Genomic DNA, 72089 nt, shown 5'->3' with positions numbered 1-72089 from the left:
CACGGCAGTTTCGCCACTACCTGTTGGGCCGGTCGTTCATCATCCGGACGGACCATAACAGTTTGATTTGGCTGTTTCGGTTCAAGAGCCCAGAAGGCCAGCTGGCGAGGTGGATCGAGGAGCTGAGCCAGTACGACTTCAAAATCGAACACCGGCCAGGAGTCAAGCACAGCAACGCGGACGCGCTGTCCAGGTCACCCAAACCCGCCTGTGACTGCTATCATGCTGGGGAGAGTCTGGACTCGCTGCCTTGTGGAGGTTGCTCCTACTGTCACCGTGAACACCACCATTGGGCAAGGTTCAGCGACGATGTGGATGATGTGGTCCCGCTAGCGATCCGTCGAACTGACTCGGAAGAGAACACCTCCGGAGCGGCAGAAGAGGGCGTTCCACCATCGGCTCCAGGAGGAGAGGCAGGAGGCCTAACGATGTCACAACCTGTCAATAAACATCAGAATGGTGCTGAAGAGAGTGAACCACCTGCTATCAACTGGTTAGCCCAGTATTCGACCAACGAGCTAGCGGAGCGCCAGAGGGGAGACGCCGTGCTAGCGAAGTTGCACCAGTGGAAGGATGAGGGGAAGCTACCGTCACAGGAGGAGATGGCGCTGGAAGGACCTGCTGCACGGAAGTACTGGTTGGTCTGGACGCAAGTAGAAAGGCGAAATGGAGTCCTGTACTACCGCTGGGACGAAGGAGCTGACACGCCATCCATCCTCCGTCTCATTGTTCCAACAGCGCTCCAAGAAGAGGTCCTACGTTTGTGTCACTGCGCCCTGCTGTCCGGTCACTTGGGCCATGAGAAGACCTACCATCGAGTTCGCAGAGAGTTCTACTGGGTTGGTCTGACTGACAGTGTGAACCAGTTCGTCCGACGCTGTCCTGAATGTCAGGCGTGTAAATCCTCTGGAAGAACAGGCAGAGCTGCCTTGCAGATGTACCAGGCCGGCGCTCCTATGGACAGGGTTCACATCGACGTGGTTGGACCGCTCCCAGTATCCAAGATGGGGAACCGATACATCCTTGTGATGGTGGACCAGTTCACGCGCTGGGTGGAGGTGGCCCCGATCCCCGAGTAAACTGCAGAGATCACCGCTCAGAAGCTGCTACAGGAGTTCCTCTCCAGGTTTGGAGTACCCCTGGAGATCCACACAGACCAGGGACGCAACTTCGAGAGTGCCCTGTTTCGTGAGCTCTGTGAACTTCTCCAGGTGGCCAAGACCAGAATGACCCCCTACCATCCTGCGTCGAATGGTCAAGTCGAGAGGTTCAACCGAACTCTCCTGCAAATGATCCGCTGTTACGTGGGAAAACACCTCCACCTCCTCGCCGGGGCTTACCGCAGCTCACCCCATGCCTGTACGGGTTACACACCAAACCGGATGATGCTTGGGCGAGAAGTCAACCAGCCGCAAGGACTCACCCTGAGGGTGCAGGAAGCCAACGTTCATCGCACTTCCCCAGCCGAGTACGTTGCTGACCTGGAGGCGAACATGCGGGACACCCACGAAGTGGCGCGCCAGCATCTCCGTGCTGCCCAGCTCAGGAACAAGAAGGACCACGACCTACGTGCTCGACAACGCACATTTCACCCTGGAGATCTAGTGTATGTCCGGGACGACACCAGGAAGAAGGGTCAATCTCCAAAGTTGAAGCCACGGTGGAGAGGTCCCGGCCTCATCACAGAGAAGATGGGAGACGTCTTGTACAGGGTCCAGGAAGGTCGTAAGGAGAGAGTCCTCCACCACGATCGACTGCTACCCTACCTCTCAGACGACGTGCCGGTCTGGATTCAGCGGAGGCGCCATGCTCTGTTGTCTGCTCCAGGTCCAGCCATAGGGCCGCAGGAAACACCTGAAGGAGGTCCTCCCGCTGCTGACATGGAGGAGCCGGGGGCGCAGAGAACAGAGGAGTACGAAGGAGTGACAGAGCAGGAGGAGATCGATGAAGACCTTGATCTCCAGCTGGAGGACCTGTTCCACGCAAACGACGATGGAGGACCCAGCACACCAGGCTCCCCGGCTCGGTTCCAGCTGCTCCAACACACTGCTGCCAGCTACTCTTCAGGCGAGCCGACAATCACCCAACGTCGTGGGACAGCAGCCTGTGCTCCGGGCGGGCAGTCCAACGCCCCTGACCCAGAAGGAGACGAAGCCGACGCCGCTGAGTCCCATCTCCCGTACACCACCAGACGGGGCCGGCCAGTCCGGAGGCCCGCCTGGCTCCTAGACTAACTTTGACGGACGTGACTAGTTGACTTGGGGGTTACTAGGCTAGTCACAAGAGTCCAGTATGGATAGCGACCACCCACATTTGTTTGACGCCCTTTGTTCCGGGCCTAGTTCATTTCGCGGGTGTTCTGTCCCGTTTATCGTGTTAGATTAATCAGACTGATCTTTGTAGTCTGTTGTTCATTTATGTTGAAGGGACTCAACAGTGCTGGAGGGGGGCAGTGTAGTGGGAAATGCCTGGGGATGTACTTGGAATGTTGCACTGGGCTCGTGCAGCTAGAGGACCAATCACAGGTTAGCTCGCGCTGTCACAGACGCAACTATATTAGACACCGCGGGAGAGACAAAGGCCACAACTGTTTAGTAACCATATCGTAGACTGTCACCTTAGCGTGGGATAGAGCAGGGAAACCTAGCGTATCCTGGGCTAGACAGTAGATACGGTGGCTAGCAGTGGTAGTGTTAGCAGCAGACTGCCTCGGTACCTGTAGCTAGCTGACTACCCCCGAGAGCTTCCCCAGAGAGACTGAGAGAGACATTCACCCGGTCACACCGGAGCCAGAGTACAGAGAGAGAGAGAGACACGCACCCCGGAGAGCAGCCATCCATCTCCCGCCCCGCCTAGAGCTCAGCCGCCCTGTTCCATCACCAGCCCTGGTCCCAAGGTGAGCTTGCTAACCCATTAGCACACGGCTAACTAGCTAACTAGCAGGCTAGCCCTAGCATTGGTGCAGCTATCTAGCTAACGGTGGTGAAGCCCGGTTTGTCGCACCTAAAAGTCCCCGCCTCCATCCATAGTTATCCGGGCTACAGAAAAACCGCGACAATACATTTCCTACATTTGAGCAACTCTCAACCAAATTTGGGCTTCCCAGACATTATTTTTTTAGGTACTTACAGATCCAGAGTTATATCTGCAGCATATATCCTCGATTCCCCGCTCTTGCTGGTGACACAGCTTTGACACTTTTCGTACCCCCCTTCCTACTCTAAAAAGTACCTTGATATTAGCCTATAGACAAATTTGTTCTCTACAGGCCACCTCATTAAACAATATGAAATCTTCATGGGAGGTAGAACTGGGTGAGGAAATATCTGACGAATTATGGGTAGAGGCACTCAGAAGGGTACACACCTCCTCTATCTGTGCCCGACACAGCCTCATCTAATGCAAACTCATTCACAGGATTCACTGGACGAAAGCAAGATTATCCAAAATGTACAAAGATGTTAACCCGAACTGCGTAAGGTGTAACCAATCTCCTGCAAACCATGTTCATATGTTTTGGGGTTGCCCATCTCTTGTTGGTTTTTGGGAAGACATATTTAACACGCTCTCTGAAATAAGCGGCACAAATTGAACCAGACCCACTCATCGCCCTATTTGGGGTTGCCTCACACACATTACGACTGACCAAAATGGACACAGTTGCCTTTGTCACCCTGTTGGCGAGAAAATTGATCTTACTTAGATGGAAATCTCTGGCACCCCCTTCCCATGCTCTCTGGATTAAAGCTGTTTTAAATTGCATAAAGCTGGAAAAAATTAGACATGCACTTAGAGGATCCATATTTTGTGTTATGTGGACTCCCGTCTTTTCTCATATTAAGCCATTACACCTCCCTGCAGTTCCAGAGTGATGTCTAACCATTTTTTATAGTATATAAAAAAAGAAATAATCAAGAATAAAGAACAATTTATTGTCAAAAAAAAAGACAATCTATGCTTGGCAGAGAAGTACTTTATTATTTGCAAGCCTGTAAGGTCTACCTTGAACAGTAGAAATGAACTGGCCACCAGCTGGAGACACAAAAAAATATCTGCTTTGCCATTATAAACAAGCCATTGTCTTTTTTACCCCCCCCCATTAGATGATATACATGTGATGACCTTTATAGATGTTATATTTTATATTTCAAACGTCTGCTCTTTCAACTGTGCTCCAGCCCCACTCCACTATATGATATACGTAAAGTACCCCACTGGATGGTATTTTGTTATATTTTGAATGTAGGCTGTTTCAACAGTGCCCCGGCCCTTTAAGTCGAGAGCCCCAGTCTCCCCCCCCATGGGTTGTAATGATTCTGTAGTTATTTTTGAAATGTTTCCTCTCCTGCCATTGGTTGCTGTGCACTGTAACTAGGGGCGTGGCGTGGGGCGGCATGGCATTTATTGGCTGTATCTTCTATCTTCTTTGTTGTTTAACCACCTTAGCAGCTAATGTGTGCGTGGCGCATGAAACAGGCTTGTACTACTATGAATTAAAGATTTTTCCCCCTACATCTATCTTTATATATAAGTGCTCAACAAATGAGTGGAATATCAATATAGATGTAGGAAAACAAGTTTTTAATACAAAGCAGGACAAGCTTGTTTCATGCTTCGCACACTCAACAGCTGCTAATGTGATTCAACAAAGAAAAAACACAGTATATGTTGCCCCACGTCATGCTCCTGATTTCGGTGGACAGCACAATTGGACGGGCAGGCAGTGATCAGCTAATTGACAGCTGATGATTGCTCATGGCATGAAACAGGCTTGTACTGTTTCATAAAGAATGTACTTGACTCTGGATATATATATATTTTTTTATTTATTTGTTTATTTATATAAATAACACTCAGCAGTTCATCCTGAGGCGTGCTCTTCCTGATGTATTCATTATTTGTATAGCCCAATATCACAAATTACAAATTTGTGTCAGTGGGCTTTGCAGCAACACAACATCCTGTCCTTAGACCCTCTCATCGGATAAGGAAAAACTCCCTAAAAAAACCCCTTTAACAGGGAGAAAAAATAGGAAGAAACCTCAGGGAGAGCAACAGAGGAGGGATCTCTCTCCCAAGACGGACAACGTGCAATGGATGTTGTGTTCATACAATTTACAGAATACGGCGTTGAAAGAGGATAAACAGTGGTCCTGACACTCACTAACCCCTCGGCCCCCCATCTTTTCATTTAACATACAGTCCCAGGCTGCTGGACTTCTAGTGGATCCCTCTGTGCATTGTGAGTTTCCGTATCCTGATATATGTGGCCTTTGATTTGAGGAGGATAAACTCTGAGAGAGTAGCACCATAGAAATGTGACTTATACACCGAAGCAACTTGTGTTTTTTGCCTCGCAACAATGCGTTTTTTGCTGAGTAGGACTTATACTCCGGTGTGACATGTAGTCTGGGAAAAACTATATATAGTGCTTGGTTAGTGACCATCAGTTGTATACTACTTTTCACAATGCATTGTGGGATACTTTGAGTCCACTATGTAGAGTATAGCGATTCTCGCCATACAGTGGGACAATACTACAAGTGAGTAGTGAGTGATTTCGGAAACGGATGTTATGGCTTGTGGGTGAAAGCTGTCCTTAAGCCTGTTGGTCTGGGCCCAGATGCTCTGGTACCATTTTCAACAGTGGAGGAACATCAGTGGTGAACAATCCTCCTCAGCCTCTCAAAGAAGCGCTGGAGACGGCCCTTCTTGCGCTTAACTTTATGCTCTCTTCCTACTTCAGCCTCTTCATCTTCGTTGGGGGAGGATGTTCCTGCCCTGGCCTCCTCAACTTCATCAGAGGAGGGTGTTTCTACCTTGGCCTCCTGTGCATTCTGATCAGGGGAGGATGTTTTTTCTTTGGCTGCCTCCTCTTTCTGCTTGGAGGAGTCCTTTCCCTGACAGGTTTTAGATGAAGCTCTGTAAAATACAAAACTGTTGTCATTCTACTGTCAATACACTATAATTTGTGCTACTGCTGTACACTGATTGTCTGACATTACAGCAAACTTATTTGATCCATTTCACTGAGACACAAGGCAATGTTGTATACTTGTGTATAATGTACACCGTTTCTTCCACCTACCACTAGAAACACAGTGAACATACCTGTCTCTGTATTCTGTCCTGCTATCCATGGAGCTGTCCTCCTTTTCTTTCTTGGCCAGGAGGACTTTTTCCTCCTGCTCCTCGAGGGCGGTGTCTCTCTGCAGGGCCTTCACCTGCTGCAGGAGCATGTCTCTGTCCAGAAGGAGTGACTCCTTTTCTTGATCCATGGCTTCCTTGGTGGAAAGAGTGGCACTTAACTCCTCCTTTGCCTGGAGGAGGGCAGCCACCAAATTTCCTTTGCTTTCCTCCCTTCGGGAAAGCTCGTCAGTGAGGAGTTCCATCTGTTCCTCCAGAGCCTTAATTTTTGCCATGGCAGCAGTTTGTAACTCCTGCTGTTTCAGGGCGGGTTCTCTCTGCAAGAAGGTGTCTCGCTGTATGGTCGCCACCTGCTGCAGGAGCACATCTCTGTCCAGGAGGAGTGACTCCTTTTCTTGATCCATGGCTTCCTTGGCGGAAAGAGCGGCATTTAACTCCTGCTCCTTCAGGGTGGCATGTCTCCACATGGCCTCCTTGGCAGAAAGAGCATCATTCAACTCCTCCTCTGCCTTGACAAGGGCGGCCGCCATCTTTACGTTGGTCTGAAAAACCTCGTCAGCATGGCGTTCCAGCCTCTCCACCCTACCATCAAGCTCCATGGCAGCAATTTGAAGTAAATGTTCCACCTTCAGGGGCGTGTCTTCCTGCAGGGTGGCATCTCTTTGCACAGCCACCAACTGCTGCAGGAGCTCATCTTTGTCCAGGAGGGTTGACTCTTTTCCTTGCTCCATGGCCTTCTTGGCAGAAAGAGCGGCACTTAACTCCTCCTCTGCCTGGAGGAGTGCAGCCACCATCTTTTCTTTGTGTTGCTCCCCTTGGGAAAGCTCGGCAGTGAGGAGTTCTAACTGCTCCTCCAGAGCCTTCATTTTCACCATGGCAGCAGTGTGTAACTCCTGCTCCTTCAGGGCAGTGTCTCTCTGCAAAGCGGCATCTCTCTGTATGGCCTCCACCTGCTGCCGGAGTGACTCCTTTTCTCGCTCCATGGCTTCCTTGGCAGAAAGAGCAACATTCAACTCCTCCTCTGCCTTGACAAGGGCGGCTGCCATCTTTTCATTGGTCTGAAAAACCTCGTCAGCATGGCGTTCCAGCCTCTCCACCTTACCACGAAGCTCTGTGGCAGCAATTTGAAATAGGAGCTCATCTTTGTCCAGGAGGGTTGACTCTTTTCCTTGCTCCATGGCCTTCTTGGCAGAAAGAGCGGCACTTAACTCCTCCTCTGCCTGGAGGAGTGCAGCCGCCATCTTTTCTTTGTGTTGCTCCCCTTGGGAAAGCTCGGCAGTGAGGAGTTCTAACTGCTCCTCCAGAGCCTTCATTTTCACCATGGCAGCAGTGTGTAACTCCTGCTCCTTCAGGGCAGTGTCTCTCTGCAAAGTGGCATCTCTCTGTATGGCCTCCATCTGCTGCCGGAGTGACTCCTTTTCTCGCTCCATGGCTTCCTTGGCGGAAAGAGCAGCATTTAACTCCTGCTCCTTCAGGGTGGCGTGTCTCCACATGGCCTCCTTGGCAGAAAGAGCAACATTCAACTCCTCCTCTGCCTTGACAAGGGCGGCTGCCATCTTTTCATTGGTCTGAAAAACCTCATCAGCATGGCGTTCCAGCCTCTCCACCTTACCACGAAGCTCCATGGCAGCAATTTGAAATAGGAGCTCGTCTTTGTCCAGGAGGGTTGACTCTTTTCCTTGCTCCATGTCCTTCTTGGCAGAAAGAGCGGCACTTAACTCCTCCTCTGCTTGGAGGAGTGCAGCCGCCATCTTTTCTTTGTGTTGCTCCCCTCGGGAAAGCTCGTCAATGAGGAGTTCCACCTGCTCCTCAAGAGCCTTCATTTTCATCATGGCAGCAGTTTGTAACTCCTGCTCCCTCGGGGTGGTGTCTCTCAGCAGGAGCACATCTTTGTCCAGGATGACTGATGCCATGTCTTGCTCCATGGCATTCGTAGCAGAGAGAGCGGCATTTAACTCCACCACTGCCTGGCGGACGGCAGCCACTCTCTTTTTGTTGTTTGTTTGTTTTGTTGTTTGCTACACAACAGATGGAACATATCAGTGAATATCTGTGATTAGATCTGCTCAACACATCAGTGGCAAACACGAAGTCTGTAAGTATTACTCCAAGAACTGTCTCATTTCCCCCCTCATTTGTTGAGAAGGTAATGCCTGCAGCCTGCGGGAAGGCAGAGTTGGCCGTTCAGCCCCTCCCACAGGTCCAGCCCCGCCCACATGTCCAGCCCCGCCCACGGGTCCAGCCCCGCCCGCCCACAATAGATTGACAGTGACAGCGATTTATGCAGAAAATAATTACTGTTTAACATAAGCCTGAGAGTTTCACGTTTTGTACTACAATAATAATAATAATAATAATAATAATAATAAATCAATCTTATATAGCGCTTTTCTAATACTCAAAGTCGCTTTACAATAAACGGGGTGAAACGACGACAAATAAACGTAACAGACATGCAGGGGTGGATGGGAAAGGGGGCTCCGAGAGGGAGAAGCGGCAGCCACACACGACGCCAGCAGTACTCTCCCACTTGGACAGATACAAAAGGGAAGGAAAAACAAACATCATAAATCCCATAAATCACAGATGAAGTCTGAAGAGGTGAGTCCCGACACAAATTATGGCCGTTAATATCACGACTGTTAATTTTGAAGCCAACTTCCATTAACTGCCTGTGTGGCTCAACATCCGTTAAAAAGGGGGGTTGATTTTTGGGGATTATCTTGATGAACAAAACGTGTTAATATTATCAGCCTTTGTTCGCTACAGAATTTATTTTCGTAATTTATCCAAAATCCAAATTCATAATTTCAGGATTCACCTGACCTTTTCCCCTTTCCGGTTCCGGGTTAAATAGGAGGCCGGCAGAAGAAACTCGCAATATGGCGGTGAGTGTTAAATGGCCGTGCTACAGTAATCTGAACGCTCGTTCAGATCTTATTAGGAATCAAACGCGTTTGGTTGCAGTGACGTGTCGCCTCGATATGAACGTTAGGATGTGTAGGTGGGTTAGCCACGTGGCGTCGCGTTGTTAGCATGTAACGCTAGATCGGTTATTTTAAAGGAGCGGCAGCGTCGCCGTCGTGTGACGGAGTATAAACCAGGCTTTCCACCGAGCCAACATGCTCAATAACTGCTGCCGTTGTGCAGATATTAGTAACAGCTGACTGGTTTGGGGGCAGGACCTGTGGGGTAAAACGCTAAATCAAAAGCGCGGTGGGTAATCGATGTGGGCTTTCGAGCGAAGCGCGGTGTCGTCATGAATGTGGGCGGGGCTCTGTCCAGCCCCGCCTCCCGGCAGGCTGCAGCCGATACTACTTGGCATCTGTCTGGCTTGGCCCGTTTTTTCGTTTTTTTTAAACGTTATAAACATACAGTCCAAAGTTTGCAGACATTCGGTCGTTAAGTGAAACATACACCCTTATATAATTTACACTTGTACGAGTGAAAATGGAAATAGGCAGATAAATTAAATATGCAAAGTAAACAAATGAATTAGCTTAACATGGCTTGGCCTGTTTTTACCTGCTGACCGGACTCTTGGTTCAGACCAGCTCTTGCGTTTTCGTCCTGCTTCATCTTTCCTTTCGCACTTGTCTGTCTGCGACTCGGGAGTCTGACCTGTTCTGTCCACCGCGAATCACCAACTGACTCCTCCGCCGCCGCTGAGCGGCCTTTTAAAGCATTCCGAGGCGCGGCGCCAGAAATGGAACGCAACATGATTGACAGATTCTTTCTTACACATTCTAGAACGATCGGTTCGTTGGTTGTTTGTTTTTAAACATGGAAAACACACCGCAGAATGAATTAAAGTTATTTCAGTAAAATTACTGGTACAGAAATATTAGATGTGTTGACTATACAAGCCTTAAAATGTACTTTGTGGTGACCCACATCTATATAACTAGAGACATTCACCTAAGAGAGAATGCACTTCCGCTTCCGGTCCAGAGAGTTCAGTGTCGTTGTCGAATATATGACATGTAAAGTTGGAGCTAGTAAACTACCTCGACTACGTCTACTCTCACGTCTCCTGTCTCGTTGTTTTCTAACTCCACATTGGTGACCCCGACGTGATCGAACAACTAATACGAGTATGTCTGACAACGACGACGCCGGTGCTAACAACATGGCTATTGCTAACGCTAGCATTTACACCGCTACTGTGAAGCTACCCGACTTTTGGCAGCATAATCCACGGCCGTGGTTTCAACATGTGGAAGCCCAGTTCCAGCTGAGAGGGATAACGCAGGATGCAACGCAGTACTTCCACGTAGTGGCGGCGTTAGACGCATCGACAACGGCGCGAGCAATGACACTGTTGGAAGCTCCGCCAGCTGCTGGCAAGTACGATGCTATAAAGACATTCCTCCTGAAACTATTTGAACTGTCGGAGCTGGAGAAGGCAGACCGTTTACTGTCCCCGAATGGCCTCGGCGACGGCAAACCGTCTGAGTTAATGGAACAAATGCTGTCTGTGCTGGGATCGGCTGATCCGGCCTTTCTTTTCACACGCATTTTTCTGAGGCAGCTCCCCGCACCTGTACGCACAGCACTGGCCAGTTCTCCTCTCGCCGCCTCCAAGGACTACCGTTCTCTGGCTGCTGAAGCAGACAGGGTTTTCCTGGCCAACCGGCAACAGTTTGTGCATGCCCTGCTACCCCACCAGACCGCCCCACCACCACCTGTGTACGACTATATGGACACCGCGGCTGCGGTGACAGCCCGCCGCCAACCTGACGACGGGCTCTGTTATTACCATGCCAGGTTTGGGGCAAAAGCAAAACGGTGTCGCAAACCCTGCAGTTACAGGGTTCAGGGAAACGCCAAGGCCGGCGCTCGTTAACGGCTATGGGCGCCGGCCGTGACTGCAAGCTGTTGTTCATCAGAGACTCCTTGTCGGGCCGGCGGCTGCTGGTTGACTCTGGCGCTCAACGCAGCATACTACCAGCACAAGCTGTGGACACGATGACCGACAGTCACGGCCCCCAGATGGACGCCGCCAACGGCACGTCCATTCGGACGTACGGTATCAGACATGTGGACGTGTGTTTTGGCGGCCGACGTTTCGGCTGGGACTTTGTGATGGCTGCTGTATCCACCCCGCTCCTAGGTGCGGATTTCCTCTGTGCTTTCAACCTGCTGGTGGAGGTTAAAAACTGTCGCGTGATTGATGCCGTCTCTTTTGCGTCATACCCCTGCACGCTTGGGGGCGCTGGAGCGCTGTGCCTCGCTAACACACTCTCCACCGGGGATCCATACCAACGCCTGCTTGCCAATTTCCCCGAGCTGACCACACCCACCTTCTCCTCGGCGGTGGCCAAGCACGGCGTGGAACATCATATCACCACAGTGGGGCCCCCAGTTTGCGCCCGGGCCCGACGCCTCGACTCGGCCAAGCTCGCAATAGCCAGGGAGGAGTTTTCGACTATGGAGCGCCTCGGCATTGTCCGCCGTTCTGACAGCCCGTGGGCTTCCCCTCTTCACATGGTTACTAAGGCCAACGGGGGTTGGCGCCCGTGCGGGGACTACCGTCGCCTAAACAATGCCACGACCCCCGACCGGTACCCCATACCGCACATACAAGATTTCTCTACCCACCTGGCGGACGCTGCCATCTATTCCAAAATCGACTTAGTGCGGGGGTATCACCAAGTGCCGGTCCACCCACTGGATGTCCCAAAAACGGCTGTCATCACACCCTTTGGGCTCTTTGAGTTTTTACGTATGCCTTTCGGCCTTAAAGGGGCGGCGCAGACGTTTCAGCGCCTTATGGATTCTGTGCTCCGTGACATGCCATTTTTGTTTGTGTACTTAGACGACATCCTCGTGGCCAGCGCGTCGGCGGAGGAACACATGACGCACCTCAGACAGCTGTTTGACAGGCTCAGCGAACACGGCCTCATCATCAACCCAGCTAAGTGTCAGTTCGGGGAGTCGTCCATCACCTTCCTCGGGCACCACATCACTCCACAGGGGGCCGTTCCCCTCCCTGCCAGGGTTGAGGCTGTCACCATGTTCCCCCGCCCCCGCACTGTACAGTCGCTGCAGGAATTCCTGGGCATGGTGAACTTTTATAACCGTTTCCTGCCCCGTGCCGCCCACATCATGCGTCCCCTGTATGAGGCCCTGCGGGGTAAGAAGTCTAAGGACGAGCTGGACTGGTCTTCGGGGATGGACGAGGCTTTTGTGGCCGCCAAGACCGCGCTGGCCAACGCTGCGCTGCTAGCTCACCCGTCGCCTGCCGCCCCCATAGCCCTTACAACGGATGCCTCCGACTACGCCGTGGGGGCCGTGTGTGAGCAGTGGGTGGGGGGGGGCTGGCAGCCGTTGGCGTTCTTCAGTAAACAACTCCGTGAGAGCGAGCGCAAATACAGCACCTTTGATAGGGAACTACTGGGTCTCTTCCTCGCAACCAGACACTTTAGGTTCCTATTGGAGGGCCGACAGTTCACCGCTTTCGTGGACCACAAACCGCTGACGTTCTGTATGGCCAAAACCTCAGAACCGTGGTCTGGGCGTCAGCAGCGTCATCTCGCGGCGGTTTCCGAGTTTACCACGGACATACAACACGTGTCGGGCAAGGATAACTCCGTCGCCGACTGCCTTTCACGGGCGGTTGTTAACGCCGTTCACTTGGGACTCGACTACGCCGCTATGGCAGCGGACCAAGCCAAGGACGCGACCGTTCAAGACTACCGGTCGACCCCTACGGCGCTACGGCTGGAGGACGTGACGTTCGACGCGGCCAACACCACCCTCCTCTGTGACATCTCCACCGGTCAACCGCGCCCCCTGGTGCCTACTTCCTGGCGGCGCCGAGTTTTCGACACCGTCCACGGCCTTTCCCACCCGGGAGTGAAGGCCTCGACCAAATTGGTGAGCGTCAAGTTTGTTTGGCCTGGGCTCCGTAAGGATGTTAGAGCCTGGGCCGGCTCTTGTGTGGCGTGCCAACGCGCCAAGGTGCACCGCCATACCAAGGCCCCTTTGGCGCCGTTTGTGGTTCCAGAGAGGCGGTTTGACCACGTCAATGTTGACCTGGTGGGTCCCCTGCCCCCCTCCCGTGGTTATACGTTCCTCCTCACTATTGTGGACAGGGCCACCAGGTGGCCAGAGGCTATTCCCTTGTCCTCCACGACGGCAGCAGAGGTAGCACGGGCGTTCATCGGCTGCTGGGTGGCCCGTTTCGGCACACCGGGTGACATCACGAGCGACCGGGGCTCCCAGTTTACCTCGGAGCTCTGGACGGCGGTCGCTGAGCACCTGGGGATGAAGATCCACCGCACTACGGCGTACAACCCGCAGAGCAACGGACTTTGTGAGCGGTTCCATCGGGACATGAAAGCCGCTCTGCGGGCAAGCCTCACTGGCTGCGACTGGATGGACCGGCTCCCATGGGTCATGCTCGGCCTGCGTTCGGCCCCGAAGGAAGACCTCCAGACCTCCTCCGCTGAGCTGGTGTATGGCCAGCCCCTGCGAGTTCCGGGGGAGTTTCTTCCGGATGCTACGACTCCCTGGTCGGCCGCCTCTCACCTCAGTGCGTCCCGGAGCGCTGCCGGTGCCTTCGCTCCCGTTCCGATGTCTCAACACTGCCTCCCCCGGTCCTACGTCCCCAAGGATCTGCCATCGGCGAGGTACGTCTTCATTAGGCACGACAGCCATCGGTCCCCGCTGCAGCCCCCATACGACGGGCCCTTCCGCGTCCTGGAGGCGGGGGATAAGAACTTTGTGGTGGACATGGGGGGCAGGCCGGAGCGGGTCGCTATAGACCGTCTCAAGCCTGCTCACTTGGACATTGGGGAGCCAATGCAATTGGCCCTACCCCCGCGGCGGGGACGCCCTCCTAGGTCGGCCCCGGCACCTGCCTCTGTTCCTGCTTCGGCCCCGCCTATGGCCCGGGTTTCGGCCCCATCTGTTTCCCCTCCTGTGAAGCGCAGCCGTTATGGCCGCAGGGTCCACCCCCCGACTCGTCACTTGTTTTCCCCGTGACTTTGCACTATGTCATTGGCTGTTCTGTTGTAGAGTCTATTTTTATGTTCATGAGTTGCGCTTTTGCTGTTTTGCATTGTTTTGTGTAGGTGAATTCTGGGGGGGCCTGTGTGGTGACCCACATCTATATAACTAGAGACATTCACCTAAGAGAGAATGCACTTCCGCTTCCGGTCCAGAGAGTTCAGTGTCGTTGTCGAATATATGACATGTAAAGTTGGAGCTAGTAAACTACCTCGACTACGTCTACTCTCACGTCTCCTGTCTCGTTGTTTTCTAACTCCACAACTTCATATTTTAGAACCTGTGGGCACTTTCTGGAGCGCAGGACCTTCCCATGCCATCCTGTAGCTGAGCCGTCACTCCAAGTACCCAACTCCACAACCAGCCAGAAACGCACAAAAACCGGCTGCAATCCAGCATCAATATCTGTCCCTAAATTCACACCGGGGATGTGTTAAGCTCTGGGTGACGGATTGGCAGGCCAGAAAGGCATGCAAAATGACGACAAAAACACTAAAAACAACTTCTGGGGATCTCACAAGTGCAAATCCAACTCTATGAATGATCAACTTTTAGGTTATCGTGCACATTTTTAATACGCCGTTTTTTTTATTGTGAACGCACACGTTTATAAACACTGTTGGTGCTTTCTTCCGTCCACAATTTATCAGCTAACATACTGTTAACATCTGGGATTTTGGAATGTTTCACATTTTGCTTTATTTTCTGTATTGATGAAACAGGTCGCTTGCAAGCCTTAACTTGATTTAATCTGAAGTTCCAAGTCCCCCCCCCCACCATGGCGTGGGCTCCAAGTCTCCCCCCCCCCCCACGGCGTGAGCAATGCGTTGCACATTGTGGCCCCTCACTCATGGACGACCTGAGAGGGACGCTTAGCTGGGACGTTTAGTAGCACGTGCTTCTGCTAATCGCGCGCTCGTTATTCTTTGCTATGTTAATTTATACATTTCAAAGTTGATCGCAGTAATCTGACCAAAACGCTTCCACATCATTAAATGCACGCAGCAGAGGGGCGCCGTGGGTCTGGACGGCAACAGGCAACAAAGAGAACACAAATAAGATTTTTGTTTTTTTTACTTAAACAGGCCCAAGTGACCTTAAAAGATTTGCAGCATTTTGAAATCAGAGTTAACAACTGGTTGTTAATTTATGACAACAAATAAAACAAAGATGCTACAGCAGTCTTTTCTGTTTTAAGTTAAATTATACATTTCAGATGAAAAAAATAATGGTCCATAGCCTTGAAATAAATTAAATTTAAATAGATTAAATGTTATATAACGTCAAACACAATGAGTGAAATGTAAACCTGCTATAGAGCAGTTGTTTTTCTGCTGAATTATATTAGCATCATTTGAACATTGAACAAAGTGACAATAGTATAAAAAACAAGGCACTGTTATGCCTTTCATTGGAAATGGCCATTTAGGGCTTCTCTTTCACCATTGTTGGCAAGTTCTTTGCAAAATGAAGCATTTCAGTTTTTTCACAGGCTAATCTGTTCCTCTTCGTCCGCCACAATGATTTTTCAGACTGTAGAATAGATTCAATTCAGAAATTCGTTGGATTTCCACACATGATTTGGTCCATAACAGTTTTGTAATTTCAGAAGTAAAAGCAATTGTCTCATAATAGCAAATATTGTACAGGTGTCTGACACAAACAATTCTGTAATGTATTGGGACTTATGTTAATGCGCATGCTCTCTGGTTAGTCTTTGATGGGGGGCTCTCGCGAGGCGAGACTAGGAAGTAATATTAAGTATTAGCCGAATTGGAGGGATCGCAGATGTAGCCTGATGGCTGAGTATCCTAACTTTGCTAAGTTCTAAGTAAAGAGTTCGTTTACAACCAATGTCTCTCTCGTCTCTAAGTCGAATCCTACATTGGCGACGAAGCGGATCCAAACTCCAACAGTTCCGAACAGTTTATTGATGGAAATCAGCAACCTCCGATGTTCTACTACAGCTTTGAGGAATTTGTGAGTAGCCTAACGACATCACCATGACCACGCTAGGTCGCATAGAAGAGTTTGATGAAGGCTCCGGCAATGCCATTGAGGAGTATATTGAGAGACTGGAATGTTTTTTCCTGGCAAATGGAGTAGATGGGGAGGAGAACGTGCTATTTTGCTTAGCGTCTGTGGTGCTGCAACGTATTCTACACTACGTTGGGTGGTCGCTCCCGTCCTTCCTACGTCCGTCACCTATGAAAACTTAGTATCGCCCTTGAAGCACCACTATAGCCCTCCTCCATCACAAATTGTTCAGCGTTTTCAGTTTCACAATTGCAAACAAAAACAAGGCCAAGGAATCTCCAGCTACATTGCTGAACTCCGTAAACTCTCAGTGCATTGCGCTTTTGGTGACCAACTGGAAGCCTTGCTGCGTGACAGAATTGTCTGTGGGGTGCTAGATGAAGCGCTGCAGCGCCGCCTGCTGGCTGAAAAGGAACTCACATTCAAAGCAGCAGAGGAGAAAGCCCTTGCAGCGGAAACAGCCACGTTAAATGTGCGAATACTACAACCAAACCAGCTGGGACCACCACAGTCAGCAGAAGATCATCAGACTGCACAAAGTCAAACCGTTTTGAAAGTGAAACAAACAGTAGCAGAAGGTGGTGCAAAGCCATGTTTTCGTTGTGGAGGCACACACAACCAACAACATGGCACATTTACCTCTGCTGTATGCCACTATTGCAAAAAAGGGGGGCACATTTCTCGTGTTTGTTTTAAAAAGAGCAGGGATGTCGCATCAGCAGATTCTTCTGACACAGTTCCTCAATCCGAACAACACACACACACTATTAGGCAACAAGAAGAGGAATATGAAATTCACACCATGGGCAGGCAGCTGTATGCTCACGTAAAAAAGCCATATCAAGCCACTGTGATCCTGAATAACAAAACACATGTAATGGAGGTGGACTCTGGAGCCGCATGCTCCTTGATCAGTGAGGGCAGTTGCAACACCTTGTGGCCTGACCATCCGCCTTTACTGCACAAGTAAAGACAATGGTCCCAAGCAGAACTACAAGTTAATGGGAAGATTTTTGTGGATGTGCAGTATCAAGGCAATCACAAGACCTTACCACTGATTATTGTTCGAGGTCAGGGGGCAAGTCTACTGGGCAGGGACTGGTTTGAGGCACTGGGCATTTCTGTAATGGGGGTGCGCCAAGTATGCTTACAATCCGTGGAGTCCATCTTAACGGAGTATGCAGAAGTCTTCCAGGACCTCGGGGCTTCACGAACCCCTCCAATTGCTATTGATATTGATATGACAGCATCACCCAAGTTTTTTAAAGCACGTTCGGTGCCCAATGCCCTTCGGCCAAAGCTAGATGAGGAGCTTGACAAGCTAGTAGCTCAGGGTATTTTTGAACCCGTGAGACACTCAAGGTGGGCCACACCCATCGTACCAGTAGTTAAAAAGGATGGCAGCTTAAGAATTTGCGGTGACTATCGCTGCACTGTGAATACAGTTGTGAAACCTGATGTATACCCCATTCCTACGGTGGCTGAACTGTTTTCCAGACTGGCAGGGGGGTGCTTTTCAGTAAATTGGACCTCAAACAAGCTTACCAGCAGCTGGTGCTGGACGACGAGGCTGCAGAGCTTCTCACTATAAACACCCATCGCCTGCAGTTTGGAGTATCGACAGCTGTGTCCATATTTCAGCGTTTCATAGATACACTCCTCGCCGGTATACCAGGCGTGCAACCATACCTGGATGATGTCTTAATAGCACAATGAACGTCTTCGTGCAGTGCTGGAACGATTCGCAGAAGCAGGATTGCGGCTACAGAAGGAGAAGAGTGTGTTTGCTGCTGACCAAGTTGAATTTTTAGGTTTTAGTGTGGACTAGGATGGCGTGCTATGGACGCTATGGACTATGGAGAAAGTTGAGGCTATTCAGAAGGCGCCTTCACCCCGGAACAAAACGGAGTTTCGGTTATTCCTAGGCCTACTCAATTTTTACAGCTGTTTTTTGCCAAACAAGACTACCATCTTAGAACCACTGCACTGCCTCCTGGATCAGTCTGCACCCTGGCAGTGGACTAACACACATGAAAAAACTTACACTGCTGCAAAACAACTGCTTCAGGCTGATGGCGTGCTCACGCACTATGATGAAACAAAGCCATTAGCCGTTGTTTGTGACGCTTCGCCTTATGGCTTGGGGGCGCTGCTCTTCCATATGGAGTCATCTTTGCCTCGAGGACACTATCCTCCACTGAAAGAAATTATGCCCAAATAGATAAGGAGGCCTTGGCAGTCATTTTTGCAGTCAAAAAATTTCACCAGTACCTTGCTGGTCGCCACTTTGTGGTTTTTACTGACCACAAACCTCTTTTGGGCCTGCTACACCACTCTAAGCCCATGCCACCTGTCCTGTCCCCATGCATGCTACGCTGAAGTGTTCTTCTTGGGGCCTACGATTACGAATTGTGCTACCGCCCTGGCAAACAGCTGGCAAATACTGATGCCCTCAGTCGCTTACCACTGCCCGCTGGTATGCATGAGACCCCTCCACCCTGGCAAACAGCTGGCAAATACTGATGCCCTCAGTCGCTTACCACTGCCCGCTGGTATGCATGAGACCCCTCCACCCATGGCTCTTACTGAAATAGCGCCTGAAGCCCCACTGAATACAAAACACATTGCCGCCCTTACCCAGAAGGATCCAGTTCTGTCCCGGGTGCTGCGCTGGGTCCTGCATGGCTGGCCAGTGGATACACCTGACAGCCGTTTAGCATAGATAATTAGGAAAAGTCAAGGAAAGATAGCTGCGTTACACAGCCCTCTATACTACGTATGAGAGCTGTGAGCAACTCTGTCCAATTCGTGATATCTCGCGGGGAGTGAGAGACAGAGGACGCGCTCACTGGAGACCCGCTGACTGCCTGATACACGTGGATTAATATCACAATTAGGTGAGTATTTTGACTTCATAACTCAAAATCTGTTCAAAACAACAACAACAAAACACAGGTGCGTGGATTTAATTATTTTAGGGTTTTAAACATGAGCGGTAGCGCGGTAACGTTGGAGCAGGAAAACAGAAGGGATAGAGTTGCTCACAGCTCTCATACGTAGTGTAGAGAGGGGGGGGGGGCTGTGTAACGCAGCTCAAGGAAAGAGGAGATCGTGGCATTTACACTGCTGTAATAATTACTATTTTAAAAATCACAGCGCCAATACACTTCAAAGGAAAATCCGCTGCCAGTTATCATCTACATGTTGTTTATGGACTAAGTTATATTTTTCACCTCCTGTAAACTATGGTAGCTTCCTCGCCTGGCTAACTTACGTTATGCAAAGTGATGACGCTGTGTTGGTCTACTCGTTTGCATCTATTCACATGGCCTCGTGGACACAGGTATATAATCTTAGCTTTATTTGGCACTTTTATTTAGTCAGACAAATATCAAATATATCCTGTAGCGTGCACGGATAAATAGATCGGACCCTTTACTCGACTGGTTAAGGTGGTCGCCCGTGCTGCGGGAGATCCGGGTTCGCGTGGCGGTTCCCGAGCAACCCCCCACCCCCGCCCCCAAATTCGCTACAATACGTTAGGCTACATAATAATAATATAATATAGTAAAATAACTCCGCTGGTTACCTGTCCAGAAGAAAGGTAGCAAGCTCTGCGTCATACTTCAAACTTCTGAAATCCCGAAGTGCTCTCCATCTTTCAAAAGCCACGCTGAGGTTGACTCGGGTTTTATTCCTTGCTCGCGGTCCACCTCCTTCTTGGATGCCTGCTTTTGTGCCAGTGTCTTCGGTTCTTTTACTTCTTCTTTTTTTTTGTTGCTTGAATCTGCAGTTGTTGGCAATGGAGGAATTGAAAATTTGCTAGGAGTCGATTCCAACGCTGCCTGAGCTTCCTTTTTCGCCACTGTGGATTTCTCGTGAACGCTCAGGAAACTCAGACAGCAACATGATTGACAAGAAGTAGGGACAGCCGCTCAACCTATCAGGGCGGAGAGGCCAGAGAGAGGCCCTGATTGGTCAAAGCTTACGGGAGCGGTAGCATTTTCAGATTCCCGAATACAGTGGCAGGGGATAACACTGAGATCCTGATTTATTCTCAGACCACTAATATTACTGATAGCTGAAAGGGTATTATGGCATTTTTACCAAATAAAACACAAAAAAGTTACCAACTGTAGCTTTAATCAGCAATTGGAGTCCATCCAGTCTGAAGCTGGCTCAAGGGTCCACTGGCTAGCAGGCTCTCAGGTTTACTGGTGAAGATGCTCTCTGAGAAGCTCTTAAACGTCAGGACAAGTGTGCCTGTAGAGTTTGCATGAAGGCCAAGATCCCTGAAGGAGGTAGACCGATGGAAAGCTTCTGAGTTTTGCCAATTCCTGCTTTATTCTGCCAATTCCTGCTTTATTTGTGTGTCCGGGTCACAGCTGCACAACCACTACTGCCATAGTAGACTAGTTGTGATTCTAGAGTGTCTAGACACAAAAAAAAGTTCATACAATATTCCCGGGATATGTTGTGCTGTTGGCTGTAATAACAGTCGTTAAAGAAAGCCTGGACTACATTTTTATTCAATCCCAAAGGAGCTAGATTGGCGGAATAAATGGCTGGCTTCAATCAGAAGGGACCACTGGCAGGCAACTCCTAACTCCCGATTGTGCAGTCAACTCACCGGTAAGTTACGTTTGCCTTTAACTTAGCTAATTAATATTTATACCTCTTAGCTCCCTTTTAGCACCTTCTTTCACTTGCACCTTAATAAAAAGACTTCAACTGCCAGGGTTGCTCCAGTGTTCCTCTCTACCTTGATGCTTCTCCTCACTGAGAAGCAATGGATTGCCGATCAGCAGATGCGCGCTGAGATCAGCCTTCTTGTTAAATATACATTACAGTACTTACCTGCAGCATAAAGGTGAATAAGAGAAAAATGTCTGAGAGAAAAAGATGAAAAGGAAATTACCTTGCTCAGGTTGGTCAATATCTTGATGGTATGCACACATGTAATATTCTACCATTCTTGCCTCTCTGTCTGTTTAGGAAGAAAAAATGACAACCCCATGAGCCCCGATTATGTACCCAGCCTGTTTGCACACACTTCAGCTGGACGGCGGCAGAAAAACATCTGTGCCAACGGCAGGTTTGAGCACACCCAGCAGATGAAACAGAAAAGGACTGAGACTTTGGCCCCTAGCAGTGACACTGACCATGATACTGTGGCCCCTTCCAGCACCAGCAATGACACCGACAACACCATGGGAGTACAGGCAGACTGTGAGCACAATTACTCTCAAGCCACTCATAGCCCAGGCATCATGGAGCCATGCCCAAATGCAGCCTTCAAAGCTAGTCAAAACATTAACAAATGAGTGTGCTCGACTTAGAGCAGAGGTTCATAGTCTAAAGCACAAAGTTGGTCGGCTTTCTTTTAATGAAGAGGTATTTAAAGGAAATGGTGCAATGGTACGGGAACTCACAGGCCTTCCAAGCTATGGTAAATTAATGGTTGTCTTTAGTTTTCTTTCAAAATTTCTGAAAGCTAGTCCAAGACTGACTCCCTTTCATAGCTTTTTGTTAACACTGATGAGAATGAGGCTCAATTTACCTCTATATTTTTTTGTCCATTTATTTCGTATGTCTAAGACAAGTGTTGCCAGAATATTTAATAGTACATTAAATGTCATGTATGTTAGACTGTTACCACTTATATTTTGGCCATCAAAAGAACAAATTCAGGTCAGACTGCCCATCTGTTTCAGGGATAACTATAGCAACTGCACTTCTATCATTGACTGTTTTGAAATATTTATAGAGAAGCCAAAGAACTTGAGAGCTCGTGCACAGACATACTCTCAGTACAAGCATGACATCACTGTAAAATACCTGATATCAATAACATCACAGGGTGTTATATCCTTTGTGTCAAATGGCTGGGGTGGACGCACAAGCGACAAGCACATCATAGAAAACTGGATATCTTGAGAAATTGTCACCAGGCGGTCACTCTTGCAGATGGAGACTTCAATGTCAACAATCCGGTTGGCCTGTATTGTTCACAGTTGAAAATAACAGCATTCACCAAAGGCAAGCAGCAACTGCATCCACTGGAACTAGAAGCAACAAGGGAGCTGGCTGCCATCAGGATCCATTTGGAAAGAGTCACTGGCCTGGTCAGGAACAAGTACACCATCCTTCAGACCACCATCCTATCCCACTGTCTCGCTGCCAAGGAGCCACTCAAGGACAACCTAACTCCCTTGACAAGATGGTAAGTTTGCTGTGCTCTTTATAATATTTGCCTATCTGTGGTCCCCGCAGAATAGACAGGAAGTAGTTGCATGTAAAATGTAAAACTGATACAAACCCCAATTCCAATGAAGTTGGGACGTTGTGTAAAACGTAAATAAAAACAGAATACAATGATTTGCAAATCCTTTTTGACCTATATTCAATTGAATACACTACAAAGACAAGATATTTAATGTTCAAACTAATCAACTTTGTTTTTTTTGCAAGCTAGGACAGGGGCATGTTTACTACTGTGTTACATCACCTTTCCTTTTAACAACACTCAATAAGCATTTGGGAACTGAGGACACTAATTGTTGAAGCTTTGTAGGTCCAGGGTCTCCGTTGTCGTATTTTGCGCTTCATAATGCGCCACACATTTTCAATGGGAGACAGGTCTGGACTGCAGGCAGGTCTGGACTGCAGGCAGGTCTGGACTGCAGGCAGGCCAGTCTAGTACCTGCACTCTTTTACTACGAAGCCACGCTGTTGTAACACGTGCAGAATGTGGCTTGGCATTGTCTTGCTGAAATAAGCAGGGACGTCCCTGAAAAAGACGTCGCTTGGATGGCAGCATATGTTGCTCCAAAACCTGTATGTACCTTTCAGCATTAATGGTGCCTTCACAGATGTGCAAGTTACCCATGATGCCATGGGCACTAACACACCCCCATACCATCACAGATGCTGGCTTTTGGACTTTGCACTGATAACAATCTGGATGGTCCTTTTCCTCTTTAGCCCGGAGGACACGACGTCCATGATTTCCAAAACACAATGTGAAATGTGGACTCGTCAGACCACCGCACACTTTTCCACTTTGCATCAGTCCATCTCAGATGAGCTTGGGCCCAGAGAAGCCGGCGGCGTTTCTGGGTGGTGTTGATATCTGGCTTTGGCTTTGCATGGTAGAATTTTAACTTGCACTTGTAGATGTAGCGACGAACTGTGTTAACTGACGATGGTTTTCCCAAGTGTTCCTGAGCCCACGTGGTAATATCCTTTACACAATGATGTCGGTTTTTAATGCAGTGCCGCCTGAGGGGTCGAAGGTCACAGGCATTCAATGTTGGTTTTCGGCCTTGCCGCTTACGTGCAGAGATTTCTCCGGATTCTCTGAATCTTTTGATGATATTATGGACTGTAGATGATGAAATCCCTAAATTCCTTGCAGTTGTATGTTGAGAAACGTTGTTCTTAAACTGTTGGACTAGTTGCTCACGCAGTTGTTCACAAAGTGGTGAACCTCGCCCCATCCTTGTTTTTGAACGACTGAGCCTTTCGGGGATGCTCCTTTTATACCCAATCATGACACTCCCCTGTTTCCAGTTCACCTGTGGAATGTTCCAGACAGGTGTTTTTTGAGCATTCCTCAACTTTCCCAGTCTTTTGTTGTCCCTGTCCCAGCTTCTTTGGAACGTGTTGCAGGCATCAAATTCAAAATGAGTGAATATTTGCAAAAAACAATAAATTTTATCAGTTTGAACATTAAATATCTTGTCTTTGTAGTGTCACTTGAATATAGGTCGAAAAGGATTTGCAAATCATTATATTCTGTTTTTATTCATGTTTTACACAAAGTCCCAACTTCATTGGAATTGGGGTTTGTACATCAAGGTAATAAATGTGACCTTTACCTGTAGACTTATTGTATTTGGCTTTAAATAAACCAACAGTAATAGAGTTTACTTTTAATACAAAAGCAACCTTAACGTCTCCAGTAGTACATCATTCATTTCATAATGTCTCCTACCATTTAAAAGAATAACTATGTAGGGGTTAGAAATCATAAGTTGTCTGCCATCTAGCATATATGCTATGTTTTATATATGTACATATATATATATATACACACACACACAATTAGTTTCTGCACAATCTACGGTATTTGCATGTGTTCAGTGATGTCAGATGAATGCGTACTACAGACCATAAAGACAAAAGAAAAAACAGCAACAGCAGGTCAGGGGCCTCATAACATTTATTCAAATTACAGCGTCCAACTTAGAAGGTGCAGGAGCCAGAGCCAGCAGAGGGTGGAGTGGGTGAAACCAACCATTTTCATCTCTGGTACGGAGGTTAAAAAGCTATGGAGGTGGAGGCAGTAACAATGTAGTATTCCTGCGACTTACATGTCCTGTGAACCAATAGATATGTTTTGTCGCCAAATGCCATATCTTTGTGTCGTTCACCCATCCTCCAACTGCGTATTGATAGGCATCGGTACTCTTGAAAGCCTTCAGGCTATCTCCGGTGTATGGGGATGGGTTGTGTACAAGGTAAATACAAATGTCAGGAAAAGTAAGTTGGGGCAGATGCTTCGTGGAAGTTAAGGGACAAAATAAAGCTGAAGGTAATAAATAGGGATCGCTACCAATAATTGATGTTTTTCCCAAATAGCGCTCTCTTTCTCTCTCATTTAAATGTGTAGTGTTGGCGGTCATGACAGCAATGACGGTCACAGTAGAAAACTGTCAAGTCACTCGGACACAAATATGGCAGCGGGCATTTCGGAGGAGACATATTTGGTACCCATGAATACCGGTCCTTTGCTCCTTAAAGACTTCCTGCATACTGCAGTGTTCATACTGTCAAACAAGGCACTGCTTGAGAAGTACACAGAGTATGTGAATGATGCTCTTGTGTTGTTTGTTCAGCACTTTGGGAAGCTGTATGATGAGATGTACCTTTCCTATAATGTGCACAACCTTGTGCACCTTGCACAAGATGTCAAGGTGCATGGGAACCTGGACTCCTTCAGTGCCTTCAAGTTTGAAAATGTTATGCAAAAGCTAAAGAGGCTCGTCAGGAAAGCAGAATCTCCCTGCTCTCAGGTTGTGAGGAGGCTTTCGGAGAGAGCGTCTGCACAAATGCAGAGAGTGGAAGGTTTAGGTGTAAGGAGAGAGCACACATCTGGACCTCTGCCACCATTGTTTCAGTGTGCACAACAGTACACCCAATATAAAACAGATCTCTTCACCCTTAAACTGGGCTAAGCCAACAGCCATGTCTACATTCAGGGAAAAGTAGAAAAGATCAGGAATATAATTGTTGAGAAGGAGGAGGTATACCTCGTCTACTCAACATTTGCCCAGCAAGAGTCGCTCTTTGAATACCCCACACCTTCCTCTACATTTGGCGTACATTTAGTAAATGGCTTCTTGTACATGACACAGCACTGCAATATCGGACTGGTAGAAGGGAAGGTTTTCCTAATACCTCATGGAGGACAATTTGTTGCTGTGCCCCTCATACATATTAACTGACCATTTAAACCCCATCCAACCCCACACCTGAACGACCCCACCCCCTGCCCACCCACCATCTCTCAGCCTCTTGCTTGTCCACCATCTTGCATGTGTAATTATGTCTGTCTGACTGTCTGTCCCCCTTGTTGCTGCCTCTCCAGACACCAAAGCCTCGTCCCCTGATCTGCCCCTATCTCCTTACCTGAACAGTAAGTATTCGCTTTAAAATGTTTTTATCAACTTACACTATCTTGTAAGGCCTCTCTAGTCCCCTAGCTGTGGTAGTGAGAGGTGCTACTGAATCGAGGAGACTAGAGGGCCACAATTAAGTCACTAGTGAAATGTTCAACAGTCAGTCATTACACTGAAAGGAGCCAAGGCTTCAGGCAGCTGCTGGCCAAATGCAGCTACAGTGGAGGGACGACCAATGTGGCGAGTGGCAATTACATCTGTGCCGACATTAAAGGAGCTGCAGGAATTTCTGGCAAGTACTGGAGGCTCCCTACATGTGACCACAATCTCCTGTATTCTTCATGTCTGGGCTATGGGGTAGGGTGGCAAGACGGAAGCCTTTTCACACGAAAAAAAGAAAGCAAAACAAAACAAATCAGAACATCCAAGTCTGGCTAAATTTTGCAAAAAGATACATCCAGTCTCCCAAAAGCCAGTGGAAAAATGTGTTATGGTCTAATGAGACCAAGGTTGAACTTATTGGCCATAATTCCAAAAGGTATGTTGGGCACAAAAACAACACAGCACATCACCAAAAGAACACCGTACCCACGGTGAAGCATGGTGATGGCAGCATCATGCTTTGGGGTTGCTTTTCTTCAGCTGGAACTGGGGCTTTAGTCAAGATGGAGGGAATCATGAATGGATCCAATTTCATCGTGGGCCGGCTGAATGACTTGGTCTACCGTATCCAGAGGAGCAAAATGGCAAAAGCTAAAGTGGTCCATCACGACAAGCTCAAGCCTTACCATTCCAGGACTCCGCTTGATAAAAAGCTGGGTCTTCTAAAGTGCCGACGAGTGGGCACCACTGGAGGTACCCCCTCCAGCAGCAGATGAAAGCTCTGCTGACATTGGTCCCTTCCACCTGTGGGACACCCTGTTAAAGACTGAGGTTACTGCTGCGGGGGCCCTAGCCTTCATTCTTCACCGTCAGCTTCACCAAGCCATAGCCAGCCTCCTGGCAGCCCTGCCTGGCCTCAGCTGGATGAGGCCGGGGCTCAGGATCCTGGTGGGGGACACGTCCAGTGTCTCCCTCCTACCTTCAGCCCACTTCAGAGACCCCGGAGGGTCCGCAGGGCCCCGGACATGTTTGGTGACTGGGTTAGCCGCTGAGCATTGTTAAGAACTGAAAGACTTAACTGTTCGTTAGTTAGTGGTGAGATCACTGTTCTGGGAGAGGGCCAGAATGCGCCCCGATCTCACCGGGAGTAACGGTAGTCGACCTGGAGCTCCCTAGTAAAAAAGAAAAAAAGTTCCAGTATTGTATTTTTGTAAGTGGCACTAAGCTGTAAGCTGCATTAAGCACTGTTAAGGTTTAAAAGCACACTGAAAATGCACAAGCCTAGTTTAGGTGTAGCTGTGACAGGAAGGCACAGACATTATGGATATCACCCCTCTGCTGGGGGAGGACCCATTCAAGAACTGTGGGAAATGTGGGTTATTGTATAATGTTTGTATATTTTTTCCCTTATCAAAGTCGGTGCTGGAGTGATGTTAAGGCTTAATCATCATCCAGCGTGGGGGTAGTGTTGCAAGCTGAGCCATGCCCCTTTAAGGAGGGGGCTTTGTGGGTAAACTGTGGGGGTGACGCAGATGCAGCCATGTGTGTATGTTCTGTTTTTAGCCGCAGCCACAGAGATAGCAGTGTGCCGACAGACAGGACGGTTGCCACCGTTACCAAGTGATGATTTTTATGCAGCAGAGGGAGGCTGTGTGTTAAGTTGTACTGCAGTGCTGAAATAAAGTGCCCCGTTCTCCACCGCACAGTCGGTCCGGATTCTTCGTGAACTTGTTACCAGCTACATGCCAGACTAAGCTAAATAGGCCAGCAAGACACCAGAGGCTTCCAACTACGGTTCGGGGCCTGGAAGCTGGAGAGGTAACCCCGGGTAACACTCCTATCAGAATTAACGTTTCGGAGCAGTAATAACACAAAAGTTGCGATTCAACAGTCTTGAAAATTACCATGAAGATATTCAAAGCTCTAAAAATTGATAAAATCAGGTTCACATTGTTCCTCTGGTGTCCTCTGTGAGGGATAAAAACTGTCTGACCTAAGCTTAAGAGATAAAATCAAAGTCCTGAGAGAATGAAAGAATGAAAGTATTTACTTTACACTTTTGACCACATATAGTCAATGTATTGATATTTCACAACACGGCAGTTTGAATTTGATCTAGGGGCAACATGTTTTATGGGAGACTAAGGAACACTTGGGCTGCAAATCCATAAAAGGCAAGAGGGAGAGTTGACAATGACCAGCAATATATACTACACAACGCCAAAGTCACTGCAGTTTCCATGATCTCATGGTTGTATTTGGCCATCGTAGGAACAGACAAACGTTGCTTTTCTCGTCTCCATCTAGGATGAAATTCTGCGGGGGCTTCAGTGAAGCCTTGCCGGGAGTTTCTTTCTACTGCTTCATCTTCTGCAAACTGCAGGAAACCCTAGAAAATGAGAAGTAAATATCGTTTTTAACAAAGCCTTGGCTAACCACAGTTTTGAAATCAAGAGTGTTGTAAACACAAGAGCCGATATGTCTGACCACATCTGTCACCATATTTAATAGGTTTATTATTTCATGGCATGGATATTGTAAGACCCACAGGGATAGAAAACACACAGTGGCTACTTCTGGGTGGGACTTCACCGTAGTTGCCTGAATGTCGTCACCCCCCGCCCCCCAGCTACCAAGCTAACAAGAAGACTACAATATGCATATTGCTTAACTTGGTTTGTACACAGTAATATATAAACAATTAAAGACTTTCCAACCAAAAAACATGCATTTTGCCTGATAATCTATATTGAAGAAAAAAAAACACACAGTATGGTTTACTTCACCAGGTCATGTTGTGTGAAAAGAATACATCTAAGAAAGTTCTCAATAGAAATTATATTCAACCACGTGTCAATGGTATTCAACCATGTGAAGGACCATGTGACCATGTGGAGGACCATGTGAAGGACCATGTGACCACGTGGAGAACCATATGAAGGACCATGTGACCACGTGGGGGACCATATGAAGGACCATGTGACCACGTGGGGGACCATATGAAGGACCATGTGACCATGTGAAGGACCATTTACGCAGATTTTCTTTGAAACAAGGGGTGAAACTGTTCACATATTCACACCGTAGTCCTTCAGTACTGGCCCTGGTTCACAGAATGCAGACAGACTTTACTAGACAGTGTTGTCGTGAAAGAAAAAGTGTGTGTGTGCATGCGTGTGTAAATAAACTTGTGATGTACATACTCTTTCACCTCAGCAGTATTTTCCCATGTACAGTGCCTTGCAAAAGTATTCAACCCCCTTGACAGTCATCACTAATTTCTGTATTATAAAAGATACTCACACCTCTGTTCCTGAACAATATTATTTTGGTGAACCCATAAGCTCTAACAGCATGTTCCCAAAGCCACAATATGTGTATGATTCTCTTTGGCTAAGTATGTCCAAGCTTTGCACGTTCTTCTGGAGTAATTTGCCCATTCTTCTTGGCAGAATTTGTACAAGTCTTGCAGGTTGGGGGGTTGTCGCCTCAGGACTGCGACTTCCAGTCTGTGCCACAGATTTTCAATGGGGTTGAGGTCCAGACTTGACTTGGCCACTCCAAAACATTCACCTTTTTGTTGCTGAGCCATGCCATTGTTGCTTTAGCCTTGTGCTTAGGATCATGGTCCTGCTGGAAGGGGAACCTTCTCCCAAGCTTCAGTTTTATGGCAGACTGCAGCAGGTTTTCTTCCAATATTTCCCTGTATTTAGCTCTATCCGAGCTTCCCTCAATTTGAACAAGGTTCCTAGTGTCTGCAGATGAAAAGCAACCCCATAGCATTATGCTGCAGCTACCGCCACAGGCTTCACTGTAGGGAGGGTGTTTTTAGGACATGAGCAGTGTTAGGTTTGTGCCACACATAACCACTTTGAGTTTTGGCCACAAAGCTCAACTTTCATACCATCTGACCACAAAACTTTTACCCACATCCTAACTGGGTCTCGCTCATGCTTGGTAGCAAACTCCAAGCGTGCTTTTATATGCATAGCTTTGAGCAATGGCTTCCTTCTTGCCACCCTCCCAATACAGGCCAGGTTTATGGAGAGCTCGTGATATGGTTGACTCATGCACATTTACTCCAGTTTCAGCCACTGACCTCTGGAGCTCCTTCAAAGTGACTGCAGGATCATCTGTGGCTTTCCTCATCAGCCCACGTCTTGCTCGGACACTTAGCTTTGACGGACAGTCTGTCCACCAAAGCGCCAGGGTGGTGTGATACAGCTTCCACTTTCTGACAATGGATCCAACAGTGTTCTGTGGGACATCCAAACACTTGGATATTGTTTTGTGTCCCTTTCCCGTCTTCTGCATTTTAATCACTTTGTCTCTTACTTCAGCATTATGCTCCTTTGTCTTCATTTTCTGGTGGAGTTCGCGCCCGGTTTATGAATGTTACACAGAGTGCTTTATACCCACAAACAAGACCATTACTTTAATATCTTACAAGTGCACACTAATTATGTCCAATTGTGTTTACCTGAGTTTGTTTTAGGAGTACTTTGTCATTTGTGTAAACTTGAAGGGGTTGAATACTTATGCAAGCACTATCTACTACTACCACTATCGGCTGCTCCCGTTAAGGGTCGGCACAGCGGATCATCCATTTCCATCTCTTCCTGTCCTCTGCATCTTCCTATATCACAACAGCCACCTGCATGTCCTCCCTCACCACATCCATAAACCTCCTCTTTGGCCTTCCTCTTTTCCTCTTCCCTGGCAGCTCCATATTCAGCATCCTTCTCCCAATATACCCAGCATCTCTCCTCCCCACTGTCCAAACCATCTCAATCTTGCCTCTCTTGCATTGTCTCCAAACCGTCAAACCTGAGCTGTCCCTCTAATATAATCGTCCTTCTTTGTCACTCCCGATGAAAATCTTAGCATCTTCAACTCTGCCACCTCCAGCTCCACCTCCTGTCTTTTCATCAGTGCCACTGTCTCCAAGCCATATAACATAGTTGGTCTCACAACCATCTTGTAAACCTTCCCTTTAACTCTTGCTGGTACCCTTCTGTCACAAATCACTCCTGACACTCTTCTCCACCCACTCCACCCTGCCTGTACTCTCTTCTTCACCTCTGTTCTGCACTCTCCATTACTTTGGACAGTTGACCCCAGTATTTAAACTCATATGCCTTCGTCACCTCTACTCCTTGCATTCTCACCGTTCCACTGTCCTCCCTCTCATTCACGCATTGATATTCCATCTTGCTCCTACTGACTTTTATTCCTCTTCTCTCCAGTGCATACCTCCACCTCTCCTCCACCTGCAACCTACTCTCACTACAGATCACAATGTCATCCGCAAACATAATAGTCCACGGAGACTCCTGCCTGATCTCGTCCATCAACCTGTCCATCACCATTGCAAACAAGAAAGGGCTCAGAGACGATACTTGATGTAATCCCACCTCCACCTTGAACCCATCTGTCATTCCAACCGCACACCTCACCACCGTCACACTGCCCTCATACATATCCTGCACCACTCCTACATACTTCTCTGCAACTCCCAACTTCCTCATACAAAACCACACCTCCTCTCTCAGCACCCTGTCGTATGCTTTCTCTAAATTCACTAAGACACAGTGTAACCTCTTCTGACCTCTATACTTCTCCATCAACATTCTCAAAGCAAACATCACATCTGTGGTGCTCTTTCGTGGCATGAAACCATACTGCTGCTCGCTAATTATCACCTCTCCTCTTAACCTCGCTTCTGTTACACTTTCCCATATCTTCATACTGTGGCTAATCAACCTTATACCTCTGTAGTTGCTACAGTTCTGCACATTGCCCTTGTTCTTGAAAATCGGTACCAGTATGTTTCTTTTCCACTCCTCAGGCATCCTCTCACTTTCCAAGATTGTGTTAAACAATCTAGTTAAAAACTCCACTGCCATCTCTCCTAAACATCTCAATGCCCCCACAGGTATGTCATCAGGACCAACTGCCTTTCCACTCTTCATAGCTGCCCTCACTTCCTCCTTGCTAATCCACAGCACTCCCTGATTCACTTATCCCCACTTCATCCAACCTTCTCTCTCTCTAATTTTCTTCATTCATCAGCCCCTCAAAGTACTCCTTCCACCTTCTCAGCGCACTCTACTTGCTTATCAGCACATTTCCATCTATATCCTTGATCGCCCTAACCTGCTGCACGTCCTTCCCAGCTCAGTCCCTCTGTCTAGCCAATCGGTACAAGTCCTTTTCTCCTTCCTTAGTGTCTCACTTCTCATACAACTCACCATACGCCTTTTCCTTTGCCTTTGCCACCCCCCTCTTTGCTTTATGCTGCATCTCCTTGTACTCCTGTCTACTTTCTTCATCTCTCTGACTATCCTGTTTCTTCTTTGCCAACCTCTTCCTCTGTATAATTTGCTGTACTTCCTCACTCCACCACTAAGTCTCCTTGTCTTCCTTCCTCTGTCCAGATGACACACCTAGTACCTTCCTAGCTGTCTCCCTCACTATTTCTGCAGTGGTTGCCCAGCCATCCCGCAACTCTTCACTACCACCCAGTGCCTGTCTTAACTCCTCCCTGAACTCCACACAGCAGTCTTCCTTCTTCAACTTCCACCATTTGATTTATGCAAGCACTATATTTTAGTTTTTCATTTATCAATAAAAAGTCAGCAAAACAAATTATATTGGCTTTAGGAACATGCTGTTAGAACTTATGGGTTCACAAAAAGAATAGTGTTCAGGAATACGTGTTTGAGTATCTTTTATAATCCAGAAATTAGTGATGACCATCAAGGGGGTTGAATACTTTTGCAATGCACTGTAAATTATAAACTTCATTTCGTTTAGCCTGCCAGTGAATGACTGTTTGCTTTGCCCCTGGTGTATGCAGGGACAAATGTATGCAGGAACTTCTGTGAGAACCATCTCCATTATCTCTACTAAGTTCCCCACCCCATTAGAGATGACCTAGCAGTGGTGAATTGGAAAGAAAACCGGCACACATGTTCCTCTACTGAACTGGACTAATCGTTTGCTCTGGCGGTACTCCACACATACCGTCCCTTTAAAATTACAAAAGTATTTTTTTCTTATTGAACCCAAAAAAGCAGCTTCACTCTGATGGGTAGGCCTACATTATGTACCAGGGATTCACTCTGATGGGTGGGCCTACATTATGTACCAGGGATTCACTCTGATGGGTGGGCCTACATGATGTACCAGGGATTCACTCTGATGGGTGGGCCTACATGATGTACCAGGGATTCACTCTGATGGGTAGGCCTACATGATGTACCAGGGATTCACTCTGATGGGTAGGCCTACATTATGTACCAGGGATTCACACTGATGGGTGGGCCTACATGATGTACCAGGGATTCACTCTGATGGGTAGGCCTACATGATGTACCAGGGATTCACTCTGATGGGTGGGCCTACATGATGTACCAGGGATTCACACTGATGTGTGGGCCTACATTATGTACCAGGGATTCACTCTGATGGGTGGGCCTACATGATGTACCAGGGATTCCAGGCAGGATACTTGAATAATTGTAAATACGTTGCTCATATCTGAATAATGATTCTAAACCCAGCATGTTAGCAATGCACAGCAAGTGGCAACGTTTTATGTGCATCACTTGGTAAAAACTTCATGCTTTGAATTAAACACTTGGACTTACATTTTTTTCCCCAAACTCAAAAATTTAAATTCTCTACTACATATCATTAAAACACTTGAATCCTGATGAACATGAATGCCATATTGCCAGAAAGTTAGAAAAAATAAAAAAAGAGGGTGCGGGGTGGGTGGAAACTTACTTGCTTTGTCAGTCTCTTGTTGTGTTCTGAATAATAGATGAACGAAGCAGTGACGTTGCCTCCTGTTCCAACTCGCTTACTGGCAACACCTGCACACAGAACAAAGTTTACCTTAAAGTTCATCTTACCTAGAAGGACAACACCCTGTTCCTCTCATATTTGAAATTATCACAGTATATATTAAATCTTATTGGTCCTCAACATCTATCCATCCATCCATCCATTATCCGAACCGCTTATCCTGCTCTCAGGGTCGCGGGGATGTTGATGCCTATCCCAGCAGTCATTGGACGGCAGGCAGGGAGACACCCTGGACAGGCCACCAGCCCATCTCTCTCTCTCTCTCTCACACACACACACACACACACACACACACACACACACACACACACACACACACACACACACACACACACACACATTCATACCTAGGGGCAATTTAGTATGGCCGATTCACCTGACCTACATGTCTTTGGACTGTGGGAGGAAACCCAAGCAGACAAGGGGAGAACATGCAAACTCCACACAGAGGATGACCCGAGACGACCCCCAAGGTTGGACTACCCTTTCTTGCTTTGAGGTGACCACGCTAACCACTGCACCACCTGGTCTTCAATACTATAGTCAAAATGTTCCTTACTATCACATCGTTGTGGACATGAGAAATTGTCCAAGAAGAAGATCTCTAATGTAAAATATTCACTTTTCAAGTGGTCTCAATTGTTTTCCTACTGATTTTGGGCTCATTATATTAATTAGGATTTGAAAATGCACTGGTTAGTACCAGCATAGAGCTCGGTCTGGCCAAGTGAAGCAGCTGAAATTACTTCAGAGCTAGACTACACAGTGGTGTCAAACAGCAGCCTCGAGGCAAACAAGCCTCACTTGGTTTCTGCACCTTGTTTACATTTTTTTGCTTTGGTCTCATGTCTGGACTTTTGAGTTGAGCAGGAGAAGGCAACAGTATTTGCCTGCAGACCTCAATAATATGGAGTAATGTAGACTCAGTTTGCTGCAAAATAAAGGCATTACCGTCATCATTGTAAGCCTATTAACACAAGCTTACCATGGGATCTAGAAAATGACACACGTGTAGAGTAGTTTTTTTTTAAGTATGCATATACTAGACCAGGGGTGGCTAACCATGTGCCATGGAGAACCATGTGCATGCAGGTTTTCATTCCGGCCAGATTCCACACCAGGTGATTTCCCTGATTAGCAACCCTTCAACCAAAGAGGAAGAATGTATCAGTGAAATCACCTGGTCTGGAGTCAGGTTGGAATGAAACCCTGCATACACATGGCTCTCCATGCCATATGGTTAGCCACGGCTGCTATACACTATGTTAATAGTCTGTAAGCATAAAAGTCTACAGGTTGATAGTGGAGTTTTTGACTAGATCATTTAACACAATCTTGGAAAGTGAAAGGATACCTGAGGATCGGAGAAGAAGCATACTGGTACTGATTTTCAAGAACAAGGGTGATGTGCAGAACTGTAGTAACTACAGCGGTATAAAGTTGATCAGCCACAGCATGAAGATATGGGAAAGAGTAATAAAAGCTAGGTTAAAAGAAGAGGTGATGGTTAGCGAGCAGCAGTATGGTTTCATGCCACAAAAGAGCACCACAGATGTGATGTTTGTTTTGAGAATGTTGATGGAGAAGTATAGAGAAGGTCAGAAGGAGGTACATTGTGTCTCTGTGGATTTAGAGAAAGCATATGACAGGGTGCCGAGAGAGGAGTGGTGAGGTGTGCGGTTGGAATGACAGATGGGTTCAAGGTGGAGGTGGGATTACATCAAGGATCGGGTCTTAGCCCTTTCTTGTTTGCAGCAGTGATGGACAGGTTGATGAAAAAGATCAGACTGGAGTCTCAGTGGACTATGATGTTCACAGATGACATGGTGATCTGTAGCAAGAGTAGGGTGCAGGTTAAGGAGAGCATGGAGAGGTGGAGGTATGCACTGGAGAGAAGAAGAGTGAAAGTCAGTAGGAGCAAGATGGAATATATATGCATGAATGAGAGGGAAGACAGCGCAATGGCGATGATGGAAGGAGTAGAGGTGACGAAGGTGATTGAGGTTAAATACTTGGGGTCAACTGTTCAAAGTAACGAGGAGTGTGGAAGAGATGTCTTCACCAGCAGTCTGAAGGACACAGCAGTGCGTCACAGCCAATGATGACCTCGGAGAGCCTAACCAATCTAACCAACAAAGGCAAGAAGCACTAGCTAATCAGAGGCAGAGTAGGGCGGGTTTTCAAAGAATAAGGGTGGGAAAAAATATGACGTGTGTATGTGTGAGACCGCACCCTGTACTCCTCCCCGAGCAATATCCCCACCTCAAAACACTCCGGTAATTCAAAATGATGAGAACTAGTGATTATTTTTTCAGCAAGTGAAGTGCTGCAGTGCCTGTTGTTACACCTGTAAAGTATGTTAAACATTAGCACTTTTTAAGTTTATTTTACCTTCACAAAGTTGTAGCCTGGAGGGGATATTGCATTTGGTCATGTGTGTCTGTGTGTTTATCTGTCCACAGGTAATCTCGCATACTACTGGACCTGTCAACAAAATATTTTTTTGTCTACAGTTATGACTTTATGATCAAGCACCTCTTGTGGTTGCACTTATTCAAAACCTTTGTTCTTGCTACCGCCTCTCCCTCTCTTCACTCTCTAGCTTGCTTAAGCAATCCTGCTCTCTGTCACTGCCTGATCTGAGTCAGCTGCAGATGTGAGTAACACAAGCACATGGGTGATTGGGTAGTGACAGCGTCAAACATTATGTATTCGAGTATGAGTCTTGAAGGTAAAGGAGAAGTCGATCAAATGTTTCGAGTCAGAAAATGATTCACTGGTGATCTCAGTGCAGCAGAACTGGAGGAGCACTGAAAGGACCAAAAATAATAACCTCTGTCTAGGCATCCGGGTGACGTAGTAGTCTATTCCATTGCCTACCAACAAGAGGATCGCCAATTCAAAACCCCGTGTTACCGCTGGCTTGGTCAGGCGTCCCTACAGACACAAATGGCCGTGTCTGCAGATGGGAAGCCGGATGTGGGTATGTGTCCTGGTTGCTGCACTAGCGCCTCCTCTGGTTGGTCAGGGCGCCTGTTCAGAGAGAGGGGGAACTGGGGGAAATAGCATGATCCTCTCACATGCTACACCCCCTGGCGAAACTCCTCACTGTCAGGTGAAAAGAAATTGCCAAAGATGGCACTCAGAGAAGATTCAAGTGGGAAACGTAAAACAGCGGCCAAGGCCTCAAAGATGGAACGCCAGAACTGAGCCAGTTCCGGGCAGGAGCAGAACATACAGTGCCTTGCAAAAGTATTCAATCCCCTTGACAGTCATCACTAATTTCTGGATTATAAAAGATACTCACACATCTTTTCCTGAACAATATTATTTTTGTGAGCTCATAAACTCTAACAGCATGGTCCCAAAGCCAAAATAAGTTACGTTGCACTGACATTTGTTTGAAATAAATTAAATGGTGAGACAAGATGCTTGTTAATGACATTTCTTAAATAGGCAATTAGGTGCGCCAGTGGCACAGTCTTACATAAACATTTACATCGATGTAATTACATTAACACAATTGGGGGGGGGGGGCTCATGCTATAATTTCCTAAATTAATATTAAGGTATGTTCCTTTATCCAAGTTCTTGACTAGGGTCAAGAACTTAGTTATAAAATCTAGTGTTTTTATAATCTTGGAAAGCCTGTGTAATATTTCAGTCAGTAAGTAAATAAATAAATGTTGTTAGAAGTGGTTAGTTGTATTTATTTCAGTCAGAGAATGGTACTTCAATTTTTGGTATTAGTTAGCCATTTGCAATGGAGGGAATTGGCCTGATTACCTTCGTATCTGCAGTCTCGTTTAAGAGTTGAACCATTTGCAGAGTGCCATCAAGGTATGTTCTGATAGAATCCATAGACTCCTTCTGTACAGATGCCATTTCTTTCACTTGTGAACACAGGGCCGCATACCTGGCCTTAATTTCAGCCAGGTTCTCTAGCAACGTTGCTGGATTTCCCTGTTAAAACAGTAACATTAATTCAAGTGTAAATGGGATTCTCATATGTTAAGTAAACAAGTGCCACAGTTTTTCAAAGACAATGTTGAAAACCAAATGTTGCACGTTTAATAGATGTATGAAGTGAAACTACATGTATAATCGACCCCCTTTAATAAATGATTGGCACTTAGATGATCACTGTATTTGAAAGATAAAGATACTGACCTCAGCATGAGAACCATTTTCTGTTGCGTTGGTCACAAATTCCAGCTTCAACCTTTTTTCAATGTACACCAGGTCAGCCTCCGACTTCTGAAACTATAGCAACAGTCTAGTTAATGTTCTGGTCAGTGTTATGAATGCCTTCACCTCTTTCTACATGATGCATTTTCAAAATAGTCTCGTTACAAATCACAGCAGTTGTTACATACTTCTTTGCATCGAAAGTTCAGTGACAGGGTGTTAAGATAGATGGCTAAAAAGGCTGTTTGTGTTCCTTTACGTGCATTTTAACTCAAGATCAACACTGTGATGAGTGGAGTATGGTCACACCAGTCTCTCATCGGTGTAATTAGCTCAAAACTGCCTAAAACACCACCCCACTCCACCTGCCACACGCTCTTCTGTTGCTCTATGGTTTCATTTCCTGCATTTACGTATATATATAAGGACAAAATACACTGTTTGAATGAGTAGCTGTAGTGCTTTTACCTCTTAACTGTATATTGGTTACATTTCCCACTGTGAGTTATACGGAGGAATGGTGTTTTACATGGTGTAGACACAAAACCAGTATTAAATGTATGCCTGCAATACAGATTTCTGACTAGTGTAGCATACAAATCTAGATTAGTTGAAATAGATTAAATGCTACATGCAGAATGCTTTTTTATAATAAGTGCCATATGTCTACATCTAAACTTAATGAAATGTTACAAGTGATTAAGAAATAAACCACAGTTGGTAAAATATATGTAAACATTCATCTCAAAAGAGGCCGGACTTACAAATATAACCTTAGCTGATGTTTACACCAAAATGTGACTAAATGTAACATTCAATTAATGTTTGATGTGAAAAAATAAACTACGATATGTTTCACTTTGACGCAGCTGATTGATGTTGAGATGTAATAGGAGAAAATAAAAATTTAAAAGAATGTTTTAAGACAAAGCGTAAGAGGCGAAGCACATCTGTGGTGAGTTGTCAAAGGCCTGTCTCATGAAGGAAGTTCAACATAGTCAGAGGTACACCTTACCCGTCACCACAAAATTTGGCAGTCTTGCATTGATGGCATTCAGCGTCACTAGGGTTTCCCCCCCCCCCTTTTTTCTCCCCAGTTGTACTTGGCCAATTACCCCACTCTTCCGAGACTCCTGGTTGCTGCTCCACCCCCTCTGCTGATCCGAGGAGGGCTGCAGATTACCACACGCCTCCTCCGATACATGTGGAGTTGCCAGCCGCTTCTTTTCACCTGACAGTGAGGGTTTCGCCAGGGGGAGGTAGCACACGGGAAGATCACACTATTCCCCCCAGTCCCCCCCCCCCGGACAGGCACCCCGACTGACCAGAGGAGGCACTAGTGCAGCAACCAGGACATATACACATAGAATATTATAATGGAATGTATTCCTCTAAAGAAGTGAATATTATAATGGAATGTATTCTTCTAAAGAAGAGAATATTATAATGGAATGTATTCCTCTAAAGAAGAGAATATTATAATGGAACATATTCCTCTAAAGAAGTGAATATTATAATGGAATGTATTCCTCTAAAGAAGAGAATATTATAATGGAATGTATTCCTCTAAAGAAGTGAATATTATAATGGAATGTATTCCTCTAACGAAGAGAATATTATAATGGAATATATTCCTCTAAAGAAGAGACTATTATAATGGAATGTATTCCTCTAACGAAGAGAATATTATAATGGAATGTATTCCTCTAAAGAAGCGAATATTATAATGGAATGTATTCTTCTAACGAAGAGAATATTATAATGGAACGTATTCCTCTAACGAAGAGAATATTATAATGGAACGTATTCCTCTAAAGAAGAGAATATTATAATGGAATGTATTCCTCTAACGAAGAGAATATTATAATGGAATGTACTCCTCTAACGAAGAGAATATTATAATGGAATGTTTTCCCCTAAAGAAGAGAATATTATAATGGAATGTATTCCTCTAAAGAAAAGAATATTGTAATGGAATGTATTCCTCTAAAGAAGAGAATATTATAATGGAACGTATTCCTCTAAAGAAGAGAATATTATAATGGAATGTATTCCTCTAAAGAGGAGAATATTATAATGGAATGTATTCCTCTAAAGAAGAGAATATTATAATGGAATGTATTCCTCTAACGAAGAGAATATTATAATGGAATATATTCCTCTAACGAAGAGAATATTATAATGGAATGTATTCCTCTAAAGAAGAGAATATTATAATGGAATGTATTCCTCTAAAGAAGAGAATATTATAATGGAATGTATTCCTCTAAAGAAGTGAATATTATAATGGAATGTATTCCTCTAAAGAAGAGACTATTATAATGGAATGTATTCCTCTAACGAAGAGAATATTATAATGGAATGTATTCCTCTAAAGAAGAGACTATTATAATGGAATGTATTCTTCTAAAGAAGAGAATATTATAATGGAATGTATTCCTCTAAAGAAGAGACTATTATAATGGAATGTATTCCTCTAAAGAAGAGACTATTATAATGGAATGTATTCCTCTAAAGAAGAGAATATTATAATGGAATGTATTCCTCTAACGAAGAGAATATTATAATGGAATGTATTCCTCTAAAGAAGAGACTATTATAATGGAATGTATTCTTCTAAAGAAGAGAATATTATAATGGAATGTTTTCCCCTGAAGAAGAGAATATTATGATAGTCAAATCAATTCAACTACTTGTGTAGCACATGTAAAGCAACTATTGTTGACCAAAGCCCTGCACAACACACAAGTACATGAAAAAGTCAAAAACAAAGGGCTGTCAGTCAACAAATTGAACAGCAAGCAAGATGAAACCCTTTCATTGCTCTTAAAGTAGACAGAACAATCTTAAATTCTTATCTTATTTGAAAATGTAGCCCGCTGAAAGGATGTCAACATGGGTGAAACGTGGTTGCACTTCATGTTCAAATTCAACTTTATTGTCGTATGTATTTAGAACACATTGCAATTGAAATTATTGTGGTCTGGCTCTCTCTGCCTTAACACAAGGGCCACAAGGAAAAAGGACACCCCCCGTAAAAAAAAAAAAAAAACACTACAGACCTACATAGATTATGTACACATGAATTCATACACAATTTCATATACACTTTCCTCATCTCACCAGAATTTCTTTTGATCGCAGCATACTGTGCTGCTTGTTGAGACCTGGTAGCTTGTATCACACTGATAACTAACTACAATAATAACAATAATAATCATAATCATAATAATAATCATAATAATCAGTACTATAAAAGTCATGTTTAGGATCAGTATCACACTGATGAATATAATAATAATAACAATAATAACAATAACAGTTACTAAACATGTCATATTTGTGATCAACAGGGCTGCAGTAATCAAACCTGGGTGTATCGGCTGCAACCGAATCCAATGATCAATTACATTTGGTTAACTGGCTGATTGATTAACTATGGAGACACTATATCACATGGGGTACATTGGTGTTGGATAACCTTTTTCCTTAAAAAAAAATTATTTAAAAACAGATTTTGTGTTTACGCGGGATTTCTTTGTCTTATATTACATTTTGTATGAAAATCTGAAACAATAATGTGTGACAAATAAGCAAAAGTAGAAGGAATTGGGAAGGGGAAATACTTGTTCAAGGCGCTGCACGTGTCAGAGTACACCAGCAGCTGCCTGCAGCAGCATGCCTACATACACAGAGCTGCCAACTTTCACACATCCAATGTGAGACAAAGAACCCTTCTCCCACAACACACATCCTAGTCCTCACACCGGGAAAACAAAATCCTGTTTTCCCCTTAAATTTAAAATAATCCCATCTCTTCTGCTACTCCAAGCTTCACAAACCAACACCTGGATTTTGAGCGCACTAACAGGCTACTCAGGGAGCATGACTTGTGTAAACCTGGGGTTGCCATGGTGACTAAATTAAGTGCGAGATTCCGACATCGGAGATTTAAATTAGGATGCAACGTTCAATGAAAGAAAACTACATTCAAGGTGAGTACTATGAAAAGTGTTTACCACCAACACGAAGCTCGCCGGCTCAAATCCCCGTGTTGCCTCCGGCTTTGTCGGGCGTCCCTATAGACACAATTGGCCCTGTCTGCAGGTGGGAAGCTGGATGTGGGTGTGTGTCCTGTTCGCTGCACTAGCACCTCCTCTGGTTGGTTGGGGAGCATCTTCGGGGGGGACGGGGAACTGGGGGGGGGGGGTAGCGTGATCCTCCCACGCACTATGTACCCCTGGTGAAACGCCTCACTGTCAGGTGAAAAGAAGTGGCTGGTGACTCCACATGTATTGGAGGAGGCATGTTGTAGTCTGCAGCTCTCCCGGGGTGGAGCAGAGACCGGGACGGCTCAGAAGAGTGGGGTAATTGGCCAAATATAATTGGGGGGAAAAAGGGGGGGGGTTTATCTTCTGGTGACTACATACTACATCAACACAGGGCTACACAACCTGCCTTCTCACACACACCCACGCCATGCTGGGTATTTACCATGCTTTGAGAGTGATGGCCTATATCTATTTCATTTCCAGGGTTTACAAATCCCACTTTATCACGTCTAACATCCAAATCTACTGCGGTCATGCATTTCTCTGCATTTCGGTTGCAGAGTACGCAGGTGAAAGTTGTTGCTATGGTTACATTTAAATAGAGTGCACTTCAGAGCACCATATTGTTGATTTTGCTTCACTCTTGGCCAGACACACAGTTTTGCTCAGACAGAAGGATGCTGTCCCGCCCACAACTAGTCAGTGGCTTCAGGACATAATCAGGAATCAGCAACACTTTGTCATTTTATTTCATGCACTTGGGTACATGAAATGAAACAAAACGCCGTTTCCCCCCAGCCCACAGCAGTGCAACACAAAGACAAAAACACATCCAAAAACTACAAGAACACACACATCCAAACAAACACATACATCCAAACTGACACACATATCCAAACTAAAAAAAAAAAAAAAAATCACTGTCCAAGGGAACAAACGCCAGCCAGGATGACTGTCGGAACCGCCAGTCTGATGGGCTAGCAGTTAGTCTAGCCTGCCCCACTTCCGCATCCTGTCCGACCACCCTCAGCATTTCCTCCTTGCGCACAGCTCCAGGCAGGGGCCATGGTCCCCGGGACCACCAGACGAAGCAGACCAAGCTCCCCCAGCCGATCCAGCGCCAGCTCTCCCAGCCATCAAACGAAGACAAAACTTAAATGCAGATGTGGACAAAGACACTGCATGGACGGTACTGGGTGAGGCCGCCGCAAATGTGGATTTGTGCCTCCATCTTCATAACGCCCCTGCCTTACCTCGGAGATGAGACGCGTCTCAGTCAGTGGCTCTGAAAAATAATTCTAGAAGACCTGGGGACCATTTCTGACATACTTTCATAGTTCCCAAACGACACAGAATGGCATGCACGCTTTAATCTGCCCTTGACACAAAAAATAACACCTGACCTAATGGATTCTTTAAGCTCAATCTTTAGTTTTACTTCTTTATTTTTACACATTGTGCCACATATCTATTCTAGATAATAAAGGGGGGGGGTGAAGTTGTTTCATTTCATTATTGTCATTATTATCATTGTTGTTATTTCTATATCATATTACTATGATGTATGTTGTATAACTATGTGGAATCTGTTTGCCCAACCCCAGGAAGTTTTGTTAAAAGTTCATTACAAAGATTTTGAAATGAAACAGTCTCGAAGAGAGTAGGATGACAGCGGCTGTCTAAACGTAAACCAGGGGTGATTCTGTATGTGGCGGGGGTGGCAGGACAGTTGAGATGTGTATTTTCCGAACACCGCATCTCAATTGCTTTCAAACCCCAAAACACACTGCGCCAGAAACTGGTCCACCCCAAGAATAGGGTCCCCCGGCACAAGATTCAAGATTTAGTTTGTCATTTCATTATGTAGCTACACACATAAATAAAAACAAAATGCATTTCTCCCAACCCACAACAGTGCAACAGAGAAGATAAAAATACACATCCAACAATGCTCTAAAAACCATACCACTAAAAACAAACACAGAGAACAAAACAACAAAGCACAACAATTAACAAGACGGTCCATCAAAATGCCATTTCAGTTTAAATGTTGACAGCTGGTGTCTGTCAACTGGTGACCAACACTGATGGGGGGGGGGGGTTTAGAGGGTAGGTGGATGGTTGTGTGATGGGTGTGTGATGGGGGAGGGTGTTAGAGGGTAAGTGGATGGTTGTGTGATAGGGGGGGGTGTTTAGAGGAGAGGTGGATAGTTGGGTGATGGGGGGTGGTTAGAGGGTAGGTGGATGGTTGTGTGATGGGAGTGTGATGGGGGGTTAGAGGGTAGGTGGATGGTTGTGTGATGGGGGTTAGAGGGTAGGTGGATGGTTGTGTGATGGGGGTCAGAGGGTAGGTGGATGGTTGTGTGATGGGGGGTTAGAGGGTAGGTGGATGGTTGTGTGATGGGTGTGTGATGGGGGTGTTAGAGGGTAGGTGGATGGTTGTGTGATGGGTGTGTGATGGGGGTTAGAGGATAGGTGGATGGTTGTGTGATGGGGGGTTAGAGGGTAGGTGGATGGTTGTGTGATGGGTGTGTGATGGGGGTTAGAGGATAGGTGGATGGTTGTGTGATGGGGGGTTAGAGGGTAGGTGGATGGTTGTGTGATGGGGGGTTAGAGGGTAGGTGGATGGTTGTGTGATGGGGGGTTAGAGGGTAGGTGGATGGTTGTGTGATGGGGGGGTTAGAAGCTAGGTGGATGGTCATGAACATGGGCGGGGGGGGCACAGTTTCACAGTTTGTTAATAAACAAACAGAGCAATATAGTGTACGCTGGTAAGTACCAGGAGGATTGCCATGACTTGTACATCGGGGAAACCAAACAGACACTGGCCAAAAGGATGACACAACACAGAAGAGCTAACACCAGTGGCATGTCATCCACTATGGGCGCTAGGGCGCCGCCCTACCTACAGTTCCAATTGGAAAATAAGCACTGTAGTAAATAAATTATTTTTTAAATTGTGGTGCCATGTGTGTATAAAACCCAGTTGTTATATTTACATAAAGCATGTATTATAATAGAAAAATGTGATAACTGATGAAAAGACATTGCTTGTAACCTTTGTGTGCCGAAGGGCGCATTTTTCTCTGCCTGACGGGAGACGTGAGTTTAAATGCAGCCACACCATCACACTGGATTTGTTGACAGCACGCGCCGAAAAGAGCCGATTCTTGGGCGGAGAAATAACCGCCCGATTTGGTAGATGGCGCTGTGTAAAACTATGCATGGTAGTTGTTAGTGGTAGAGCAGGAAGTCTGGGAGTTGGCTAGCTGTTAGTAAAGTGGTTAATGTAACAATGGCTGATGTGCTAGAGGAACAACCTGCTCCTAGCAGTGTTGATTCTTTGTTTGAAAAACCATATGAACGGAGAAGTTTGTCTGACAAGCTTATTGTGAAGCAGTTGGGTCCAGATCAGTCTGAGAACCTCAACATTCGACAGCCCTCTAGGCCCTCAGAGGAGGGCCTAGAGGGCCCAGACAGTTCCCCCTCTGTTACTAATACAACATGATTAGGGTGTGGCCAGCAGTGCAACCCAGCCAAAAGCTGAAGCCTGAAGAGGCCAATGCAGTAATACCCGTCTGCCCTATATGACTTTGTGTTTCATCACTCTAAGTACTGCGCCCCCCATCTGCAAGTATCACCTTAGAGAGTAGGTTGAAATTGACCAAATTGATTCCTTTTGGCGAATTCTCGTCAGTTTTAAAGGACCTGGAACACATCTCTATTGGGCAATGTCTGCTTTGCTTAATATGACATTTAAATTTTGAAATGTTCATTTTGTTTAACTGTGTCATGCCTCTTCATTTTCTTTGATATTTTGTCGTTTATGCTGCCCTCTTGGCCAGGTCTCTCTCGTAAGATATCAGTTATGCTTAACCTGCTAAATCAATGTTAAATAAATGTAAAAAAATGTTGTTAATTTTCTTTAAAGGTGTACACGACCTTTACCTGTTCATTACTTCTATTTTGACCTTGATAAAGTAGACAGAAGCCTTTCTGTAGTCAATGCAAGCTGGTCTCTGCAGCTTTCAGATGCTTTGACAATACTATTGCACTGCTAGCTGTCCAATACAGTAGTGCAATGAAGTCAGAGCACCTGCCAGCAGCACAGGGTTCCAACCTTAAAAGCCTTTCCTTGGCTCTGAACCATTTCTGGCCAATATCCTTCTAATTAAACTGCTTTTCCACCTGGTCACCTTATGGGGAATTCATCATATTTCCAGATTCCAATATTGCAAATTAATTTAAAGGTCGGACCTGATAAGGCCACTGATAATGTAGTAATTGATGTCGATGGTAAACATTTTCACTTTTCAAAATAGGTACTTCCAAATAAACTATGTCCACTAGGGCTGGACCCGAATATTCTGACAATTCAGATATTCGTTTATTGACTAGATATTCAGTTCCCAAGTTTGGGATTCGGATATTTGTTTTTCTTTTTTTTTGCTAAATGCAAGCTATCAATATAGCCAAAATGCAAAATACTTTGTCAGCACAATGTTGTATGATATTTATATTTTTTAATTGCACTGTTAAAATATGGAAATATTATATCATCCAAGCTTCGGTGCCTGACATCCCTCTCACAGCAGCGAACGTCACGCTTCAATTTGCCTTGGCCAACAGAGAAAAACAAAATGCCTAAGACCTCAGCTGTGCAGCTGTTATAACTGCACTACTTTGTTCTATTTATTACAGTCTGGTCATTTATTTTTTATTATTTACTGTGTCAGTAATTTGTGAAAATAATAATTGCATTTTTTAGCGTAGTCGGGTTTTTGCACATTTAAAATCTTTGAGCGCTGATGTCATGTTCTTGCAGGAAACTCACCTCCGCTCTAGTGAACACATAAAACTAAAGAAAGCTTGCATAGGACAAAATTTCTGTTCAAGGATTGAGAATAAAACGCAGGATACAGCCATCTTGAGCAGGAAGGGTATCCCATTCATTCTGCTTCTGACTATTTCTGACCCCAGGGGAAGGTATGTGATAGTGACGGGTAACCTGTATGGAACATGTGTGGCACTAGCTAATGTATATGAACCAAATTGGGATGACCCACTTTTTTTTCTCTAGTTTCATAGCAGCCCTTCCAGACCTCAATAACTACCAATTGATATTGGGAGGAGATTTTAATTGTGTATTACACCCATATTTGGACAAATCAAACCCAAGACCTAATAGCAACATTTTGAAGGCAGGCACTGTTATCAATTCATTCATGGAATCCTACACTCTTTTCAACCCCTAGAGAAGAAACAACCGAACTACTAAACAATACTCCTTTTTTTCCCCAGTGCATCATTCTTACTCTAGGATTGATTTTTGTTTTCCTTCCTGGATAGTATGGTCCTTCCTATGGTTAGGGGGAGCCAATATAATGGTATTGTTATTTCTGATCATGGTCCTGTACAGCTAGATATAGGCTTCATAGACTGCCTTAAACCCCGACACACCTTGTGATTTGATCCTCTATTACTGTCTAGGGACTCCTTTCAAAAAATGTCTCTACCAGCAGATAGATATCTTTATGGAACTCAACGCACTCCGGGCATGCCACTAACCACTGTTTGGGAGGCCCTTAGAGGCCAAATAATCTCATACACAGCACATGAGAGAAAGAAACATACATAGCGTCTGACAGAACTGTGCCACAGTACAGTGGAAGTGGACCGTTCATATACTGATTCCCCAACACCTGAGATTTATAAGAAAACATTATTATTAAAAATGGATTTCGACAATCTCTCCATTACACAAACAGAACAATTATTCTTTAAATCAAAACAGACATTTTATGAACATGGAGAGAAAGCTGGTTTGGCAGTCCACAGCCACTAACACTATTCCTGAAATTTGCACAGCAGCAGGTGTAAAGACTACCAACCCTGAAACCATCAATAAAAAGTTTAAAAAATGTTATATTGCCATTTATAGTTCAGAACTGCCCAGCGACTCGTCACATATTTTCGCTTTTTTTAGACGGTTTGATACTCAAAAATTGCCCTTGAGGACCGAGCACAGATAAAGAGATATCAACAGAGGAAGTGATACAAGCAATTAAATCAACGCAGAGCAACAACGCACTGGGTCTGGGTGGTTTCTCAGTTGAAATGTATGAAGAATTTGTTACCAAGCTGGCACCAATACCAATACCAAGCTGCCACCAACCTGTTGTATCAGAAAATTCTTAACCAACAGAAATTACCCCAAACTATGATGCAGGCAATCATATCAGTGTTGCTTAAAAAAGACAAAAATCCCCTACTGTGGCTCCTATCACCCTGTAAGCTTGTTGAATTGTGACTACAAGATCCTCACAAAAATCTCGGCCACGCGTATTGAAACTGTAATCTCAACGGTTGTTAACGCTGATCAAACTGGTTTTATACCCAAGCAGACAGTCGTATAACATGGGCCGCCTATTTAATGTACAGTATGCACCACGCTCTGCAGAACAGACAGAAGTAGTGATTTCTTTAGACACTGAAAAGGCATTTGATCGCGTCAAACGGCAATATCTATTTGCTGTTTTAGAAAGGTTTGGCTTTGGTTCATCATTTCTAGCATGGGTTAACATAATATTGTTCACTGACAGCTGCAATGCAGACGAATAATATTATTTCTGATTATTTTTCGCTCCATAGGGGCTGCAGACAGGGCTGCAGCCTCTCTCCTTACCTGTTTGATTTGGCGATCGAGCCACTTGCTATAGCACTTGAGGCAGAGGATGGCTTTAAAGGTATCTCCTGAGGCGGTAAATTGCATAAGGTATCGCTTTATGCAGATGACCTGCTGTTATATATATCCAACCCAACAGAACCTATACCAAAACTATTACTTATCCTGGATAACTTTGGTCACCTGTCAGGTTTAGGGTTGGTATCGTTTGAAAATTTTCGATATGATGCCAAAACCAATGCCTCCAATTCAATACGATGCCTAACAATACTTTTCCGATACTATATATTATGAAAACCTTATATAGTTTTGCCGACGATATTGTAGTGGATTGACTACTGCAAACTGTTCTCTTCTCTTACATGTCTTTTCTCTCTCTCTGAATGATGTCTTCTCGTTTCTCTTCTTGTATGTGAATGGTATGATGTGAGACTCCCTTATGTGCATGTGTAGCGTCCTCCTCCCAGGTTTCCATGGTGATGGTGGTCGCCACCTGGGCACTGCTCGGCGCTCGGCATCCCCCTCATCACATTTTCTTTTTATATATCTTATAAATCCATACAATTCTGTTATCCTTTTTCAATGTTATATCCTTCTCTCACTCAGACGTGTGACTAATGTTTGTTTTTTTCCTTTTTGGTCTACATGGTGATGCTGGTTGCATGGCTCGGGTCCTGGGCTGTTCTGGTGGCATCTGGACACTGCGTGGCATCCTCCTTATATTCTTCATACATTTTATAATTCCATTATAATTCAGTTATCCTCTTCAGTGTTGTATTGTGTAAATTGTGTAGCCACAACATCCACTGCATGCTGTTTGTCTTGGGAGAGAGAGCCTTCTTCTGTTGCTCTCCCTGAGGTTTCTACCTATTTTGTCCCTGTTAAAGGGTTTTTAGGGAGTTGTTCCGTATCTGTTGTGAGGGTCTAAAGACAGGGTGTTGTGTTGCTGTAAAGCCCACTGAGGCATATTTGTAATTTCTGATATTGGGCTATAAAAATAAAATTGACTTGATTAGATGAGCAATACTAATACTCACATCAGGTGAAGAGGACTTGAGAAGCATCCTACTGCAATTGTTACAGTTTATTTTTATTAACATGTGTACTTGTGTCATACTCTTTATTGTTAAGGGTTATATTTGGAGTTATGACCATGTCTACTTCATTTATTTCTTCATCATATAGTCATTGATTGATTACTGGGAATTATGTTGTGTTTAGTTGAGTTTGGGCATTCACAATAGGATTTTTTTCCCAAACATCAGCGCTGTTTTTTTTTTTTTCATGTTGTTTGCCTCAATAGCGTAGATTACACATAGGTCTTTTACTCATTCTTTGTCAAGCATGGGATGAGATGGTTGGCCTATGTGGACCAAGTATGACTTTGATGGTAACTATGACTTCTGTCTGATGGGTGAGTTTATATGAAGTGTGTTGACTTAATCTGATTTCAGCTGGCTTACAACTGACAGGGCTCATGGTCATTCTGAGCGAGGTAAGGTGTTCCCCAGCACGAATAAATGATAAAAGGGGGGGAATGTGAAAGAAAATTTGCATGAAGCATTAAGATTTAACATTTACTCATTCATTGTGTATTATTGTGTAACTGTCTCTCCATACCATTTTGGTCGAATCTGCTCTTAAAGGAGGTCCGTGTCATCGGGTGCTAGGCTCTGAATCCTCGAGAGAGGTATGAGGAATGTTGGAGATGGGGGTTGGGAGGCTGTTCCTTCCCTGCCTATGTTTTTCTTAAACTCGTACACTGTTCTGTTACCATGGTACTGCAAGGCGCTGTCATGAGATAAATGATATGGGGCAGGGGGGGGGTGCTCTCCGAGAGGGCTCCGAGTCTTGTATTTATGTTTTACTCAACTCGCAGTTCCTTGAGATTCTTTAAGGTCCCTTAACCAGCGATGACCAGATGTTTAAACCAGCCTCTGGTACAACGTACAGGGAAAATGTAAGGTTTAAGTTGACCAATGGGAACGCGTTTCTTTGTCTAAGAAAAAGGCAATATCAGGGAGGCGACTACTTTGTTCAGTGAGAATACAGGGATGGGGCCCATGGGGGTCTGACCTGTGTTTCTCCGTATGGTACAGTGGGAGAATGCACGGCCTTGTTCTGCTACTGTATAACACTAGTTCTCTTGTCTTGTTTGCATATTGTTAAATACTACATGTTTTGCATCATCAACCATCATTGTTTTGTGTAATTATTTCTGAGTCCAGAGTGTTTGCAGGTAAATTGCCACGACACTCCCTCACCCCATCACCTCTTAACCAACTCGGTTTTCTGACCTGTCGCTTTTATTTTTCTATAGGTACACTTGATTCAGCTAAAGGCTTAAAGATTATTCATCGTATTAGTAGACTTGCTTCAAAAATCAGTCTCCTCAGAGCCTGGGTTACTCTTTACAAATCCAATATATTACTATTTCTGAAACATGGCTACATAGTAAAATCACTGATGATGAAATTATAATTGACAATTCTGTTCTGTACAGAACTGATAGGGCTTCTAGAGGTGGGATGGCCACATATGTTGCCGAAATCTCGTTTCCATGTGTGTAATTCCTAAAGTAGAGCCAGTTAATTCTGAATGTCTTTTCATTAACATTATTCTTCATGAGCGTCTGGGTGGCGTAGCAGTCTATTCTGTTGCCTACCAACACGGGGATCCCGGTTCGAATCCCTGTATTACCTCCGGCTTGATCGGGCGTCCCTACAGACACAATTGGCCGTGTCTGCGGGTGGGAGCCGAATGTGGGTATGTGTCCTGGTTGCTGCACTAGCACCTCCTCTGGTTGGTTGGGGTGCCTGTTCGGGGGGAGGGGGGGAATAGCGTGAACCCTTCCACATGCTACGTCCCCCTGGTGAAACTCCTCACTGTCAGTTGAAAAGATGTGGCTGGGGACTCCACATGTATCGGAGGAGACATGTGGTAGTCTGCAGCCCCCCCCCCCCGGATCGGTAGACAGGGTGGAGCAGCGACAAGAACGGCTTGGAAGAGTGGGGTAATTGGCCAATTAGAATTGGGGAGATAAAGGGGGGGGGGTCATTAAAAAAAAACATTATTCTTCACAACAAACATTTAACTATTGGCAACATTTATAGGCGTCCCTCTGCTCTGGCTGACTCTACAAAGTGTATTTTGTCAACTACTAATTCTTTTGAGAGGCATAATGAAATGATTATCTTGGGTTACTTCAACAGAACCTGCCTTGATCGCTCCTCCTTCAATGGTAGAAAATTCATTTGGTAGTGTAAACCTCACCCAGTTAATTAAAGAACCTTCTAGAGTGGATTATCTTCATCTTTGTTGGATTGGATACTTGTCACTAATCCTGAAAGGATAATTAAATATGGGTTAATGTCAGGTTGTTTATGTGATATTATATTATATCTGTTATATTTTGTGTCTGCAAAAATCAAAATTCCAAGTTCTCCTCAATAAACGGAGACAACACAAGAATATGAATGTAGACTGCTTTATTCAATACTTAATTGCTATTAACTGGGATAGATTTCAGTTAATTACTATTGTTGATGATGCATGGAACCTCTTTCATTCAGAAGTTACGATCGTAATCTATAAACATGCTCCCATGAAAACAGTTAAGAGTTAAAGGTAGACATTTACCCTGGATCAGCTCACATCTTATCAGCCTTTCAAAAGAAGGGATAAAGCGGGGACAAAATATAGTAATTCATCTAAAGATTCTGTTCATTGGGAAACCTGCAGATATTAGAGGAATTTATGTAAGACCAAAAACAAGGAAAGCCAAATCGGACAACTAGAGAGAGGTTTTTTCAGGATTTTCAGAAGCCTAGACAGTTTTGGAATCAATTGAACCACATTCTCAATACAACTAACAAAAACTTCATAAACCAGATAAGAATTAATAATGAAATTATTTGACCCTTTATTTACTTATTTCCCTTGCTTTTAATCAGCATTTCTCATCTATGGTTCCCAACGCTTTAATTCCTATGGTATGTCAGGTTTCTCAAGCTTTACTACTTCTAATGGCTTATTTTCCACTAGAAATATCTTGCCTACTGATGGTTTTCAACCTATATGTGAGTTTAAAGAAAGTAGTAGTGCTGGTCCAGACGGTTTGGAGGCCAAATTTGTTGAACTCTCCACTCATGTAATAATGTATCCTCCTGCAGATTTATTTAACTTGTCTTGGTCTACTTCTACAATTCCCCTCATAGGGAAATGTGACAGTTACCCCCCCCTTTCACAAGTGGACCCATCCGATATGAAAAATTATCGACCAGTTTCTGCTATTTGTACTATTGCTAAAACCTGATAAACTTATTTTTAATCAATTACCACAGTACATCAATCCGTTCAATATCTTATCTCCATCTCAATCAGGTTTTAGACCTAACTTTTCCATCTCTGCACTGTGTTATTTTAAATAGATGGTCTAGAAGTACATTAGAGTCATAGTGGCGCACAGAACCAAGTGAAGTTCCTTACAGTCATAAAACATAATTTTACTTTTTTGAGCGACAAATATTTACTTATTTGTATGTTACCTCTCATCCTTAAGCTCTGATCAGGAGAAAGAGTGGTTATGGATATGTTCTCAGGGTTCATCCTTTTTATACTTTCAATACAAGTGAAATGAAGATGGCACAGCAGCGGCTTTACTTTCTAAGGACACTGACGAGAGCTCATTTGCCCCTGCCGCTGCTGGTGTCCTTCTATCACTGCTCTGTAGAAAGCATACTCACTTATGGCATCTTAGTGTGGTATGCCAGTTACACTGTGGCTGATAAGAAAGCGCTGCAGAGAGTGATGATGTCAGCACAGAAAACCATTGGCACACAGCTACCGTCACTTGAGGACATACACTCACCGGCCACTTTATTAGGCACACCTGTCCAACTGCTCGTTAACGCATATTTCTAATCAGCCAATCACATGGCAGCAACTCAATGCATTTATGCATGTAGACATGGTCAAGACGATCTGCTGCAGTTCAAACCGAGCATCAGAATGGGGAAGAAAGGTGATTTAAGTAACTTTGAACGTGGCATGGTTGTTGGTGCCAGACGGGCTGGTCTGAGTATTTCAGAAACTGCTGATCTACTGGGATTTTCACGCACAACCATCTCTAGGGTTTACAGAGAATGGTCCGAAAAAGAGAAAATATCCAGTGAGCGGCAGTTCTGTGGGCGAAAATGCCTTGTTGATGCCAGAGGTCAGAGGAGAATGGCCAGACTGGTTCGAGCTGATAGAAAGGCAACAGTAACTCAAATAACCACTCATTACAACCGAGGTATGCAGAAGAGCATCTCTGAACGCACAACACGTCGAACCTTGAGGCAGATGGGCTACAGCAGCAGAAGACCACACCGGGTGCCACTCCTGTCAGCTAAGAACAGGAAACTGAGGCTACAATTCGCACAGGCTCACCAAAATTAGACAATAGAAGATTGGAAAAACGTTGCCTGGTCTGATGAGTCTCGATTTCTGCTGCGACATTCGGATGGTAGGGTCAGAATTTGGCGTCAACATGAAAGCATGGATCCATCCTGCCTTGTATCAACGGTTCAGGCTGTTGGTGGTGGTGTAATGGTGTGGGGGATATTTTCTTGGCACACTTTGGACCCCTTAGTACCAATTGAGCATCGTGTCAACGCCACAGCCTACCTGAGTATTGTTGCTGACCATGTCCATCCCTTTATGACCACAGTGTTCCCATCTTCTGATGGCTACTTCCAGCACGATAACGCGCCATGTCATAAAGCTCGAATCATCTCAGACTGGTTTCTTGAACATGACAATGAGTTCACTGTACTCAAATGGCCTCCGCAGTCACCAGATCTCAATCCAATACAGCACCTTTGGGATGTGGTGGACCGGGAGATTCGCATCATGGATGTGCAGCCGACAAATCTGCAGCAACTGCGTGATGCTATCATGTCAATATGGACCAAACTCTCTGAGGAATGTTTCCAGTACCTTGTTGAATCTATGCCACGAAGGATTAAGGCAGTTCTGAAGGCAAAAGGGGGTCCAACCTGGTACTAGCAAGGTGTACCTAATAAAGTGGCCAGTGAGTGTATACAGATCCCGCTGCCTACGTCAGACCACAAACATAACCAAGGACTCATCTCACCCAGGCAACCACCTTTTCACTCTGCTGCCCTCTGGGAGGTGCTATAGGTCTTTCGAGACCCGTACTTCCAGACTTTGAACAGTTTCTACCCAAGCGCCATTAAAGAACTGAAATCTGTTTACCAACTCTAAGGTTGCAATATATCCTGAAACTGTGCAATAACACCTGTACATTCGGCATGTGCAATAAAAGATGCAGATTTGAGTTAGTGCAATACACAGACTGACTATCTATCTTGTGTAATAGATAGTACACTTGTTTGTACACTTTATGTACACATTATGTTGATTGTGCTGCAAATGTGCGTCTATTTGTATTTTAATGTATATATTTTATTTTATTTTTTCATTATTTTTTTTAACTTGTTTATGTTGTTTATCTTATTAGTGAGCCACTGAGGAGTTGCACTTAATTTCGTTGTATGGCTGTGCAATGAAAATAAAGGCATTCATTCATGCATACTTTGTTTACACCGATGCCGATTTTAAAAAATAAGGGCGATGTGCAGAACTGTAGCAACTACAGAGGTATAAAGTTGCTCAGCCATAAGATGAAGATATGGGAAAAGTAACAGAAACTAGGTTAAGAGGAGAAGTGATGATTAGCGAGCAGCAGTATGGTTTCATGCCACGAAAGAGCACCACAGATGCGATGTTTGCTTTGAGAATGTTGATTGAGAAGTATAGAGAAGGTCAGAAGGAGTTACATTGTGTCTTTGTAGATTTAGAGAAAGCATATGACAGGTTGCCAAGAAAGGAGGTGTGGTATTGTATGAGCAAGGCTCAGCGTTTTCGGTTTTTATTTTTCAAAGTCATTCAGCATGCCGAATTTCGCCACAAGAGGACACTGTTATATTACCTCACACGAACAGGAACAACTTTTGGATCCGTGGATACATAAAATCCGGGTGAAAATCAGTTGGAAAAAACGGTATTTTTCGGTGAAAATTGGTAAAAACCGAAAACGCTGAGCCTTGTGTATGAGGAAGTTGGGGGTTGCAGGTAAGTATGTATAAGTGGTGCAGGATATGTATGAGGGAAGTGTGACAGTAGTGAGGTGTGCGGTTGGAAAGACAGATGGTTCAAGGTGGAGGTGGCACTACATAAAGGATCGGCTCTGAGCCCTTTCTTGTTTGCAATGGTGATGGACAGGTTGTCGGACGAGATCAGGCAGGAGTCTCCGTGGACTATGATGTTTGCGGATGACATTGTGAACTGTAGCGAGAGTAGGGTGCAGGTTGAGGAGAGCCTGGGGAGGTGGAGGTATGCACTGGAGAGAAGAGGAATGAAAGTCAGTAGGAGCAAGACTGAATACATATGTGTGAATGAGAGGGAGGACAGTGGAATGGTGAGGATGCAAGGAGTAGAGGTGACGAAAGCATATGAGTTTAAATACTTGGGGTCAACTGTCCAAAGTAATGGGGAGCGCAGAAGAGAGGTGGAGAAGAGAGTGCACGCAGGGTGGAGTGGGTGGAGAAGAGTGTCAGGAGTGATTTGCAACAGAAGGGTACCAGCAAGAGTTAAAGGGAAGGTTTACAAGATGGTTGTGAGACCAGCTATGTCATAGGTTTTGGAGACAGTAGCACTGATGAAAAGACAGGAGTTGGAGCTGGAGGTGGCAGAGTTGAAGGTGATAAGATTTTCATTGGGAGCGACAAAGAAGGACAGGATTAGGAACGGGTATATTAGAGGGACAGCTCAGGTTTGACGGTTTGAAGACAAAGCAAGACAGGCAAGATGGAGATGGTTTGGACATGTGTGGAGGAGAGATGCTGGGTATATTGGGAGAAGGATGCTGAATATGGAGCTGCCAGGGAAGAGGAAAATAGGAAGGCCAAAGAGGAGGTTTATGGTTGTGGTGAGGAAGGACATGCAGGTGGCTGCATGTCCTTCCTCAGGAAGCACAGGAAGAAATGGAAATGGATGATCCGCTGTGTTGACTCCTAATGGGAGCAGCCGAAAGTAGTGTAGTAGTAGTAGTAGTAGTAGTAGTAATAAGTAGTGTTTACATGGATGCTGACAATTCAGAATTATACTTTAAACTTGATTATATTGTAGTTTGACTAATTTCATGGACGGCACTGCTAAAACAATTGGGGAGAGTATACCTCAGCTCATCGCCTGGAACTGTAAAGTTTTAAATGGGGCTGTGAAGTACTCCAATTTATTAGCGCCTCTTAAAGATGGATCAAGAGAAGATAGTGCTTTTGCAAGAGACTTATTTTGGCAATCAAGAGCATGGTTGCTTACGTAAAAACTGGAGGTGTAGCTATTCCAATAAACAAGAATATCTCATTTGTTCCCAGTGATATTGTTCCAGATGGTAATGGTAGATATATAATAGTCACAGGTAAGTTTTATGACATATGCCCAGAATTATGAGTGCTTTATGTCCTCTTTTCTGTCCAAACTACCTAATCTGGATTTGATTATGGGAGGAAATTTCAACTTTGTACAAATTCCTTCCCTATATAGATCCTCAAACAAGCCACTGACAAAAAAGCCACTCACAACCTCTCACTAAATTTGCCAAAGTAATTCACATGTATCTCAAAACTTAAGACTAGCGGATTCCTGGTGGTTTAAATTCCCAACATAGTGTAAATACTCCTTTTTTTCTCCTGTACATGATTCTTATTTCAGGATCAACTATTTTGGTATTGATTATAGGCTTCTTCCAGGATTGCGATACTGCAGTTATAAAGTAATGATGCTATTAGATCATAGCCCCCTTGTTCTTAAACTGACTTTTTTTGAGTTTCCCCCCATTTTTCTCCCCAATTGTAGCCGTCCAATTACCCCACTCTTCTGAGCCATCCCGATCTCTGCTCCACCGCCTCTGCCGATCTAGGGAGGGCTGCAGACTATCACATGCCTCATCCGAAACATGTGGAGTCGCCAGCCGCTTTTCACCTGACAGTGAGGAGTTTTACCAGGGGGACGTAGAGCATGGGAGGATCACGCTATTCCCCTCAGTTCCCAGCCCCCCCCCGGACAGGCGCTCCCAGTCCTACTGGAACAGGCGCACCGAGCAACCAGGACACATACTCACATCCGGCTTCCCACCTACAGACACGGCCAATTGTGTCTGTAGGGATGCCCAAATAAGCTGGAGGTAACATTGAGATTTGAACCGGGATCCTCGTGTTGGTAGGCAACGGAATAGACCGCTACACTACCTGCACGCCTGTTAAACTCACGTTTAATAAAAAACTTGCCCAGAACTTGCAGATTTAACAATATTGACTGATGAAACATTTCTTGGGACACGTAACACATAAATTTATTTTTATATTTCAAAGAACAATACACTATATATTTTTAGAAATACTTTCAAGCCTATGTCTAGGGGCAAATTACCTCACAAAGCACTCGCGTGGTAAGACTCGAGATAAAAAAAACAAAAAAATACATGCTGTAATGGAGGCGGCGCAGTGGCGCAGTGGTACAGGGCTCCAGATGGCGATTAAAATGGTCACCAACGCGACTAACTTTTGAATTTTGCAACCTTTTTTCTGCCAGTCGCCAGTGGTCACCATTACCCACAAGCAAAAAAAAAAGAGAAGAAGAAGAAGTGGCCATCCGTTTTGTGTGTACTGAACTGTCATCTCCTCCCGCGCCTGCGTCTACCTGACCTATCGCGTGAACTCCTGTACGGTTTCCAACACATAAACTTGTCTGCACACCTGTCCTGCGGTGGCTGAAGCGTCAGCTGTACACTTGAACACAAACAGTGGTTGAAGATAGTTTGACGTCACGTTTTTCAGGTTAAAACTCTGAAGTGTTAACTTTTTGAACAGCGTTTCGTTTAGTTCGATGGAGTGTGAATTGAGAAGTTAAATGTAGCTAACTGCATAGTTAGCTAACGTTAGCCAGCTGGCAAGAAAACGAAATGCACAAACGAAAAATATCACTTTTTCTCACTCCCTGCCTGTCAAAACCCAGCCTCCTGTACAGCAGAAGCCGACAATGTCGAGACCAACTCGACCAGCGCAAGTTCTCAAGTGACATTTGAGTCATCCCAGCCCGATTCAATCAGTCTGCAGTCCTTTACAGATGAAGATAACCAAGCGCAGCGAGTGGAGTCTTCCTCTCCCCTCCCTGCGGCTCCCATCCCTACAAGACCGTTTAAATCAGCTTGGCTACAAGAGGTCGCCTGGTTACGATATGACAAGTGGACATGTACTGCACATTTTGTGCTCAACAAGGGGAAGCGATTGCTGGTAAAACTTCATTACCAGTTCGAGTCATTTTACAAAAGAAACCGTGAAGCATGGTGACCGTAAAAAACACAAGAACGCCAGGCATTGAGTCATTGCTTGGTCTAGTGATAAAGTAGCAAAAAAAGAGATGAGGGGATTGAAATTAAAATTCAACGCAGCCTACATGGTTGCAGTGGAAGAAATACCATTCACAAAGTTTAGCGCTCAGATTCTATTGATGAAGAATGGCATGGATGTGTCAAAGACATGATAATGATACACAGCATGTGCAGAGTTTGTAGGTTGCATTGCAGATAAATTGAAAAGCAGTGTGCTGGAGGAGGCTTTTAAGGCAAATTACATCTCTGTTATAACCGATTGTGGAACAGATGTCTCATGAAAAGACAATGTTATTGTATACTGTAGGCACGTATCTGATGGAACAGCTGTGACCCGTCTAGTTGGGTTGGTCGAACTTGATCACAGTCATGCAGAAGGAACCCTAAATACTATCAAGTCGCTGTCTGAAAATGCAGATCCACCCAATCCAAGCTGGTGGGTACACAAAATGAGTGCTTTTGGAGTGGATGGTGCAAGTGTTAACATGGGTGCAACATGGAGAATAGGGGCACGTTGCAGAGGTGATATAGGTGAACATCTCCTGTCCTTCCTTGTCTGGAACTGGCAATGCTAAGCACTCAATGGTCAGTGCCAATGATTGAGAAAGTCTATGACCTTTTGTGGCTTGTGTGGAAAACATCACTTCAGTCTTAAAAGCAAACAAGGACTGAAGGCAATAGGTGCAGAATTGGGCTGTACAGTACGAAACCCTTCGGCTGTTAAAACTCAGCGCCGGCTGCCACATATTTATCGGGCACTCTTGGTTTTCCTTCAGTATGCGACAGGGCAGGGGCTATACACTGCTGTGCATCATCACATGGAGCACCTTACAGCCACATCCAAAAACACTGACGTAAAGAGGCCAAGCACATGGTGCTGCAGATGGAAAGCCTGTCTTTTGTTGCCTTCTGTTACTTTTTGCATGATCTTTTTTCAGAGGTCTCAAAACTCAGCCTTACACCAGAGAAATTCTCTGATCCTCCCACAAGCGGTTGCAGCGTTGAAGGTAAAGCCACGGAGAGAAAGGAAGCTCCCGGAATTCTTACAGCACATAGGAAACGATTCTGAAGGTACAGAGAAGCAGGAAGTTCTGCCAGTAAGCAAGAGGCAGAGAGCTGCAAGCAACCCCACTGTCATAACTTTCCAAAATGTCAAACTTAAGGGCCCCCCAAGTCATGCCACATTCACAAATGATCTGAATGCAGTCATTGATAAAACTATTGTTATTACTATTAAAGAACTAAAGAGAAGATTTGGAAACATGCTGATGAATGTTAAAGAGAAAGGACATTCAAAGGGATCAGAGGTCATCAGGTCTTTTTCAGTGTTGTATCATGATGCATGCATGAGAAGATGTTACCCATTGAGAGGAGCACATTGACACATTTGTGAATTGTACAGAGAGCTCTTGACAAACAGTGGATGTGATGAATGGAGAATGCTGAAAAAAGTGAAAGGTCCGTTCATGGATAAGACATACACTTAGTTATGGAAAGTGATCCTAAGGAAGGAGCCATTCTGCACAGATTTTAAGAACATTCTTCACTTAGTTGAAATCATGCTGGTGCTTCCCATATCTGCAGCTCAGTGCCAAAGAGGATTCTCAGCACAGAATAGAATCAAGTCAAAGATGTGCCGTTCCCTAAGTGTTACAACACCGGAAGACTTCGTGAGAATCAGTACTGAGGGCCCCTCACTTGAGCAGTTTGACCCAGAGCCCAGTGTGAAGCGCTGGTTGTCTGCAAGCAAAAGAAGGCGCAGACCTGCCTACACTGGCAGGCCAAGTGGTGGTGGGAGATACAGACGCTGAGCCTGAATAAGCAGGAAACCACTAATTGTACATAGTTGAATAAAAAAGTGAATAGATAAATAAATAAAAGAAGACTGGACATTTAAGTGTTTATGGTTATATGATTGCAGTATATTGAACATTGCACATATTGTGTATGTAAAGAATACATGGTTTGCTTGATAACAAACTGATCATTTAAATCAGCTGTGTTGGAACAGGGAGAAATCTAAAACATGCAGGACAAGTGGTCGTCCAGGAGAGGTTTGGGAAACACTGGTGTAGACTATGGCAGGCAGACCAAACAAAGGCAGAGGGCAAAGAAAAGGCAACGTGAGGCAGCCCTTTAACAATGTAGCATATGACATCACTATATTTTGGCTCCTGAAAATTTTATTTGGCTCCTAAACATTCTTTGGGTTTAGGAGCATAGGCTCCAAGATATATATATATATATTTGTTTGTTGTTTATTGATTGATTGATTGCCTGGAGCCCTTGCGTGGTCACCTCACAGCAAGAAGGTCCTGGGTTTGAGCCCCAGGGTAGTCCACCCTTGGAGGTTGTCTCGGGTCATTCTCTGTGTGGATTTTGCATGTTCTACCTGTGTCTGCGTGGGTTTCCTCCGGGTGCTCCGGTTTCCTCCCACAGTCCAAAGACATATAGGTCAGGTGAATCGGCCGTACTAAACTGTCCCTAGGGGTGTGTGTGTGTGTGTGTATGTCAGCTGTGATGGACTAGTGGCTTGTCCAGGGTGTTTCCCCGCCTGCTGCCCAATGACTGCTGGGATAGGCTCCCACAACCCTGAGAGCAGGATAAGCGGTTTGGATAATGGATGGATGGACGCTGTCTGTAATGGATAAAATTCTAGCTCTTGACCACCAATACTCAATATCACTCTTACCAAAATTATATATAAAAATACACAAATAAAGATATTCTCCAAACCAAATTCCACCTCCTTACTTGCCCCAAAACCGTAGGGGGGTTGGACCCTCATAGAATTTTATCTCGACAACTTAGGGAGTCTGCTTGTGGAAACATTTCATGGCAACCACCTTGTCTCAACACTTCCAAGTTTTCCAACCCCTCCCCTGTCTTCTACAAAACCTATCTTAAACTATCTTCTTCACAGATTATACTGATATTATTGCATGTCCATGAAAGACATTAGAAATGAAGACATTAGAAATGAACTGGTCAGCCAAAATAACGATGATCATAGTGACTGGAAGCTGATAGGACAGTTGCTCAGCATCTGTCCTAATTGGCTACGGGCTATTTATTCTTTCTCTCCTCCCTATTCTAATGTGTGTCTTTGTCAATTATTTTCTTTATTCTTGCTACACAACTTGTGTCAAGCACACCATCTACCCTCCTGCTAAATTGATGCTTCTATTGCAAGTACCATTGTAACACTTAATCTAAGACAAAATTTGACATTGCACCTGGCGAGGTGTTGACACTGATATGCCACGTTGCCACAAATATGCCGTTAACGCTTTTGTTAATAGGTTACCAGTTGGAGCCTCCAGAAGTCTGTTTATACCCAGTGCTTTATTTTCAATACTACTGACCAAAAGAACTGCAGTTGAAGCAATATTGACTGAAGGTACTTTGATTTTGCTAATGTTTTTTCTTCTTTTCTAATTTGTAGATTACCAGTGGTACTGATTGTTTCCTCTGACTACCCTCCTCGGGCCTGCAGTAAAAATGGATGTCCTAAAGACTGATTCCTCACACGAACTGTCTGCTGCCCATTCCCACATTGTCCCGTCAACCACACATTGCTGGCAGCATTTCACATGTAGTACAGTATTTTTCAATCGGTGCTTGAATGTATGTAGGTCCCATGGGGGTAATCATAGGACTACAGTGTTATATATTGTTGACTGTATTTTGCCACTTATGCCAATCATGATGAAGGGAAAGAAGTAAAACGTGTTATAAGGTGCCACACCTTTTCAACTGCCATTATGGACCCTGAATGCTGCATAAATATCTATGTAGTACTTATCAGTACAGCAATGAATGTTTCATTGTGTGTGTTTTTTTTACTCGAATTGCACATTTTCTATGGCCCAAATTTTTCTTTTCTTGTCTTACACTTCAGGTACTCAGTTCTGCATCAGTTTTGCATCCAGTATTAGATATGGAGCATTATTAGACTTTACACTACCCAATAGTATACAGAGCAGACAACAACATTAAAATGCTTCTTGCAAGTGTGCTATGGGGGGGGGGCTCAGTGTTCAACTCTGATTTTCAAATTAAGCACTGCACAAGAATCTTCATCTAAGCAAGTCACTCATCTCATGGGAACTACAATACATATATTTCTGCTCAATCTTTTACAACATACGACATTTTCAAGCCAACAGACATACCACACACCATGATGACCTGACAGTGATCATGTTTTACTGAATGTGATTAATGACAGCAGCATGCGCCCCCCCCCCACACACACACACACATCTATCCATCGAGTCCTCGCCACACACACACACTTCCCAAATAAAGGTACACACTCGAGTTCTTCGTGGCGAGAAGCAGTTGTGCTTCATGACCAATCTGTCAAAAACACCAAATATAGGCAATCTTGGACAACCCCCCCTAAATAAAGGAACTGCAGAGCTAAGAAAACGAGCTGTGCTATACCCGAGCAGTGTGTGACCAAATTGGGCCTTTAACCCCATAAACAAAAAACGGCAGTGTTGCGTTAAAACCAGACACGCAGGGTCTCATGGCCACACGTTTAGACTGGAGCCAAGTTGCTCAGCAGCCTGCAGCAACACTATGCAACGTTTCACACAAACGCGAACATCCCGAGCCAGCGTGTAACGCTGCTGCGCGCGCAGCACGGAATCAGAGCCCCGCGCCGCTGAGTCTTTTCCGGGACGCGCGCCAATGCTAAGGGGTTAAACACGTCATGCTGCCTATTTACGAGTTAACGTTGCAATCCTCTTCTCAAAACGGGTACACAACTGTGTCGTGGCTGTTCATCGGTTGAACAAAACGCACCGCAGTTGGAATACTTCGGAAAAGAGCAGTTTTACACAACGCTTCCTTACCATCGCCTCTAGCTTGTCAACTGTAGTCTCCATGTTGAGCCGCTCGACGTTGGCGGGCGGGCGGCGCGGTACACGTAACGACGCGCTTCTCGGCGCCGTCTCGACAGTGTCGGAGTTTGTGCCGAATTACGATTACCACGTGATTGATGACGTCCACAACTTCAAACGTCGCTAAACCACCCGGGAGCATCCGCGTGCCGCAGCCTGCAACTGGCTGCAACCTGCCGAGCGGGGTGGCGCTTAACGTCAAAGGGTCAATCCCGCCCACCCGCCGTGATTTTATTGGTTTAAGGACGAATGTGGGTGGGGTTAAACGTCAATTTCATTGGTTCGGACTTGGGTTTTTGTTGCATACGGACGTTATTAATGGGCTCTCCCGGGTTTTTCTTGGTTTTTGTTTTTTTTAAGGAGTTGTTCCTTGTCCGATGCGGGGGGGGGGGGTCTAGTGACCGGATGTTGTGTTGCTGTAAAGCCCCTTCAGGCAAATGGAAATTTGGGATACTGGGCTGTACAAATAAAACCGACTTGACTTCTGCTTGTTGTGAGCTGCCGCATAGTAAGTTAACGGCGTCATTTCAGTTCTCCGCCGTTTCTGAAATAATTAACCAAAATATAACAGTGGCGGCGAGGATGGGATGGAATTGTTGAAGACAGAAACTATTCACATCCAGAGGGGCAGACAGCCGGGATAAGTAAATTAAAAGCCCGTGAAAAATAAAGGACTGTTGCGGAAAAAAACGAACTGTTAATTAAACTTAATTTAGCAACACCTAGCTTCCATCTCTCTCTTCTCTCTCTCTCTCTCTCTCTCTCTCTCTCTCTCTCTCTCTCTCTCTCTCTCTCTCTCTCTCTCTCTCTCTGTGTCTGCTTGTTCTTCTGTCCCCTTACTGCTGTCCCTCTCCGCCAACAATCATCTCACAGTGCCACGATGGAATGTAGTGTAAACTACTAATAAGGCACGTTAGTCCCTAGCTAACGGGTTTGACTCTTTAGCCGAGCGGTTAGTGACGTCGCCTTGTGGTGCAGTGCAACTCCTATCGAATCCCGCACCGGGTAAGAGAATAACCGGTTACAGTAGCAAGCACAACAGTTGCTAGCAAAGTTATGCCCGGATCAGACTACATGATACTTTTTTGCTACTGCTATAAATTTTGTGTCCTGTCTTGGCCGCCAGACTGGCCACACTATAAGTATGATACCGAGTCGACCCATCATCTTATGCCGCCGTTATTACGTCATCTGCTGTCATCACGACCTACGCGAGTTCCGGGTAGCGTAGCGGTCTATTCCGTTGCCTACCAACACGTTGATCGGCGGTTTGAATCCCCGTGTTACCTCCGGCTTGGTCGGGCGTCCCTTCATACACAACTGGCCGTGTCTGCGGGTGGGAAGCCGGATGTGGATATCTGTCCTGGTCGCTGCACTATAGCGCCTCCTCTGGTCGATCGGGCGTCAACCGGATCGGCAGAGCAGCGACCGAGATGGCTAAAAAAAACAAAAACAAAAAAACGGGGTAATTTGCCAGATACAACTGGGGAGAAATTTTAAAAAAGACGGAAAAGGGGGCGTCCGGGTAGTGAATTTCCGAAATGTAGGGGGGCAGGGGAAGGTTCATTAACATTCATAAAAGAAGCGCTGCCTGATTGGCCGGTGAGTGGCGCGGGAAGAAGCGCTGCCTGATTGGCCGGTGAAACGTTGCTGCTTGCTCTTGTCAAGACCATACGCCCATTTCACGCCGCGGCCATTTTGGATTTGAAAAAAACCAAGCGGTGGGAACTTAGCCACGCCCCCTTCTTACTTCATTGAAAACACTACTGGAAGCAACATGTCGTACTGCTGTGTACCATCCTAAATTCAACTGACACATTAAGATGCCATATGGCTAAATGTTTACTCCTCCTGCTATTATTGCAACAGACATTATGTACATGTACATTCATCAGCATGTTTCCAAATCTTCTCTTTAGTTCTTTAATAGTAATAACAATAGTTTTATGTACATGCATTGAGCTGCAGAGATTGCATGTACATTTAACTTTACTGTATGCATTGAGCTGCAGAGGTTGCACCATGTACAGCCAGTTAAATAATATTGGGGTGACCAGTTTCACTGTGACTAAAACATTAGAAGGGAGACAGAAGTTTGACGTTGAAAAATGTTTGCTCCTGTTTGTAGTCGCATTGGGGACTTAATAGCTGAAGAAGATGAAGAGGAACATGAAGAGGAACATGAGAGAGATAGGTGAGTTGTTACTGTCAGTACAATACAATTTTTCAAACATGTAGATTACTGCATTGTATAATATGTATATATAGTATATATATATATATATATTCACTAATCTCTCAATAGTGGATAGCTCTGTTCTGACACACCATCTTGATAACAGGAAAATGTGTGGATTTATATTGCTTCCCACATGTATGACATATCCTCATGTGTCCAGTGAGGTTTGGGCGACTCTACCTGATCATGACTACGACGTGAAGCCCTTTCTGTGGAAGACCAGCTTCACGCAGTAAAGAAACGCATCGCTTTCCTGGAGGACGAAAATAAAAAGCTGAAAAGTGAGCGTTTTGGTCTAGAACGCTTCCAGTGTGCGCCCGATCTGATCAGGTTTTACACTGGTTTTAAGGATTACCACACCCTCAAAGCACTCTTCCTAGCTTTACAGCTTACTGCAGAGTCCATGGTGTGATGGACTCAAATCCAAGGGAACACCCATAACCTAGAACACATTTCTGTGTCTGGCTTCCATGCAGAGCATTTATCACTGATTGATCAGTTTTTCCTGTTCTTGTGCCGTGTGAGGCAGGGCTTTTTTGCTCTGGATTTATCTGTACGATTCAATGCAGGAACTGTACGACGTGAGCCAACTATTTGCTCTTTATGTTAGGGACCCTCCCAATATGGCCTAGCAGAGCAGCAGTAGACGAGCTAATGCCACCAGTATTCAGGGAATTCTACCCAAACACAAGAGTGATACTAGACTGCACAGATCCGCATCGAGACAGCTAGTTCGAAGGTTTTGAACACCATGACATACTCCCATTATAAAAGTAACAGTACACTGAAATCCCTAATTGGGATCACTCCCTCAGGGTCAGTTAGCCTGGTAAGTAATCTATACACAGGATGTATTTCTGATAAGGAGATAACTAAGAGGTCAGGTGTTCTGGACCTCTTAGAGTCAGGTGATGAGGTCATAGCCGATAAGGGCTTCCTTATCAAAGACCTGCTCGATGAACTAGATGTAAACCTTGTCATCCCTGCATTTTTAGGCCCAAGTGGACAGTTTAGCTGTGATGAGCTCACAGACACACAGAGTATTGCTGGCTTGAGAATACATGTCGAACGGTCAATAAGACGCATAAAGGAGTACCACATTTTTGATGGAGTCATACCCCTTTCACTAAGTGGAACAGTCAACCAACTGTGGGCTGTGTGTGTTCTCCTAACACATTTTCAGGGACCACTGTTTTAAACCTTTGTTAAACTCAGCTGACAAGAAAATAGTGCACACAAACCTTAGATAGATTGAAACATATTTAACTTCATTTCAGTACAGTCCAAGTTTAAAATGAACCAACAGTTTTGTTAAAGTTAAAGGGCAAAGAATGAAAATATTGTAGCGAATGCGGGCATCACAATATTGTAGATGGGACAATCGAATTTTTAAATATTGAATGTACAGTATAAAAATGAAATGCATCTTATTTTTTATTTTATTGTGATTAAACAGCTTCTTTGAATACAGCCCTGTGTGTGTGTGTCTCTCCTCACTGGCACAGGAGAGGCAGAAAGTACTGGAAAAAGAAAAGATCCAGCTTAGTTTTCATATTGTGGTAAATGACGGTAGGTGCTCGAGGTTGGTAGTCCAAACCATGTTTGCTGCTGGCCCCGGCTGCATTGATTTCCGATTGAGTAAGAAGGGTGCGTGGCTAAGTTCCCACCACTTGGGTTTTTTTTAATCCAAGATGGCCGCGGCGTGAAATGGGCGTATAGACATATATACGTAGATACATTGGCCGCTGCTGTACGTCGCCGCTATGCGTCTGTCCGTCCGCCATATTGGAGCGGTCAATATCCGGAAGTAAATCAATATAATAATTATTGAGAGATGCAGACTTCTCCAAGTTGTGTTCTTATTGACAAAGTACCCGGAGATGACTTTATGTAAATGAGCTTTTATTCATATCTCTCGGCTGTACATGTCCACCTGACTGTCAAGGCATTGGAGAGCGCAGTTCTGGGTTTTGGCGCTTTTGCACCTAATATTTATCTCCTTTCTGGGCGGGGTTACATCCGGTAAACAACATGTAAACAATAAGTAGTTCCGTATCAACGGTGAATGATAGAACATTTATCAATACACAACATTCCTCCCCAGAAACTTTAAACCTCTCATATTTTCATCTGAAACAACAACAAAAAAATAAAACCCGTTTTCCACCCACAGCAGTGACATTCTTTTTCCTATTACAGTCAACACTCAATGAACAGTTGTTTACAATCAATGAACAGTTGTTTACAATCAATGAACAGTTGTTTATAACCTATGTTTCTCCTAAGCAGATTATAAAGTTAACCTATCAGGTGCTCGCCTGTTTCGCTGTGGTCTGGTGCGTGGTGCTTCAGTAGCGGCAGGTGCTTCATCTCTTTCCAGTTCACCACTGGGTACCACTTCTGTAATGAATGAAAGATGTTATTATTTTGAAGGTCCTGTCACTTGTTTAACTTGACCTACTCACGGGTGTACGTGCAGTGCGTGTGACGTATACAGGAAGTTAGACGCGCATGTTATGAAGGTTGTATGATGAACAAACGCTAGTAAAAGCTACACAGTTAAGAACCTACGAAGTCGGCTCATTCTTGAATTATTCTTATGTCAGTAAGACAAGGCGTCTACGGACATTACATGGTGTCAGAATAGTCTGTGTATCTGAACACGAGCGGTCATGCCGAAGTTTAATCCGCCGAGTGAATTCAAGTTTGACTGCCCCGTTGAATGGCCGGAGTGGAAACAGCGGTTTTGGCGCTTCAGGCTCGCGACAAAGCTGGATAAAGACGACGTGGAGATTCAAGTGAGTTCGCTGATTTATGCAATGGGAAGCGAGGCTGAAAAGATATTCAGCTCGTTTGACTTCGCGGCGGAGGGTGATAAAGTGGACTATGATATCGTACTGAAGAAGTTCGACGACTACTTTATTCCCCGCCGTAACATCATACATGAGAGGGCGTGCTTCTATCAACATAGCCAGCAGCCAGGAGAAACAGCGGAGATGTACATCCGGACATTGTATGAGCTGTCTGAACACTGCGAGTTTGGGGACAAGAGGGAGGAACATATCAGAGACCGTCTGGTAGTGGGCATAAAAGACAAAGTGCTCTCCCGTCAGTTCCAGCTCACAGCGGACCTTACTCTGGTGAAAGTCATTGAACAAGTGCGCCAGGCGGAGGCAATAACAAAGCAGCTCAGCCTCCAAGCTAACCAACCAGAGGCCCAGCTGGCTAACGTCAATGTTGTCCGACGGCGGGACGGACGCCAAAAGAAAAAAGGCGGACGGCATCATGGTGGCAGCAGACCTGCAACCAACAAAGTAGATGAATGCGGGAGGTGCGGCAAGACGCAGCACACCGATGAGCGGAAGTGTCCTGCAATGAACAGTAAGTGCAACAAGTGTCATAAAAAGGGACATTGGGAGCGTGTATGTCACTCTAAAGCGGTGAGAGAAGTCACTGAAGAGGTTAAACAGCTGTACTTTATGGGAGAAGTTGGCAAAGAGAGCAGTCAGGAAGATTGGACTGTTAGTTTAACAACAAGTGATGTACCAATAACCTTTAAAATTGACACGGGGGCTGACGCTACTGTTATCAACCAAGGGACATTTAAAAAGCTGAAGCCAAACATAAAACTGGGACCTCCTGACACATGCTTCATAAGCCCAGGTGGAAACATCAGCTGCATAGGACAGTTTCAGGCCACAACCAAATACAAGGAGAAACAATACTCCTTTCCAGTGTATGTGATCAAGGGGAGAGGCAGCTGTCTGCTGAGTCGTCCAGAGGCAATGGAGATGGGTCTAGTGAAGCGGATGGATGAGGTCAGTGGAGTTTTCGGTTCAAGTGGACTGCTGAAAACAGACCCAATGAAAATAGCTCTGGTGGAGGGTGCCCAGCCATACGCGGTGCATACAGCCAGACGGATACCGCTGCCACTTATACCACTGGTTAAGAGAGAACTGCAGCGCATGGAAAATGAGGGCATTATTGAAAAAGTGACTCAGCCCACAGAACGGTGCGCCGCTATGGTGCCGGTGCTGAAACCGAACAAGAAAGAGGTTCGCTGCTGCGCTGACCTCAGGAGGCTGAATCGAGTGGTGAAACGTGAGAAATACGTGCTGCCCACTATGGAGGAAATAATGCCAAGGCTCGCAGGGTCAAAGTTCTTCACAACGTTGGATGCAGCAAGTGGGTTTTACCAGATCCCCTTGCATGAAGACAGCAGGGGGCTCACCACTTTCATCACCCCATTTGGAAGGTATGCTTTCAGCCGCCTTCCATTTGGTATAACGAGTGCTCCAGAGATTTTCTAGAGAAAGATGGCGGAAACTCTGACCGGGCTAGAGGGCACAGAGGTGTACATGGATGACATCCTTATACATGGAGAGACTGAGGAAATCCATGACCGGCGCCTAGCAGAGGCGCTGGGGGTCATTGAAACAGCAGGTCTCAAACTGAACCAAGCGAAATGCAAGTTCAAAGAGAAACAAGTCCGCTTCCTTGGTCACATCATCGACGAGGCAGGCATCAGACCTGACCCGGACAAAGTGGCCGGAATAGAGAACTTTCCTCAGCCCCAGAACATGACGGAACTCAAGAGGTTCCTCGGGATGGTGAACTATTTGGCAAAATACATCCCAGAGCTGTCCACTGTAGGTCAGCCGCTTTATGGACTGCTTAAAGCAACGACAGAGTGGCTGTGGGGACCTGCACAGAACACAGCATTCCAAGACCTTAAAGCAGCACTCGCAACCGCCCCGGTACTCACCTTTTATGACGTCACTAAGGCTACGGTGGTGTCAGCAGATGCCAGCAGCTACGGGCTGGGGGGCGTTCTGCTCCAGCAGCACAGGGAACACTGGAAGCCCGTGGCCTACTGCTCCCGACGGCTGAGTGACGCAGAGACAAGGTACGCACAGATCGAGAAAGTGTGCTTAGCCAGCGTCTGGGCATGTGAAAGGTTCGAGAAGTACTTGTTTGGGCTTGACAATTTCAGACTTGTCACCGATCATAAACCACTAGTGCCTCTCATGAACAGCAAAGACTTGGATAATGTGCCCATTAGGTGCCAGAGACTGTTAATGAGGCTGATGCGTTTCAATGCAGTGGCTGAATACGCACCAGGCAAAACTTTAGCTGTGGCTGATGCACTCTCCAGAGGCCCAGAGCAGCGCTACGGAGATGGTGCTTCTCATGATGATGTTGCGGCACACATTGATGCCATCGTGTGCCAGGTGCCTGCCACACCTCAAAGGATGCAGGAGATAAAACAGAGCACGGATGGGGATCTGCAGCTCCAGACAGTGTTGGGCTTCATCAGACACGGCTGGCCTGAGTATGTCGATAAAGTGCCGGAGACAGTCAGAGACTTTTACCAGGTGAGAGGGGAGTTATCTGCGGTAGATGGTTTAGTCATCAGAGGCAGTCGTATCGTCATTCCCACAGAGATGAGGGAGGTGATCTTAGAGAGAATACACAACGGGCACCAGGGGATAGTTAAGTGCAGAGAGAGAGCTAGCCAGTCAGTGTGGTGGCCCAAAATGACAGAGCACATTACAACAAAGATACAGCAATGTCAATTCTGCAGAGAACACAAGAACACACAGAGAAAAGAGCCTTTAATGTCAAGTGAGCTCCCATCCAGACCATGGCAGAAAGTTGGCATAGACCTGTGTGAGTACAAAAAGCAAAACTACTTGATAGTGTCT

At 45.4% G+C, this 72089-nt stretch overlaps 1 protein-coding gene and 1 pseudogene across 1 annotated transcript; one reads left to right on the top strand and one right to left on the bottom strand.

Annotated features, from left to right (window-relative positions):
- Positions 1 to 17218: 17218 nt before the first annotated feature.
- On the top strand, positions 17219 to 25436 carry LOC130116452 (uncharacterized; annotated as a pseudogene).
- A 2578-nt stretch (positions 25437 to 28014) lies between these two features.
- ska2 (spindle and kinetochore associated complex subunit 2) lies at positions 28015 to 64330 on the bottom strand. The gene is made up of 5 exons (XM_056285002.1): positions 64098 to 64330; positions 38025 to 38117; positions 37641 to 37817; positions 33774 to 33862; positions 28015 to 28371 (listed from the first exon to the last, which is right to left on the bottom strand). Exons 1-4 carry the CDS (start codon positions 64128 to 64130, stop codon positions 33782 to 33784), a joined length of 384 nt encoding a protein of 127 aa, XP_056140977.1. The 5' UTR covers positions 64131 to 64330; the 3' UTR covers positions 28015 to 28371; positions 33774 to 33781.
- Between the last annotated feature and the right edge of the window lie 7759 nt (positions 64331 to 72089).

The sequence above is a fragment of the Lampris incognitus genome, chromosome 8 (genome assembly GCF_029633865.1).
Source record: "Lampris incognitus isolate fLamInc1 chromosome 8, fLamInc1.hap2, whole genome shotgun sequence".
Taxonomy (NCBI): Eukaryota; Metazoa; Chordata; class Actinopteri; order Lampriformes; family Lampridae; genus Lampris; species Lampris incognitus.
Note: the sequence above shows the minus strand (reverse complement) of the source record. Positions and strands in the feature narration are given on the sequence as shown.

Bases quoted from the DNA above. Each gene is read 5' to 3' on its own strand.
- ska2 (XM_056285002.1), bottom strand. From the start codon at position 64,130: ATGGAGACTACAGTTGACAAGCTAGAGGCGATG. The intron at 38,118-64,097 runs GTAAGGAAGCGT...CTGTTGCTATAG, and splicing joins TTGACAAGCTAGAGGCGATG to TTTCAGAAGTCGGAGGCTGA. The intron at 33,863-37,640 runs GTAATCAGGCCA...TTCTGTGTGCAG, and splicing joins ACGAGACTGCAGATACGAAG to GTGTTGCCAGTAAGCGAGTT.